General features: G+C 47.2%; 4 protein-coding genes across 5 annotated transcripts in view; 2 read left to right on the forward strand and 2 right to left on the reverse strand.

Annotated features, from left to right (window-relative positions):
- Fkbp10 (FKBP prolyl isomerase 10) overlaps positions 1-10,220 on the forward strand; it is a 10,746-nt gene extending 526 nt beyond the window's left edge. Inside the window, exons 2-11 of one of the 2 annotated variants that reach the window (XM_076543381.1) lie at positions 31-944; positions 5,564-5,709; positions 6,012-6,201; positions 6,333-6,478; positions 6,809-6,998; positions 7,098-7,243; positions 7,983-8,175; positions 8,457-8,599; positions 8,809-8,972; positions 9,276-10,220. In XM_076543381.1, the coding sequence (XP_076399496.1) occupies positions 328-944; positions 5,564-5,709; positions 6,012-6,201; positions 6,333-6,478; positions 6,809-6,998; positions 7,098-7,243; positions 7,983-8,175; positions 8,457-8,599; positions 8,809-8,972; positions 9,276-9,461 (2,121 nt within the window). In that variant the 5' untranslated portion in view covers positions 31-327 and the 3' untranslated portion in view covers positions 9,462-10,220. Of the gene's footprint in view, positions 945-5,563; positions 5,710-6,011; positions 6,202-6,332; positions 6,479-6,808; positions 6,999-7,097; positions 7,244-7,982; positions 8,176-8,456; positions 8,600-8,808; positions 8,973-9,275 lie in introns of both variants that reach the window. The other variant, XM_006992879.4, reaches the window with a different exon arrangement.
- A 4,868-nt stretch (positions 10,221-15,088) lies between these two features.
- Positions 15,089-27,335, reverse strand: Nt5c3b (5'-nucleotidase, cytosolic IIIB). The gene is made up of 10 exons (XM_006992882.4): positions 27,004-27,335; positions 26,598-26,742; positions 26,383-26,481; positions 25,727-25,796; positions 25,597-25,643; positions 22,143-22,228; positions 21,276-21,365; positions 18,836-18,998; positions 16,755-16,955; positions 15,089-15,600 (listed from the first exon to the last, which is right to left on the reverse strand). Exons 1-10 carry the CDS (start codon positions 27,072-27,074, stop codon positions 15,466-15,468), a joined length of 1,107 nt encoding a protein of 368 aa, XP_006992944.2. The 5' UTR covers positions 27,075-27,335; the 3' UTR covers positions 15,089-15,465.
- Positions 27,336-27,391: 56 nt separating this feature from the next.
- Klhl10 (kelch like family member 10) lies at positions 27,392-43,703 on the forward strand. The gene is made up of 5 exons (XM_006992883.4): positions 27,392-27,759; positions 32,865-33,354; positions 33,946-34,563; positions 42,759-42,908; positions 43,289-43,703. The coding sequence occupies exons 1-5, from the start codon at positions 27,566-27,568 to the stop codon at positions 43,661-43,663; spliced, it is 1,827 nt and encodes a 608-aa protein (XP_006992945.1). The 5' UTR covers positions 27,392-27,565; the 3' UTR covers positions 43,664-43,703.
- A 6,551-nt stretch (positions 43,704-50,254) lies between these two features.
- Positions 50,255-60,682, reverse strand: Klhl11 (kelch like family member 11). Its single transcript, XM_006992884.4, has 2 exons — positions 60,082-60,682; positions 50,255-51,992 (listed from the first exon to the last, which is right to left on the reverse strand). Exons 1-2 carry the CDS (start codon positions 60,624-60,626, stop codon positions 50,411-50,413), a joined length of 2,127 nt encoding a protein of 708 aa, XP_006992946.1. The 5' UTR covers positions 60,627-60,682; the 3' UTR covers positions 50,255-50,410.
- Between the last annotated feature and the right edge of the window lie 266 nt (positions 60,683-60,948).

Here is a 60,948-nt window from a genome sequence, read left to right on the forward strand (position 1 = left end):
TTTCTTGAGTACCCCCTTTGCACCCTCTAGGTGGCCCCGCAAACACCCGCGCCGGCGTCTAGGGGCAACACAACTCGGGTTACCCCGCACACCTGGCACTGACACCTCCAGCCTCCGGACTGAGCTCGACCCCGCTGTCTGTCTAGCAGCCTGGCTTTTGCAGGACAAAGCTGCCTTTCACTGAGACTGCACTCTCCCTCCTCCAGCCTCCCCTCCCCTCCCCTCTTGGGAAGAAAGTTGGGGCAGGGGAAGGACTGAAATGTCCAGATTAAGGCCTCACCTGGTGCCAGAAGGGGCCTAGACTTGGGGAGCCAGGAAAAGCTAGAGATGCCTCCAACCAGCTTTAGGACCCAGAGGCTCAGGGGGAAAAAAAAAACTTTTTCTTTGGAAGTCCATTCTGACTTCTCATCTTTCCCGAACCTCCCTCTGGGCCAGGCCCGAAGTTTTGGGGGAGGGAGACTCAGAGGTCTTTGTGGCAAATTCCTGGGCCTCCAGAGACTCCCAACCTGGCCCCCTCCTCCTAGTCCACCACAAACTTCACCCCACCCGGCCAGCTCAGTCTCCCCAGCCCCCATTCCACGTGGACCCGCCAGGGCGGGGTGGGGAGAGAGGACAGGAAGGGGGGGAGTCAGCTCTGAGGAGGGGGAAGGAGGCTGGCGGCTGGCGTCCGCCCTCATTGCCAGCGTCTTCCATCTGGGCACCATGTTCTTAGCGGGGTCCCCCAGCCACACCCTCCGCCGGATCCCCATGCTGCAGTGGCTGCTGCTTTTACAGACCTTGGAGAGGGGGGTGGGCCGTGCCAGCCCAGCCGGAGCCCCCTTGGAAGATGTGGTCATCGAGAGGTATCATATCCCCCGGGCCTGTCCCCGGGAAGTGCAGATGGGAGATTTTGTGCGTTACCACTACAATGGCACTTTCGAAGATGGGAAGAAGTTTGACTCCAGGTAAGACGTTGGGCACCCCCAGACTCACCACCACGTTCCCGAGCTTCCAGGGAATGTAGCCCCTTTCAAGCTTTTCATTCCTGTATTCCATCTATAACTCCTAACCCCAAACAGCACCCTGGGAAGGGCTCCTCAAAGGATGTTCCCTATTTTCAATACCAAATCTTCAACTCCTGAAAGACCACCCCCCAAACACACACACACACACACACACACACACACACACACACACACACACCCTCCCAATCCTCCAGAATACTTAATGCTTCGGTGGTGAAGTGCCGTGTTTATTTACCATTTCCTTGTTTAAAGACATGAGCAGTACCCTGGTACACGGTCTTAAGGGAAAAGAGACTCTGCATACTATACGTGAACCCTGGGCTGAGTGGATGGATGGGGCCACCTGCCTTTCCACACACCCTGGCTCCCTGTCTACTTCGACCTCCATTTTTCTATGCCTTTATGTTTGGAGACTAGAAGAAGCAACATTTTCTTTAGGGTATAGGGCCCTAGAGCAGCCAGGGAGGGCCACAAGCAGAGTGGGTGTTATAATTTTGGGGTAGGCCATAGCTGGTGCTGTGACCAACTGTCCACGTGTCACAAGGTCTGACATGCCACCCCAGGGACCTCCCTGCCACTTTCTCCAAGCCTCTGGGAACTCCGTTCCTCCATCTTTGCTTTAGCAGCCCACACTGGGCTGCATGGCCCGTCTTGGCTTGATGGACAGGCTTCCATTCTGACCCAAGCCTTTGGTCAGCCAGGCAGATCCCCTTTGGTTGTTGGGGAAGAGCAGGGCAGTGTGGCAGCTTCTTTCCAGGCTGTAAGGTAAACTTCAAGCCCTATCACACTTGAAACTCTACACCACAAAGAAGAGGCACCCTTCAGCCGCTTCTCTGAAATATACAACTCAGCCCATAAGCAATTAGTGGTCATGACTCGAGGGAGATTGTATATTGGATGAGAATACTATCTCCATAGTGTAAGACCCTGGGTTCAAATCCAGGCAGTGACAGAAGAGGAGGAGTTTTGCCTCTTGAGTCTTCACTTTCTCTGTCTGAAACATGGGAAGGGACCAGCACCTACTTCCTAAGGGTACAAATGAGGAAGGTGGATGACAGTGGCTTCCACGGTGCCTGCAGACATCCAGTGGGTTCGGGACTTATTGGCCTGGACTCTGGGGAGAACCCTCATGGTGTTTATTGATGTAATTTTTTTTTAAAAGATGTATGTATTTAAAAGATGTGTATACAGTGTCCTGTCTGCACATATGCCTGCATGCCAGAAGTGGGCACCAGATCTCACTACAGATGGTTGTGAGCCACCATGTGGATGCTGGGAATTGAACTCAGGACCTCTAGAAGGGCCACCAGTGCTCTTAACCTTTGAGTTCTCTCCAGCCCTGACCAATGGTGTTTAACTCACAGACATTTCGTGCACTGCCCTGGCCTTTATATACAGCACTGTAAAGGAAATAGACCAGACAGAAAATCTGCACTGTGGGCAAAGCGAGGAATAGAGCTACAAGCACAGCCTGGTATCCTTAAAAAAAAAAATAAATAAATAAAATAAAAAAGTTACCACTGCCCTGCGTGGCACATGCCTTTAATCGCGGCACTCAGGAGGCAGAGGCAGGCACATCTCTGAATTTGAGGCCAGCCTGGTCTACAGAGACAGCCACAGCTACACAGAGAAAACCTATCTCAGAAACAGAAAACAAAACAAAAAATATGTATTTATTTTATGAGTATCAGTCTTTTGCCCAAATGTATGTATGTGCACTGGGTGCATGCCTGGTGTCAGAGGAAGTCAGAGAGGGGTGGATGGCTGTGAACCACCACGTAGGTACTAGGACTTGAACCCATATACTTGGCAAGGGCAACAAGTACTCTAAACCGTGAGACATCCTCCAGACTCCTTATTTTGAGACAAAATCTCACGATGTAGCCCTGGCTGGCCTGAGATTACTAAGTAGAGCAGGTTGGCCTCAAATTACAGATCTGCATGCTTCTGTCTCCCAAGTATTAGAATTAAAAGTATGTACCACCATGCTCAGCTCTCTGGCAATAGTGATGGGCTGAGGGTATCTTCCCAGGTAGGGACTGCTTTTTGTTTTGTTTTGTTGAGTTTCTCTATGTAACCTTGGTTGTCCTAGAACTAGCTTTCTAGACCAGGCTGGCCTCAAACTCACAGAGATCCTCCCACCTCTGCCTTCCGAGTGCTGGGATTAAAGGCCCAGCTTGGTGGGGATTGTTTTTGAAAAAAAATTTATTTATTATGTATACAGTGTTCTCCTGCATGTAGTATACCTACATGCCAGAAGAGGGCAACAGATCTAGGTTATAGATGGTTGTGAGCCACCATATGGTTGCTGAGAATTGAACTCAGGTCCTCTGGAAGAGCAGCCAGTGCTCTTAACCACTGAGCCATCCCTCTAGCCCATGGTGGGTACTTCTTAAGCCTGTCTTGGACCCAGGTTTTTTTTTTTTTTGGGGGGGGTGTTTGTTCGTTTGTTTGGGGTTTTTTTTGTTTTGTTTTGTTGTTGTTGTTTTTGTCTTTCAAGACAGGGTTTCTCTGTATAGCCCTGGCTGTCCTGGAACTCACTCTGTAGACCAGGCTGGTCTCGAACTCAAGAGGTCCTGCCTGCTTCTGCCTCTCTAATGCTGGGATTAAAGGTGTGCACCACCACCTCTTGGCTGGGCCCAGCTTTTAAATGTTGAAATTTGCAAACATTTTCACCCCTTGGCTCCGTTCAACCAAAATAGAATATCCTGGGGCTGGAGAGATGGCTCAGCGATTAAAAACACTTGTTCTTGCAGAGGACCTGAGTTTGGTTCCCAGAACTCTCATGGTGGCTCCTAACCATCTGTAACTCCAGTGGGATCTCTGACCTCCGTAGACACCAGACATGGCATGCACATGGTGCATAGACACACAGACAAAACACTTAAATACATAAAATAAATCTTTAAAAAATTAACATCGGGGGCTGGAGAGATGGCTCAGAGGTTAAGAGCACTGACTGCTTTTCCAGAGGTCCTGAGTTCAATTCCCAGCAACCACATGGTGGCTCACAACCATCTATAACAAGATCTGGTGCCCTCTTCTGGCATGTAGGCAGAACACTGTATACATAATAAACAAACAAACAAACAAATAAGCAAACCTTAAAAAAAATAGCCCATTCTTGGGGCTGGGAGTATAGTTCAGTTATTAGAGTGCTTGCCCAGCATGCATGAAGTCCTGGGTTTGATCTCCAGAACCATATAAACTGGGTATGGTGGTATATACCTGTAATCCCAGCATTCAGGAGGCAAAGGTAGGAAGAACATAAGTTCAATGCCATCCTTGACTACATAGAGAGCTCCAGACCAGCCAGGGCTACAAATGACACCTGTCTCAAAGAGCAGGGGTGACTACTGGAGAGATGGCTCAATGGCTAAGGGCACTTGCTGTTCGGTCACTACAAGGATTAGCATCCATATGAGAAACTGGGCATCCTGTGCATACCTAGGGTCAGGAAGAGAACCTCAAAAGGCTAACTTTAGAGTGATAGACGAGGGCACCCAGTGCCTGCTGGGGGCCTCTGCAGGCATGCACAGGTGCACACATCGGTGTGCACACACTCACAGTTATACATGCATATACACATCTCTCTCCTCCTCCTTTAAAGGAAAGAACTCTCTTTTTACTTGTGAAAACAAATACAAGTCAGGGTAATTTTAGAATGGGCCTTCTTCCGAGGAAGGCTGCTTCCCAGCTCACCTCTGGTCACTGGAGAATGGAAGCTTAGGAGCAGGAACTGGGATCTGTGACCTTAGGTAGGATAATGAGTCTGTCAGGCCTCAGTTTCTCTCTTCAAAAACAGAACAAGCCGGGTGTGGTGGCGCAGGCCTTTAATCCCAGCACTCGGGAGGCAGAGGCAGAGGCAGGCAGATCTCTGAGTTCAAGGCCAGCCTGGTCTACAAAGGGAGTTCCAGGACAGTCAGGGCTACACACAGAAACCCTGTTTAAAACCAACAAACAGTGAGAACGGTTGGGATGGAGCTCAGCAGCAGGGTGCTTGCCTAGCATATGTGAGGCCCTGGATTTTGTTCCCAGTATCAGAACAAAGAAAAAGAAAAACTGAAAGCAATAATGTCCTTGTGGGGAGAAAATTCAGTGAAATAACGAATGTAAAGTGCCAAGCACTTAATCTGGCGTATTGTAAGTGCTCAATAAATACTCAATTGTCCTCTGAGCTATGCTATCCGAAGTAGCAATACCTAGCAGACAGGCTTATCTGCTCCACCCATCCTCCTCTCAGGAGGAGTAAAAGCTTCTGGCCTCCATTATTATTATTAGACAAGGTTTCTCTACTTAATTCAGGCTGTCCAGGAACTCCTTATCTAGACCAGGTTGGCCTTGAACTCACAGAGATCCACCTGCCTCTGCTTCCAGGGTACTGGGCCTAAAGGGGTGCACCACCACACCCATCCAACCTGTTATCCCAAGGGGCAGAAGGGCTAGCCCGGGAGAGGAAGTGAAGTGTGTGTGCCTGCACCGTGTCCTGTGACGCGAGACTGTGGGCAGAGGGTATTGTGTGGCTGTAGGCACGCTCATCTGTCCCTTTATTCCCCCAGCTATAACCGCAGCACCCTGGTGGCCATCGTTGTGGGCGTAGGCCGCCTCATCACTGGCATGGACAGAGGTCTCCTGGGCATGTGTGTCAACGAGCGCCGTCGCCTCATTGTGCCTCCCCACCTGGGCTACGGCAGCATCGGTGTGGGTAAGGAGGCCAGGGTGTGGGCACAGGGGGCAGGAGGCAGGAATAGACAGAATGCAAGAGCTCAAAGGTGCTTGGCCAAGGTCACACTGCACACAATCTGATCGCTAGGGGATGTGACCCTGAAATGAGAGGGGTTGGACATAGAGCCCTGTGTGGAGTCACAGCTTGGCTAGGAAGGAGGGTGGCTGGAGCCGGAGGTACAGCAGGCGGGTGTAGGCGCTGTAAAACTGAGTAGTGGGCCTCGCACACCTCCATCTGGGCTGGGGACTTCGGTAAACCTGGCCTTCGCTGCTTCCCCACAGCGGGCCTCATTCCCCCCGATGCCACCCTCTATTTCGACGTGGTCCTGCTGGATGTGTGGAACAAGGCGGACACGGTGCAGATGAGCATCCTCCTGCGCCCTCCTCACTGCCCCCGCATGGTGCAGAACAGCGACTTTGTGCGCTATCACTACAATGGCACTCTGCTGGATGGCACCGCCTTTGACAACAGGTAGAGGCGGGCAGGGGGTGGGGGGAGGGGGGGAGTCCTAAACACTGGGGCCTGAGACCGAGAGAAGGGATCCCTGCTCTGCTCTGCCTCTCTCAGCTCCAACCACAGGGTCTCTGCCTCATTCTCCGCAGCTACAGTAGGGGAGGCACGTACGACACTTATATCGGCTCCGGTTGGCTGATTAAAGGCATGGACCAAGGGCTGTTGGGCATGTGTCCTGGAGAGAAAAGGAAGATCATCATTCCTCCCTTCCTGGCTTACGGGGAGAAAGGCTATGGTAAGGCAAGGGCACGGGGGAATTCTCCAGGAGAGGGAAAACTAGGACTCTGTATAGTTGTTCAGATTGTATACTGTCCAAGGGCACCCAGCCAAGGAGGCAAGTGGAGATAAAAATCTCCCCCGCTCCCCGAGACAGAATTGCTTGTTCTGATTCACACAATGGCTCAGTGTAGGTTGGTGATGGCTCCGGTGTGGGTTGGTGATGACTCCGCGGACAGCCAAGGAGGAAGACATAGGAGGGCAGAGTATAAGGCTTTTTGCATGAGGCCCCTTGTGGAGCCTGGGCTCGCTCTCCACTTGTATGGTTCAAGCCCTGTGCCCTCCCCAGGGACTGTGATACCCCCGCAGGCCTCCCTGGTCTTCTATGTCCTGCTGATTGATGTCCACAATCCGAAGGACACAGTCCAGCTGGAGACGCTGGAGCTGCCCCAGGACTGTGTCCGGCGAGCGGTGGCGGGGGACTTCATGCGTTACCACTACAATGGTTCTTTAATGGACGGTACCCTCTTTGATTCCAGGTCAGAGGGTGTCCTGAGCTGGGAGGGTGGGGGCTTAGGGGCACTCGGAAGGGGTGGGGCCCCTTTGACTCCCTCCCCACCCCTTCCCCTCTGTTGCAGCTACTCCCGCAACCACACCTACAATACCTATGTTGGGCAGGGTTACATCATCCCTGGGATGGACCAGGGGCTGCAAGGCGCATGCATAGGGGAGCGAAGGAGGATTACTGTGCCCCCTCACCTTGCCTACGGGGAGAATGGGACAGGTAGGATTTGGCTTCCCAGACCACCCCTCAGCTCCTCTGAAGTGTGCCCCTAAGATTGCTCTCCCTTCCATTGCCCAAGCATGTACAGCTTATACTTGGTCACCCATTGGATCTCTGTGAGGCGAAATCTATCCTGTTCCTCCAAGGCAGGCCTCACTCCCCCTCCTGTAGGGGAGAAAGGCAGCCAACCCCCAAGTTTGGGGACAGAGGATGGTTAAGAATAAACAGCACCAAGCAGGGTGGCGGTGGCGCACGCCTTTAATACCAGCACTCGGGAGGCAGAGGCAGGTGGATCTCTGTGAGTTCGAGGCCAGCCTGGGCTACAGAGCAAGATCCAGGACAGGCACCAAAACTACACAGAGAAACCCTGTCTCAAACAAACAAACAAAAGAGTAAACAGCACCACTGAGCAACGAGCCTATACTAGAGATTCTGGGAGCCTCAGGCTCCTCACTGATGCACTGGGTACCACTCATTGCAGGATGATACTGGGTACCACTCATTGCAGGATGATACTGGGAACTTGCTTGCAAGGTATTGGGTGGAAAAGGGTTTCCTTGCCTCTCTATCCCATCACTCACTCCAACAGCAAGATGTAGGAAGCACTCATTCCAGAACACGTCATCTGACCTCCTAGGACTCCCTGACATTGGGAAGGGGTGTCCAGCCTGGGCCCCGTGGAGCTAGTGAGCAGGCCTCCCCCAGAGCCCTGAGCTGACCATGCCCCATCTGGCCTCAGGAGACAAGATCCCTGGCTCAGCCGTGCTCATCTTTGACGTGCACGTCATTGACTTCCACAACCCTGCGGACCCTGTGGAAATCAAGACGCTCTTCCGGCCGCCTGAGAACTGCAATGAGACATCCAAGACTGGGGACTTCATTCGCTACCATTACAACTGTTCTCTGCTGGATGGCACCAGGCTCTTCTCTTCGTGGGTTCTTGGGCAGGGCCAGGGCTGGGCAGGTGGTGGGCTCAGGTATGGGTGGGCTTCTAATAGCTTGCAGGCTCTTTCTCCTTCTCTGGGTCTCACCGTCTCTTGATTCCTCCACAAGTCTCCATCTGACTGAGCCTCAGAGAGCCGTGGATATAAAATATGGGGACGGGGTGGGGGAGTGAATCTAGAGAACCGCCATTCTAGTATGATGGAGAAACTGAACGCGATGAGCCCTCAGACACCCCTGTTGCTGACCTGGGAATCCACTCTCCCCACAGCCATGACTATGAGGCCCCGCAAGAGGCCACCCTTGGCGCCAACAGAGTGATTGAAGGTCTGGACAGGGGCCTGCAGGGCATGTGCGTGGGAGAGAGGAGGCAGCTCATTGTGCCCCCGCACCTGGCCCATGGGGAGAGTGGAGGTGAGGGACAGCGGCCCGGATCTCATGTCTATTCCCAGTTTACCCTACACCTCTCAGGCCTTGGTGGCTGGGGTGGGGTGGGATCAGGGAAACTTTTAGGGTAGTTCCTAACCATCCCATGTCCCTTCCAAGGGAGAAAACTAAGGCCTGTGTTAAGGCTTCAGGCCTCACTGGAACCCTATTCTCCTCTTCTCCCTCCCTCTCTCTAGCCCGGGGTGTCCCTGGTAGCGCTGTCCTGATGTTTGAGGTGGAGCTGGTATCCCGAGAGGATGGCCTGCCCGCAGGCTACCTGTTTGTGTGGCACCAGGACCCTCCCGCCAGCCTGTTTGAAGACATGGATCTCAATAAAGATGGAGAGGTGCCCCCAGAAGAGGTGGGCTAGGAACGTAGTCAGAACCCCAACCCGGAAGCCAGCATGCTCACTTGCGCTCTGGCCACCCAGCCTGCTCCCCTCCTGCTGAGCTTCGTGCTTGCCTCTCCTGCCCACGTCTGCCCTCCCCACCCGGCTGTCACTTACCCCATCTGGCCCCTAAGCTCTACTTACCGACCATCTCGGGCCTGAATTCCCTGGGAACCAGGCCTGGGGAAACAATGTTGGGGTCCCTTCCCAAGGCAACCCACAGATGTTGACCTCGTTCCTCACAGCCTTGTCCTCTGCTCTCCCCCTCTCCCCCAGTTCTCCTCCTTCATCAAGGCTCAAGTGAATGAAGGCAAAGGACGCCTCATGCCTGGGCAAGACCCCGACAAAACCATAAGAGACATGTTTCAGAACCAGGACCGAAACCAGGATGGCCAGATCACAGCCGAGGAACTCAAGCTGAAGTCGGATGAGGACCAGGAGCGGATCCACGAGGAGCTCTGAGGGCCAGAGTCTCAGGTCCGACCTCAGACGCAAAGGCACTGCGCTGGGGGACGGTGGCCGTGGACCTGGCCTGTCGACAGCTGCCCTCCCTCAGTGGGGATAACTCTGGGAGTCACTGAATGTCACCGGAGACAGCTGTGACCTTCCCACTGGCCGCGGCTTCCAGTCCACAGCACAGACCTCTTGACCTTTTTCTCTTCCAACCCTATGCCTCTTCCTTAAGGTTCTTGGCATGATAAATGCAGTTCAGGGAGGGGGCATCGGCGTCTGGTTAGAGCTGTTGCTGACCCCACACACCCATGCCTCCCGTCCACGTCACTAGAGTCAGCAAGGGTCAGCTCCTTGCTCCTTCACTTTCCCAAATGTGCCCTTTATTTGTGTTGTCCTGCCCCATCTCCCTGTCCGTGTCTGTCCCCATTCCCTCTGTCATGGCAGCTCCCCAGGGGCATGAGTGAGGAGACCCTGCATTCTCCTGCCTCAGCTCTGCCCTGCTCCTCAGGAAGAGGTGGCTCCCAGAACCCAGTCCTGCCAGCCACTCTTCTCACTCCGGCCTCCTCCCTGACCACTGGGGTGAGGTCTTTCATCTTAAAGCTTTCTCTGAAGGGAAAGGTGTGAGAGGAAGTCTGCTCAGGCTTCAGGGCTGTGAAAACCTGCACTTGGTGCTAATTTGATGGGAAGGAGGGAGGCAGAGTTCTGGACTCTAAAGACGAAACTGATCCAATCCTTTCTCCTTTTGTGTCAATAAAAGGTCAAACTGAAGGCCTCAAGAGGTGGTCTTTCAGCGGGCCCTGTGGAGAGAGGGTATTTATGTATTGTATGATGTATATTATATATGTATATATGTGCAAGTTCACATGTATGTGGAGACCAGAGATTGACATCTGGTGTGTTTGGCAGTCTCTCCCTACCTGATTATTACTTTTAGTGTATGTGTGTGTGCATGCATGGATGGATGTTTTGCCTGCATGGATGTCTTTTGGACTACATGTGTGCCTGGCACCCACTGAAGCCAGAAGAGGGTGTCAGATCTCCTGGGACCAGAGTGACAACCACTTCTTACCTGCCCTGTGTGTGCTGCAAACTGAATGTGTCCTTCTCCCTTGAAGAGCAGAATGTGCTCCCTCACTTCTCTCTCTCTCTCTTCATTTTTTTGTATTTTATGTGTGAGTGTTTAACCTGCAGACAGGTCTGTGCACCACACACCACATGTGTGCCTGGTGCCCTCAGAGGCCAAGAGGGCATTGGATCTCCTGGGACTGGAGTTGGAGGCGATTGTGAACTGCCATGTGGGTGCTGGGAATCAAGCCTCAGTCCTTTGGAGGAGCAATGCTTTTTTTTTTTTTTTTTTTTTTAAGCATCTTTTACAGCCAGGCAGTGGTGGCACTCACCTTTGATCCCAGCACTCGGGAGGCAGAGGCAGGCAGCCCTCTGAGTTGGAGGCCAGCCTGGTCTACAGAGCGAGGGCCCGGACAGCCAGGGATACACAGAGAAACCATCTCAAAAAAATTAAACAAACAAAACCCTTTTTTATTCAGAAAAACAAAAACATACAAAAAGCCGAAGTTTTTTCCCAAGCACACACAGGAGGGGATGTGGGTGTGGAGGAGACATCTGTCCATCCAGCCCCAGCCCCCGTGGCTCTGTAGCCAGTGCTCTTAACCAGAGCCATCTCTCCTCTGCCTCTTTTTTGAGACAGGTACGTTTTTTTGTAGCTGTCCTAGAACTTGCTAAGTAGATCAGGTTGGCCTTGAGAGAGCCGCCTGCCCCTCACTCCTGAATGCTAGGGTTCAAAGCATGCAATGCTGCAAGTTGCAGGATATATTATAGAGATTCAGCTGTGTATAATAAAGCTGTACCTAGAAAGGTCGAGGAATCTTTCTAGAGGGAAGCCAAATATCAGGGAATATTTGGTGTTATTCAGCTTTTAATATATCAGCTGTCTTCTGCTATGAATTTATGTGCTCATATACTACTAGGCCATATGGGGAACAGTATAAGCTTCTCAGACCTACTGCTGATCTGAACTAGGTACACCCCTACAGAGCCTAGAAGACACGTGGACTGTAGATGCATAGCTTTGTTTCTTGTGCAAACGAAGCTCAGACCATCCCTTTCCTTCAGGCCTAGTGGCATTCCAGAGCTATTGACTCAGGACAAAAGGGCTTTTTCATAACCAGGTGGAGTGAAGGCTGATGCAGAATTTCCTTGTCTGGGTGGGAGAAGGGAGAACAGGGCAGAGTTTTTGGATGAGTAGTGATTGGGTCAGAGCAGGAGAAGAGGAAGGAAAGATGGAGGATGAAGGAATGGAGGATGAGGATGAGGTCGAGAGCATGAGAGCTTAGTTATTACTAGGGCTATGAGAGGACAGGAAGAGAAGGGACAGAGAGGAACTGAGAATCAGAACGGAACTGAAGGTATGTAGACAGAATCTTGTCTTAGAGAAATAAAGTGGACGGACAAAAGAGCCCGGTGTACTTAGATTCTTCTCCCTCAGATACACCCATCTCCCCGCACCCCTGCCCCACTCCGGCAGTAGAGTCTTCCCCAGGACTCTGGGAGGAATCTTCTCAGAGCAGGCCCCTGGGAAAATTCCAATAATGCACTACCACACTGGGCTGCTGAGCCATCTCTTCAGACCCTTACATACACCTTATTTTTTTCAGACAGGGTCTCTCATTGAACTTGGAAGGTCAAAGATCAGGTAGACCAGTTGGCTCGAAAATCAGAGCTGAGATTACAGGTGCATGCTGGGCCATGCTGCTTGTGACATGGCTTCTGAGGATCAAACTCTGGGACTTGTTATTGGCTAAGCCATCTCCCCAGCCCAGGAGAACGCTTTTAACCCAAGGGCAGGGGCAGAAAGGGGACAAGCCAGGCAGTTGCTGTGGCCTCATGAGGGACAGATTCCAGATGGAGATCTTCCCGTTGGCCCCACTCAAACCTAACTAAACCAAGCCTAACTAATCTCTGGGTTTAAAGAGCCCTGGACTCTTGAGGGTCAATGGCCAGAGATGAAGGTCTGCAGGAGAGGCATGGAGATGATCCTTGTCCCCTTATTGTCTCAAATAAAGGCAGAAACAATGGCCCTGACCTCAGACAACCCCCAGAGCTCAAGAACTGAATAGAACCCCAAAGGCCAGATTACAGTTGTGGACACAGATCCATTCAGTCCTGCAGGCCAGATTACAGTTGTGGACACAGATCCATTCAGTCCGGCAGGCCAGATTACAGTTGTGGACACGGATCCATTCTCAGTCCGGCAGCATTTCCACCTTCCTCTCTCCACCTGCCCCTCTCCCTCTTGCCAGAGGAAAGAGAACTGACTACAGACGTCTGCAGTCCTAGAGAGAAATGCTTCTCCAAGCCAGTCTGTTTGCCCTCACTTGCCTGCCTCACTCTGCCCACTGTGACAGAGACACCCTGTGCAGAGTGAAGATTTTACAGAAAATGACAAGGCCACATTCATTCCAAACTGTCCCTAAGCGTCTTTCTTTGCCCAGTGCTCCAGTTTAGAATCAGGTGTCCCCTAAGGCTTGATCTCCAGCCCGGGGTGCCATTAGAAGGTTTATGTGTTACGGGGGTGGGGTGGGGGTTGTGGAAGGTTTTAAGTCACTGGCATGGTGGTCTGAATGAGAAGAGCCCCACACACTCATACATTTGAACACTTGGTTCCAATTAGTAGTGCTGTTCAGGATCAGGTGTGGCCTCCGTGGAGGTCATAGGTCCCAGGGACAGGCTCTCAGGCTTCCAAAGCACCCCGCCACCCCCAGGGTGCTCTCTGCCTCCTGTTTGTGGCTCATTTTATAAGCTGTTATTCCTGCTACCACGCCTCTCCTGCATCATCGTGGACTCCAACCTGAAGCCACAGCCCAATTAAACATTTCTAAGTGCCTCGGTTTTTCTGTCACAGCAACAGAAAAGTGACAAAGACAATTGAGTACTCTTTGAAGGGGACGGTGGGGCCCTGGTCTCTTTTCTTTTGTGCCTGGCCACCACGTGGGCCTCCTCCACCATGTGCGCCTGCCGTGATGACGCTGCCACCACAGGCCCAAAGCAGTGGGGCCAAGTGTCCCCAGACTGAAGTCTCCCAAGGGATGAGTAATCTCTTTTAAGTTGACTACTGTATTTTGTTACTGTATCAGAAAACTAACACACACGCTCCAGGAGCTTCAGACATGATTGCTGCCCGAGGCCAGTGACTGGCGCTCCTTGTCACCAAAGCCTCCAGCAAGCTCCTGAAGTCAGCCTGTGGCTCTGGAACAGTCATAGGCCCCCTCCCACAGAACCTAGGAGAGCCCTGAACTGAAGCTGGGAAACAGGACTGGATGGAGAACAGGCAAAGACTTCGGCTAGAAGTACCCAGAACTTGGCTCTGGCTCCTGGGTATGGTGTCCGAGAAGGTTATTCATCCCGTCTAAGCTACCCAACCTGTAATGAGGGATTCTGCTCACAGTCACCAAGAGTGAAATGGTGGGGGTGTTACGTGCCCAGGATGGCGCCCATACTCCGCAGGCACTTGATAGCCCTGGGTTCCCCGTCCCATCAGGTCTGCAGGTAACAGCACTAGGGATAAACAGCCTCCTGGACAGGAGTGTGTATGAACAACTTTCTCTAAGGGGATGAGAGAAAAGGTCCAGGAAGCAGCTCTTCTGTTTGTTCTTTGGAGAATTCCCGTTCTTCTGAGCGAACAGAACAGAGGCACGGGAACTACAGTTGATATGCAAGGTACTAGTGCATCAATTACTCCTGCTTGGCTCTGCAATTTTCCAGGGGTCTGGTCTCAAATCCCTTTAAGGGGGCTGGACAGTGGATCAGTGGTTATGAGCACTGGGTTCAGTTCCCAGAGCCCACATGGAGGATAACAACCGTCGGCAACTCCAGTTCCAGGGAATCTGGCACCCTCTTCTGACCTCTGCAGTCACCAGGCACACACACCTGGTGCACATACATCCACGCAGGAAAAACACTCATATCCATGAATTAAAATAAAAAATAACATTCCTTTCAGGTCATTCATTATGTTGGTGGCACTGGACTAAAAAGTGGAAGAAAGATCCAAGGACCTATGGAAAATCCATACTCAAATGTACCCTTTGTGTATGTGGGGGGTATCCAACCTCAACCCAGCTGAACTTCAAGTTTCAAGGCTGTTTCCATGCCAGGTCAGGATCACAGCTTCCCATCGCTCCCCTCCCAGATCTACAGACACACTCCTGGGCTATTCCAGGACTCAGGCTGCAGGCACACTCAGACTGTACTCACATGGGATTTCTAAGCTTTCCCACTGTTCCCAAACTTAGTTCCATGGAGTTCCAGAGGTCTCCTACGAGTTCTTGTGCCTTGAGGGCCAAGGCTCAGGCTGTACACGCAGCTCCCACACCGTGAGTTGGAACAACTCTGTCCTTTTGTTAATTTTTTTTTTTTTAAAGATTTATTTATTTATGATGTATACAGCATGCTTGCCTGCAGGCCAGAAGAGGGCGCCAGATCTCATTACAGATGGTTGTGAGCCACCATGTGGTTGCTGGGAATTGAACTCAGGACCTCTGGAAGAGCAGTCAGTGCTCTTAACCTCTGAGCCTTCTCTCCAGCCCCCTTTTGTTAATTTTCATCTGACTCACACGCTATATCTGTCTGATGTACAGCTTTACTTTTCCTTTTTTTACAGTGCTGGGGAGGGACCCAGGGCCCGCCACATGCTATGCAGGCCTTTCACCGCTGAGCCATCTGTATTCCCAGCTCTGAGAACTTGCTTAGAAAGAGCCCTTGGGCTAGATGGTCCGCAGAAGGCTGACATGCTGTGGGCCACAGAGCACGCTTGCTGCCCACCCACAGGCAGGGCCTCCCTCAAGCCTCTTCCTAGCAGGAGGAAGGAAAGGCATGGGGAAGGAAGGAGTCTGGTGAGGAGGGCCCAGCAGCTCTTGGCCGCTGCTCACAGAGGAGGCTTCGTGGGCAGGCATCCCTCCTCGTCACTGCCGGCAGGGCCTGGCCTGCGCCGTAGTGCTCAGGAGCCCTGTATCTCCATGCAGTCCCCCTGAAGCAGGATGTGCTGCAGCAGCCCATTGACCACGTCCAGCGTCTCGTCCTTCTCCAACACGATGTCGTAGGAATCCATGTACCGCTCCCGCCGCTCCTCCACCTGCCCAGGGGAAGCAGAGCTGAGTCCCCCAAACGCCCCTCTTTTTACTCTCAGGCCTCTTGGGGTCTGGGGTAGAGGCATGCAAACGCCATCCCCCAGCTCTCCTGTGAAAGCCTGGGGAGGTCAAGGTTATAAGGACACAGGCAGGCAATGAGGGGCACGAGCTCCCACCACGGACCCTCGGCCAGTGTCCAGCAGACAGTAACAACTACAGACAAACGCCCAGCTGTCACACGTCATCTTCACATGGCTCTGGCGTCCACTGGGCTCCGGCCTCTGTTGGCTGGGTCCACCCTTATGGACACCTTCTCTGAGCCCTTTTCTGGCTTGGGCTCTGTCCATCCCTGCCAGGCTCTGATGTTTTTGCTTCCTTTTATAAAATCATGCTCTCAACCCTGGCATCTCTCATCTCAGTCAAGCCAGAGAAACCCTGTCTCAGAAAAACCAAAAACCAAAAAAAAAAACCAAAAACAACAGCAACAAAAACCCACCTCCAAGACAAACTAAGGAGTCACCCCACAAAGTGAGAGTTTAGTGGGTTAGCGGTGTCTGTGTGACCAGAATGGGGACTGACACGCGCTGAGCGCACAGCCGTGCGTGTTTGGGCAGAGTGACCTCTCAAGTCTTGGGTCAAGTCATAGTGGAAAGTGCCGAGGCTTTGGGATGTAACTCAGTGATAGAGTACTTACCTGGCATCTATCGGGGTCTACGTTCCTTTCCCAGCAAACACAAACACACAAACACACACACACACACACACACACACACACACACACACACACACACACACACACACACACCAAAAGAGAGAGCATAAATCATGGTATGATGGCATATTCGTGTAATCCCAGCATTTAGGAGGTTGAAGCAAGCTGGTCAGAAGCTCAAGGTCTGCCTTAGCTACACAGTTTGAGACTAGCCTAGGATACACAAATTCCCCTTTACTCCCGCCCCCCATACACACCGAGGGGGGGGGCAGAGAGAGGAGGGAGGAAGGGAAAGAGAGAGGAGAGGGAGAGGGGTGAGAGACCAAGAACACAACTCTGCCCCTCCTCTGCAGCCCTAATACCTCCCACAGTCTCTAGCACAGGAAAGGAATTCAAAAGTGCGGGCAGGAATCCCGAAGTCAGAGGGGAGGCCCAGCCACTGCTCACCTTGTCATTTAGGAAGCCAATCTTGAGAATGTTCTGCACCCCAGGGACTCCATCAGCCATAGTGAGGTCCCCCATGGAGTCTCCAAGCAGGAGGATGTTGGTTTTGTCCTGAAGCTTCTGGAAGTAACCGGAGTTCTCACACACGGAGCTGTTCTTGTTGAAGGTGTGGATGAGCTGGCCCTTGAAGCCTTGCAGGACACCCTAAAACACCCCAAGAGACAGAGAGCAGGGCGAGGGCACCCATGTAGCACATGGGCCTGTCATGGGGAAAAAAAGAGTTCCCAAACCCTGAGAGAACGGCAAAGCTTTACTGGAGCCTGAAAGGGGGGGGGGGGGGGGCGCTGGAACTAGGACACACGGGCAGATCAGGTCTATTGTTATAAATGTTATCACAGAACCCAGCTAGACTCAGTTGTTTGTGTCTTGCTTTGGGCTGCATTCTGGGAGGTGAGGGCGAAGTTGAGGGGAGACGCAGCAAAGATGGCAGCCCACAGAGGCCCAAGCGTGCACAGCTGGCCTCTTACGAAGGCACTGGGACTTAGCACACGCCTTACACACGCAGGCACCGTATCACTGAGCCACACCTCCAACGTTTTCCTTTTCCTTTTGAGAACAGTCTATGTAGCTTTAGCTGACTTGAGTTCTTCCTGCCTCTGCCTCCTGAATGAGAGGATTAAAGGCGTGCGCCGCCGCTATGCTATTTCTTTTTTTCTTGTTTTCTCTTTTTGTTTGTTTGTTTTGTTGTTGAGGCAGGGTCTCACTATCTAGCCCCGGCTGTCCTGGAACTCTCTATGTAGATCAAGCTGGCCTCAAACTCATAGATCCCCCTGCCTCTGCTCCTGAGTGTGGGATTAAAAGCATCCACCAACTTGCTTGGCCCCAGTTCTCACTGTGAGACACATCTTTTTCTATCCAGGCTTTCTAGGCTCTCCCTGAATTTGCTCTACAGCTCAGGCCAGGCAGGTCTTGAACTTTCAAATTCCTGCCTTAAGTCTCCTAAGCAGCTGGGATCACAGGCCCGTGCCTCCAGGCCCAAACCACTTGGCCTTTTCTAGGAGAACTTTGTAATTCCTGTTTTAAATAACGACCATAGGTATTCCTGATCTCCATTCTGGTGGAAGCCTAGAATACAAATGCTGCGGAGTCAGGTTGCAGGAACCATTCAGAGGCTCTGCTCAAGGCCTGGGTCAGATTCTCATCTGAAAAACATGTGTGTTGTTAGCACTTGGCTGTAGGCCATTAACAGTGACAAAATTTCACCACTGATTTTTGTTTGAGACAGGGTCTCCTATAGCCCAGTGAATGTGAACTCATTATGCGGGTAAGGCTGGCTTTGAAATCCTAAGCCTGCTACCTCCATCTTGCAAGTGCTGGGATGAAAGCATGTGCCATCATGGCTGCCCACTGAGAAGTGAAAACTTGGGTAAGCTGGAACCACTCACCGCTGGCTTTCAGTACACAGGTCAAAGTGTAAGCACTTTGGTACCCAGGGTGACACACTACTTATGATGGTGCCAGACACCTGACTGTTGATCCCTTCAAAGTGACACACAGGGGGGCTGGAGAGATGGCTCAGTGGTTAAAAGCACCCTCATGGCAGCTCACAACTGTCTGTAACTCCAGTTCCAGAGGACCCAACACCCATGGCAAAACACCAATGCATATAACATAAAGTAACACACAGGCTGGATGTAGCAAGGAATGGTTCAGTCCTAGCATTCAGGAGGCAGAGGCAGGGGGTTCTCTGTGAGTTTGAGGCCAGTTTGGTTTATACAGTGAGTTCTAGGAAAGCCAAGGCTATATGGAAAGACCCTGACTCAAAAAACAAAAAAGAAAGCAAGGAATTCGTGAAGCCAAGTGCCATGACAGTTCCAGCCATTCAGGAGCCAGAGGACTGACTGAGCTTAGGAACTCCAGGCCAGCCTGGGTAGCGTAGCAAGACTCTTGTCTCAAGGAAAGAAAGGGGGAACTGGACTAAAATTGCCCACCAGAGGGCAAAGAGGCCAGCTGGCCACGCGAAAAGGCACCCAGGCTGACAGCCCACCCCTCCTCTCTTGCAGCCCGGCTGAGACGTGGCTCACATCCTCATTGAAATCCATGTAGTTAGACACAATGTGGATGTTGGGGTGGAACACTTTCATCTGCCGGATAATTTCCTCCAGGATATCGCCAATGCCCGCCGAAAAGATGAAAAGAGGAATGTTGTTATGGTAGAGTGTGTCGAAGAACGTCTTATATCCCTCCCTGCAAAGAGATCAAAGAATGGTGAACGGCATGGCCCTTGCTACTTCTACTTCATTTTCTACTTGGGCGAGGCATTTTAAATCTTATTATTTATGTGTATGTGCAGGTTATATGTCTATCTGTGACCTAAGTGTGGAGGCCAGAAGTCAACCTTGAGTGTCCTTCCTCAGGAGCCATTTATCTTTGTCTTTTTTTTTTTTTTTTAAAGACAGGGTTTCTCTGTGTATCCTTGATTGTCCTGGAACTCGCTCTGTAGCCCAGGCTGGCCTCAAACTCACAGAGACCCACCTGGCTCTGCCTCCAAGTGCTGGGATTAAAGATGTGTGCCACCATGCCCGTTGTTTACTTTCACTTTTGAAAATTTACATATGGGCTGGAGAGATGGCTCAGAGGTTAAGAACACTGCCTGCTCTTCCAGAGGTCCTGAGTTCAATTCCCAGCACCTACATGGTGGCTCACAACCATCTGTAATGAGATCTGGTGCCCTCTTCTGGCCTGCAGTCATATATGCTGTATACATAATATACATAATAAATAAGTCTTTAAAAGAAAATTTACTTATCATTGTATGTTTATAGGCATAGACACACCATGGCACACATGTCAAAGAACATCCGTGGAGTCGGTTCCCTCTCTCCACCTTTACATGGGTCTGGGATCACTGTAGTCAGGCTGGCACGACAAGCATTTTACTCGACCAGCCACCTCACTGACACACTTTGGTTAGAGACAGGGTCTCTCACCGGGAGCTCACTGCTTAGGCTGGCCAGTCAGTCCCGGGGATTCGCCTGTCTGCACTTCCCCAGTGCTGGGGTTCTGAACTCATTCTACCACACCCAGCTTTGGGGGCGGAGCTCAGGTCTGCACGCCTCATGAGGCAGGACTTTACCAATTGGGCCGCCATCTCAGCACCTCGGGCGAGTAATTTTTTAATTTTTCTTTTTTTGTTGTTTGTTTATACATAGTGTAATATATACATATATATGTATATAATATATACACACATACATACATACATACACACACACACATATAAATATAGGGACACAAACATACATCTTTTGAGACAAGGTCTCCCAGTATAACCCTGGCTGGCTTGGAACTAGAACTGGTTATATAGACCAGGCTGGCCTTGAACTCAAGAGACCCACCTGCCTCTACCTCCTGAGTGCTTGGATTAAAGGTATGTGCCACCACACCAGCTTTTTCCTTTAAAATCAAAAACAAAAAAACTGGGGGGACTGACTGGAGAGACAGCTCAGTAGCTTTAAGGAGTACTTGCTGCTCTTCCAGAGGACCTGGGTTCAGAACCCACATGGTAGCTCACAACCATCCATGACTGCAGCTCCAGGGGACCCAACTCTCTCTTCTGGCCTCCTCAGGCACCAGACACATCCAGTGCACATACACAGGTGCAGGCAAAACAATTATATACATAAAATATAAAATAAATTAATATTAAAAAAGTGTTTTAAGGCCGGGCGGTGGTGGCGCACGCCTTTAATCCCAGCACTCGGGAGGCAGAGGCAGGCGGATCTCTGTGAGTTCGAGGCCAGCCTGGGCTACCAAGTGAGTCCCAGGAAAGGCGCAAAGCTACACAGAGAAACCCTGTCTCGAAAAACCAAAAAAAAAAAAAAAAAAAAAGTGTTTTAAGGTCTGTGTGTTTAACTCTTGAGTAGCTCTTGACAGCCTGCTCAAGACCTTGAGTTCAATACCAGCACAACAAGCAAGACCTCATATATAAACCAGGTGATGATGTATGGCTGTAATCCCAGCACTCAGGAGGCAGAGGCAGGAGGATCTCTGTGAGTTCGAGGCCAGCCTGGTCTACAGAGTGAGCTCCAGACAGCCAGGGCTACACAGAGAAACCCTGTCTCAAAAAAACCAAAATTAATTAAAATAAAAAAATAAAAAGATGCCAGGCAGCCAGAGGGTCCAGAGTTGTGGGGTCTTTTGTTTGCTTTTAACCCATCATTTAAAAGGAGCTGGCCTGAGGAGATGAAGGCCTGGCCATTCTGCACAGCAGCCCAGTGAAGCGAATGGCTTCCGGGGCCACCTTTCCTCCTCCCAGCCACTGACTCCACTCAACCCTGCCTTTTCCACCCGGGTGAAACAGCTTCAGACCGGCTTTCACGTTTATTTTTGGTTTCCAATACCGAGGATGGAATTCACAGGCCTCCAGCATGCCAGGCACGTCTTTAACCAGGGAGCCACACCCCAGCCCACAGAGGTGCTTAGACTAGTCCGGCGGAAATGCTTTCACAGCAAGGAGCTTACCTGAGCATCGCGGTGGACTCTCCAACCACCTGCGCTATCTGGGACTTCTGTATCCTCTGCTGGCACAGGAGATTGTGGGCTTTGGACCACCTAGGAACAGACAACCCACACACCCCAAGTCCCAGTCACCCCAGGAAGTTGAGTGCCCTGTCCTTTATCCCCTCTGGTAGTACTCCCTAGGGAAATGAGCACACTCTGTCCCACAGAGGCGTCTCCTGAAGGACTTTAAGAGATCCTTAGAAGGAAATGAAGGGAGAAGGAGACGAGATGTGGACTGGGGAGATTAGAACCCTCCTCCATAGGGACCTAGGGCTCTATCCTGGGATGCCAGGTTTTATTTAACAGGGTCTTGTGTAGCGCAGGCTAACCTACAACTTCCTATGCAGCCAAGAAAAACCTCGATCCTTCTACCCCCATCCTCCAAGTGCTAGGACGATGTGCATGCACCACCACCAGCCATGCTTAGTGGTGTTTTTTCTGTCAGAATTTTGCAGTCTGATTGCATCCCCAGGTTATAAACTGGAATTCTGTGGTGGTTTGCATGAAAATAACCCCTGTAGGCTCATATATTTGAATACTCTCCAAAGTTGGTGGAACTGTTTGGGAAGGATTAGGAGGTGTGGCCTTGCTGGAGGTGTGTCACTGCGGGGAGGGGAGGGGGGGGGGTGGGTGGGTGGGTGGTGGGCTTTGAAGTTTCAAAAGCCAGCCTGCCTTCCTGCTGCCAAGCTCCCTGACACGATGGTCATGAGTTCACCCTCTGAACTGTAAGCCCTCCCTCCAAAAACCCTTTCTTCTCTAAGTTGCCTTGGTCATGCTGGCTCACTCCATCTTGAATCACAGGAGCTCCTCCCTGTCGGTGCCACTTACCACTGTACCATATGAGGCAACTTCTCTTTGATGGTCCGGTGTGGGTCGATCTCAATGGGATAATAGTGGTGAAAGAGCGCCGCGAGCTGGGACAGCCAACGAGGGGAAAGGTCATTAGTGCACATCACCCCGGCCCCCAGTGAAGACGAAAACCACCTCAAGGATGGAGCTTCGCGGAAGAGAGTTTTCAGGTGGGAATACACCGTTTATGAAACTCAGTCTTCTCCTCGTGTTTTTTGACTGCTCACACTTACCTATTATACACAGTCTGCAGTGTGGCTGCCTACACAGAGCCTATCACTTGCTGTCACCCACCCCGAGAATGAGGCCTAAAGAGTCCTCAACATGAGTTAGACTTGGTGGCCCATGCTATAATCCCAGCACTTGGAAGGAGGAGACAGGGGGATTATAGATGTGTAGCCTGGGTCACATAGGCAAGCCTAAGCTACACAGTAAAATTCCATCTCAAAAATCAAAACATATACATACACAGGGGGTGGGGAGGTGGGGGTGGGGGTGGGGGCATGACAAGAAGTGGGAACAGGGATGCAGCTTGTTGGCAGAGAGCTTGCCTGGAGTGCAATCCTCAGCATTACAAAAAAAAAAAAAAAAATCAATGGGGGCTGGAGAGTTAGCCCAGCACTTAAGAACACTTGCTGCTCTTATAGAGGACGAGAGTTCAATCCCCAGCATCCACATAGTGACTCACAACTGTCTACAACTCTAGTCCTGAAGGATCTGACACCCTCTTCCGACCTCAGTGGGCACCAGGCACTCATGTGGCCAGGTACTCATGAACGGACATACATGCAGGTAAAACACCCATACATATAAAATAATAGTAATAAAAACTAGTCAGGCCAGGCAGTGGTGGTGCACGCCTTTAATCCCACCCAGCATGTGGGAGGCAGAGGCAGGCAGATCTCTGTGAGTTCAAGGCCAGCATGGGCTACAGGGTGAGTTCCAGGAAAGGCACCAAAGCTACTCAGAGGAAACCCTGTCTTGGGGGAAAAAAAAAAAAAGAATGAACTCAGTAATGTATAACAATGTAGCCTAGCTCTGCACTAGTGAGTGGCCACTCAGGGCCAAAGCCTGGAGCCAAGTAAACCAAAGGCCAAGTTGGCTTCTCAGTATTTGAACACATCTTACAGAAATGAATTAACATCCATTCAGAACGCTCTCCATATCTGTTCCCTTACCAGAAAGTAACATCATCAAGGACATGGCACAATATAGTGGGAAGAGTTTAGGACAAAGTCTCTGCAAAACCAAGGCATGGAACTCAATCGAATGACCCTTGGGCGTTGTTCAACCTCTTGAAACGCCTGTTTTCTCACATGTTGAACAGAGACAGTAATAGGATAGTTCTAGCTACCTTTTGGAGTAGAGGATTGTTCAGTAGGATACAGCATTCAAGTCTCATGCCAGCTAGCAGTCTCAATCATTGTGTCTCAATAGTGTCCCAATAGGGAAAAGCTGTTCTCATGTATGAAGACTAGACTCAGGGGCTGGTTCAGCAGTTAAGAGCACATACTGCTCTTCCAGAGGACCAGAATTCAGTTCCCAACTCCTACATCACGCAATTCACAACCACCTCTAACTCTAGTTCCAGAGGATCCTCTAAGGGCACCTGTGTAGTGGTACTTGCTCTGCCCATGACCTTGGGCCACAGGGCCCAAAGAAGCTGATGCTTTTTGCTGTTATACGATGCCTTTTATAAGGAAAGGGGGAAGGGACACATGTCCCTCCTCCCTACTGCCTGCGAGGTGGATTTGCTCCCCGTCAGATCAGAGGACAACTTCAGCTCTCTACTCTGTTCTGTATTCGTAAGTGTATTTCCTCAATTTATCCTTTTTTTAAAAAAAAAAGATTTATTTATTTATTATGTATACAGTATTCTGCCTGCATGTATGTCTGCAGGCCAGAAGAGGGCACCAGATCTCATTACAGATGGTTGTGAGCCACCATGTGGGTGCTGGGAATTGAACTCAGGACCTCTGGAAGAGCAACCAGTGCTCTTAACCTCTGAGCCATCTCTCCAGCCTGTCAATTTATATCCTAATAAATCCCCATTACCCATTAAATAGATTCACACGGATTGATTTTAATACATAATACTGATTGCATATGTCTCTGTCTCACACACACACACACACACACACACACACACACACACACACACGCTCTTTAAAATAATTAAAAAATAATCCAGGCAGTGGTGGTGCACACCCCAGCACTCTGAAGGCAGAGGCAGGTGGATCTCTGTGAGTTTGAGGCCAGCCTGGTTTACAGAGTTAGCTTCAGGACAGCCAAGGCTACACAGAGAAACCTTGTCTTGAACCCATGCCCCCCAAAATAAACAAAAATGAAATAATTAAAATAAACCTAATAAGAAAACTAGACCTACTTTACTATAACAAGTTATACAGGAATAATTTTTTTCTTTTCTTTTCTTTTTTTTTTTTTTTTAAGATTTATTTATTATGTATACAGTGTTCTGTTTGTATGTAAGTCTGCACACCAAAAGAGGGCACCAGATCTCATTATAGATGGTTGTGGTTGCTGGGAATCGAACTCGGGACCTCTGGAAGAGCAGTCAGTGCTCTTAACCTCTGATCCATCTCTCCAGCTCAGGAATAATTTTTTTAAAAAACAACAACAAAAGAAACAAAACCAACCAAACAACAACCAAAACAAACAAACAAACAAAAACACAATTGAGGAGCAAATCCAGAGCCTCAGAAATGCTTGATGAGCTGCCCGTGAGCTATGTCCCAGACTCCTTCTTTTTTTTTTTTTTTTTTTTTTTTTTTTGGTTTTTTGAGACAGGGTTTCTCTGTGTAGCTTTGCGCCTTTCCTGGAGCTCACTTGGTAGCCCAGGCTGGCCTCGAACTCACAGAGATCCGCCTGGCTCTGCCTCCCGAGTGCTGGGATTAAAGGCGTGCGCCACCACCGCCCGGCCCCAGACTCCTTCTTTTTGAGACAAGGTTTCACTACGCAGCTTTGGCTGGCCTGGGGACTTGCCATGTAGAACAGACTGGCATGGAACTCATGGAGATCCACCTGCCTCTTTCTCCTGACTGCTGCTCAGCTGCCCCTTTTTTTCTTTTCTTTCTTTTTTTTTTTTTGGTGGGGGGTGGAGTGGGAGAGTGCTGGAATTAAGGGTGTGCAGCATCACCACCTGGCCTCCTTTATGCCCTGCTTCCATTTTCAAACTTCCTGTTTTGAGGTAGAGTCTCACTAAGTTGCCCAGGATGACGTTGAACTCTTTCTGGAGCCCAGGCAGACCCTGAACTTGTAATTCTCCTGCTTTGACCTGCCAAATAACTGGGATTATAGGCATATAATCCACACTGGTTTAAAGAATAAACTTTAAGATTTCTGTCTCGGAGTTTGTGGTTCAACCCCGGAAGAGTACCAGAGCCATTTTTGAGCAAAGAAGGGAGTGACCCACCTCTTTGCGACAATCCTCACTGATGATTTTGCTGTTATCCAGAATATCTGAAAAAACACAAAACTCCCTTTACTTGCTCCTTAGCAGTTATCATCGTGAGCCCTGCAAGGAAGGCTGAAATGAGACTTACTGTGGGAAGAGGGGCATCGCTGTCCATTGTAAGCAAATCTGCTCAAGGTCATGTCAAAATCAGAAATCACCTAAGAGACCAAAGAGAGGTTACGGTGGCTGAGTAGGCACCTTCCAACCTGGCCTTGCCTCAGCCTGGGCTAACCACAAGTCCAACCAGCCACTGCCCAGTCAGCAGCAGAGTCTTTTTTATTTTTTTTTTGAAAGGCTGTGGAGAGACAGAGAGGGGAAGGAAAGAAGTGATTCCGTGTCAGTACACGAGTTAACCTTGAGGAAAACCAAGTCCCCCGAGTGTGTGGGTGAGTCTCAATGGCATCTTTCTCAAATGCACTGGTTCGTTCTTAAGGTGCCTCCCGACCTTTATGCATCTTCCCCATCCTCAACTTCTTGTGGAGCCAGCTAGCCTAGGGTAGTGGGGCAGCCAGGCTCGACCCATCTCATCTGCTTTCTGAAACCAAGCAGGAGGACCACATCTGACTACTTTGAGAGTTGGCTGTTGGGACAGGTGGGCTCTCTGTCTCCCCCGGCGAGCCAATCTGTTTGCCCATGCCCACTCCGGGGCGCAGGCTCGCAGCGTGCGCACCGGCTCTGGCGGGAAGGCCGCGGGACCCGCACCCTTCCGCCGCCCAGCCCGGCCGTGCCCCCGCGCCCCGGTACCTGCAGGCGGTCTCCTCCGCCCCTGCGAAGGGCGCCCACGATTTCCTGCACCCGCCCGGGCTGCCGCATCAGGACCGTGGCCTTCATCAGACTTTTCACCTGTCGCGAGACCCGAGGGACCCGCTGACCCGAGCGCCGCGATGGGCCCCCGGGCAGCCGGGCCTGCCCGCGCCCGCGATCCCGCCACGCGGGACGCTCCCCACCCGCGGCCTCACCTCCTCCGCCATCGCGCCGACGGCCTGGTGGGCGGCTCCGAAGACGGCGCCCGCCCCCGCAGCCTCACTGCGCAGGCGTCGTCTTCGCTCTAGCAGCGCCGCTCTGGGAGGGGCGGGCCGGCCGTTTCCAGGCAGGCTCAGGATGCTGGTGGGGGTGGGGGGGTTCTACTGTGGGAAGGGGGGTGAGGGGGCAAGGACCAAGATGCTGAGGTCCTGCGCATGGGTTGACTGTCATGAGGCTTTGCTGTGTGTGGACTCCTGTCACTCTTTCTGGAACCCTTTGGCAAAGGGCGGTCTTTCCCTGGATTCGGGTCCTAGCTCAGTGGAAGAGTGCTTGCCTGCATGGATGAGGCCCTGGGTTTCATCCCCAGCATTGCAAACAACAACAACAACAACAAACACCCACCAGGTATCCGTATGCATTCTGGACTGAGGATGCACCCAGGAGACATTTTCCTTAACTGGGCCCCTCATCATCACTAAGCAAAGTAAGCCAATAAGGCATCTTAGGGTCTAGAAGACCCTGGCCAGCCTGACATTTAATCAGCTTTGCTTCTGGCTCTGCACACAGGAGGAGCCCAGGGGGAGCTGTGGAAGGATTGCTGCAGGCATGTGGATTCATCCTGGAAATGCAACAGGAAGTAGGCTCCATAAAGGCTCAGCTGTGCTGGTGGCCACAGTTCTGCCCTAGGTCTGAGGGCAAGGAAGGAGGTGTGGGGTGGTCCATCTGTATGTCCTGGGGGGAGGGGGAGGAAGAAGAAGAAGAAGAAGGGGTAGGAGGGGTTCCAGAACCTGAGAGCACAATCCTGAGTGATCTCACGGCTCAGGATTCTGGAACTTGGGCTGCCTGATGGTCCCTATATGAAAGATGTAGTAGGGAAAAGGAGCGACAGCTGGCTAAAGGGGCCCCCCAGAACCCTCCCCAACACCCCAGGAGAGCAGCCTCTCTCCCCTGGTCCCAAGGTGCCATGGAGATGGAGAACACGGCGGCCTCCACCCGGTTCCACCAGCCTCACATGGAGAGGAAGATGAGTGCGATGACCTGTGAGATCTTCAATGAGCTCCGACTTGAGGGCAAGCTCTGCGATGTGGTCATCAAAGTCAATGGCTTCGAGTTCAATGCCCACAAGAACATCCTCTGTAGCTGCAGCTCCTACTTTAGGTACACCAGGGGCCCGAGCGAAGCCCGAGGGGAGACAGGGCTCCTTTTGAGGTCTTTTCATCTGCTTTTCAGTTTCCCATTTACCATCTTAAAGTTAGGGACATTGAAGCTCTGGGTTCCTTGCAGCCTAGCTGTGCTGCCTTCTAGACAACCACGGGCTAGGGCCAGAGCCTCTGTGTGTGTGTGTCCGTGTGTGTCCTGATGTGTTTTAAACTGGTCTTTAGTCAACATTTGGCAGGTCAGGGGTTTTCTCTCCGATTCTCACCCCAACTTTTAGTTGGACACCTGTGGATTTTGGACTTAACCTAGGTGATATTACTGCTTCCGGTGCCCCTCCTGGCCCAGTCCCAGTAGAGATCACTGAAAGCAGGGAGGTGAATTTTAAGGATAGAGAGGATGGGGAGGGCATAAGGGGAGAGTACCTAGGAAATAGTTTCAAAAGAAAAGGAGTTTTGGCTGCAATTCTTAACTCAGAAAGTGCATGGGGTCTTTCTAAGCTGAAAAAGTCAGGGTTCTCGGTCCCAATGAAAACAGGAGAAATATGTCCATCTTTTGCTAAAAACTCTTATTCAAGCCCAGCTCGGTTGTACAGGTCTATAATCCCATTTACTCAGGCTGAGACAAGTGGATCTCAAGGTCAAGGCCTTGGGGGCTGGGGATTTAGTTCAATAGTAGAAGGTTTGTCCAGCATGCACCAAGTCTTGGGTTCAAGCCCCAGTATTCAAACAGACCACCCACACCAATAACAACAATGAACAGTTCAAAGCCAGCCTAGGAAACTTAGTGAGATTCTGTCTCAAAATAACAATGACAGCAAAGAAGGAAAAAACCACAATGGATGAGAGCTAGGCATTGTGCCAAACCTCTGTAATGTCTGCTCTCAGGAGGCCAAAACACCAAGATGAGTTCAAGTTCAACCTGGCTACAACCTGGGTTGGTTGGTTTGTAACTGGTTCTAGGCCAGCCTGAGAGCTACATACAAGACTCTGTCTCAGTTACGACTGTCTCAGTTGCCCGATTAACAAAACCCCAACCCTTAACCCTAAAAAAGAGCTTTGTTCAGTTGAGGGGCCACGTCATGGCCTGCAGGTCTCATTCTGCCAAATCAAAAACCTAAAAGTTGAAAAAAAAAGTTTTAGCAAGGTGGTGGTGGTGGTGGTGGTGGTGGTGGTGCATGCCTTTGATCCCAGTACTTCAGAGGCAGAGACAGAGGCAGATCTCTGAGTTCGAGACCAGTCTGGTCTACAGAGCTAGCTCTAGGACAACCAGGGCTACACAAAGAAACCCTGTCTCGAAAAACCAAACCAACCAACCAAACAACAACAACAAAAGACTTTATGTATATATGCATGCCTTGCATGTCTGTTTGTGGGTATATGCAGATGCTGGAGCAACGGGTTCCAGTTAGAGGCAGTTGACATGGGTGCTGGGAACTGACTCAAGTCTTCTCCAAGAGCCATGTGAGTACTTAACCGAGAGTCATTTCTGCAGCCCTAGGACTTTGGGTCGGTTGGTTTGTAACTGGTTTGAGCTGTTCTCAAGTATAAGCTTTGTAGGTGACAATGTGGCATTGCAAGGTTAAAAGGTTGGACATGCCTGATTCCACACTCTAGAACAGAAACTACAGAAAGACCGTAAGCCAGGCATAGTGGCTCATGCCTGTAATCCCGGCACTGGAGAGGCTGAGGCAGGAGGGTTAGGAGTTCAAGGCCAGCCTATGCACAGAGTAAGAATCTGTCTCTAAAAACAAAACAAAAAACAAACAGCAAAAAAGATAGTAAATGTCTTTTTTAAAAAATTGCATTTGTTCCTTTATTTTACTTATGGATATTTGCCTGCATGTCTGTCTGTCTGCGCCACACGCATGAAGTGACTGAAGAGACCATAAGGGAGCACTGGATCCCGTGGGACTGGAGTTGGACTGTGGTCAGCTGCCATGTCGGCGCTTCAGCTGGGACCCCGTGTTCTCTGGGAAAGAGAGCCATCTCTCCAGCCCCAAGACAGTAAAATACCCTAAGCTCTACGGGCCATATGCTCTCTTGAAACTGCTCAACCCCGCCCTTATGTCAAGAAGAGTCAAACAGGGCCAGGCATGTTGGTGTCCATCTTTAATCCTGGCACTTGGAGGGCAGGGGCAGGCAGGTCTCTGTGAGTTCTAGGCCAGCCTGGTCTACATAGGGAGTTCCAGGGCTACATGGGTGAGACCATGCCTTAAAAAGAAAAAAAAGGGTTTGGAGATTTAGCTCAGTGGTAGAGCGCTTGCCTAGCAAGCACAAGGTCCTGGGTTCGGTCCTCAGCTCCAGAAAAAAAAAAAAAAACACACAGACAGGACTAATACAAATTATCTGTGGACCCTGAAATTTGAATACAGTTTTAACTTTTTTTTTTCTTCTCCAAGACAGGGTTTCTCTGTGTGGTCCTGGTTGTCCTGGGACTCACTCTGTAGACCAGGCTGGCCTCAAACTCACAGAGATCCACCTGCCTCTGCCTCCCAAGTGTGGGGATTAAAGGTGTGCGTCACCACCACCACCACCACCACCACCACCACCACCCTGCTTGAATACAGTTTTAAAATGCCACAAACTGTTCCTTTGACACTCTGCCCTCTCCATCGTTGAGACATGTAAAGACAAACCTTGTTTCCTGGGGCAGTATGAGAGCAAGAGGTGAACTGGCATTGAGCTGCATTTGGCAGAGACTGTGGTCGGCAAGCCAGGATCCTGAGGAAGAGTTTGATGCCGAAGCCCACTGGTCCTCAAGCCTCTTAAGACATGTACTTAGTCACGTAGAGAACCTGACATGGCTGTGGTCTTCTGTTGCTTATTTTCTGACTAGTGATATTCTGGAAATTGGAAAGAAAATACAGAGGTGAACATTCCTGTCCTCGGGAGGCTTACTTTTTCCTTTCTTTTCATTTTGTTTGTTTTGTTTTGTTTTGAGACAAAGTTTTTATGTTGCCCTGATTGTCCTAGAACTCACTATGTAGTGCAGGATGGCCTTGAATTAAAAAATCTTCCTGCCTCTGCCTCCAGAGTTTTGGGATTAAAGGTGTGTACTACCAAGTAGTCAATACACATAAACAATTTTTTTTAATCTTAAAAAACATATAGGACTGTCAGGGGCCATCAAGATGAGTCCCTAGTAAAGGTACTTGTTGATAAGCATAATGACCTGGGTTCAATCCCTGGGATCTGCAAGGTGGAAAGAGCACCAACTTCCACACCGAACACTCATGCACAGGAACACACACACACACACACACACACACACACACACACACACACACGCTAGCAAATAAATAAACTTAATTAAAAAAAGATTATCAGAGAAGGCTTTGCTGACAAGGCAATACTTGAATTACCAAGGAGACTAGGACATGGAATGCCTAGTCTTGGGGAATCCTTCCAGGCAGAAGGAGCATAGTAAGGAGGCGGAGTTACCTCCAGTGCACAAAGAATAGCTAAGCAGCCCTCAGGACAGAGGAAGGAGAAGGTGGAGATACCCAGAGCTCACCAGCTTCTGCAGTTCTTAGCTCTGGCATTTCCCTCTTAACAACGATGTCGGGAAGGGTTTTGTTTTTTTGTTTAAGTTATTTATTTATTATGTATACAGTGTTCTGCCTGCATGTATGCCTGCAGGCCAGAAGAGGGCACCAGATCTCATTACAGATGGCTGTTAGCCACCATGTGGGTGCTGGGAATTGAACTCAGGACCTCTGGAAGCCAGTGCTCCTAACCGCTGAGCCATCTCTCCAGCCCCCAGGGGAAGGTTTTGAAGGCAAAGGCGAGTTATATAAGCTCTTTGTAAGGATCGCTCTGGGACTGAGCTGGCTTGTCTAGACACATGGGAGATGTGGTGGGCAGTGAGTTAGGGCAGATTTAGATTTAATTTTTTGTATGAATGTTTTGTCTGCTCGTAGGCCTATGAACCACTTGTGTGCCTGGTGTCTGGAGGCCAGAAGAAGGCTACAGATTCTCTGGACCTGAAGTTAGGATGGTTGTGAGCCACCACGTAGGTGCTGGGACTGAAAACCAGGTTCTCTGCAAGAGCAACAAGTGCTCACTGCTGGGTCATCTCTATCTTCCAGGACCTGGGTCTTCTTTTTTAATTACTTTTTATTTTATGGGTATGAATGTTTGGTCTGTGTGTATGTATGTGCACCATGTGCATGCCTGGTGCCTGAAGAAACCAAAAGAAGGCATTGAATTCCCCGGAACTGGAGTTATATATGGTTGTGAGCCGCCGTGTGGTTGTTTGGTCCCGTGCAAGAGCAACTACTGAGGCATTTCTCCAGACCACACCCGGGTCTTGATCTTATTTTCATTCCAGAGCTCAATTTCTCCATCCAGAAACTGGAAAAGAAAAAAGGGAGGTGGGCTGGGGAAATGACTCAGTGGGTGGAGGGCTTGCTGCCCAAGCAGGGAGACCTGGGTTCGGATCCCCAGGAACCATATAAAAGACAAGCAGAGTGGCACACATTTGTGATTCCAGTGCTGGGAGGAGGAGACAGGCTGATCCTGGGGGCTTGCTGGCTAGCCAGTCTAGTCAAAACGGTGAGCTCCAGTGTGAGTGAGAGACCCATGTCTCAAAACAAAACAAAACAAAAAAACCATACATACATACATACATACATACATAGCAAAGACAGTCAACACTGATCTATGGTCTTGATATATGCAAACACAGGCTAGTATACCTACACACACACACACACACACACACCTTGAAAAAAGAGGGTAGGGGTTGGGGATTTAGCTCAGTGGTAGAGCGCTTGCCTAGCAAGTGCAAGGCCCTGGGTTTGGTCCTCAGCTCTGAAAAAAATAAATAAAATTTTAAAAAAATACAAAGAAAGAAAAGAAAAAAGAGGGTAAAGACAGAGTGACCACAGGAGGTTCCTGGAAAGGCACTTTTCACACCCACTGTATAAAGCCATCCTTCATGCACTCCCTCAGGCCAGTCTAGTGCCAGCATACTTACCGGACAACATTTGGAGTGTGTCCAAGCCCTCAGGAAGCAAAGGGGCCAGGGGTCGGGGTGAGGGTGGTCTCCAGGAGGGGAATGTTTCTGTGCTACTAATTTCTCTCGTCTTTGGTTTTTCCGCCCAGAGCTTTGTTTACAAGTGGCTGGAACAACACTGAGAAGAAGGTTTACAACATTCCTGGCATTTCCCCCGACATGATGAAACTAATTATTGAGTATGCGTACACTCGGACCGTGCCAATCACCCCCGACAACGTGGAGAAGCTGCTGGCTGCTGCCGACCAGTTTAACATCATGGGGATTGTCAGGGGCTGCTGTGAGTTCCTCAAGTCGGAGCTGTGTCTGGATAACTGCATCGGCATCTGCAAGTTCACGGACTACTACTACTGCCCTGAGCTGAGGCAGAAGGCCTACATGTTCATCCTGCACAACTTCGAGGAGATGGTGAAGGTCTCGGCGGAGTTTCTGGAGCTCTCCGTCACTGAGCTGAAGGACATCATCGAGAAAGATGAGCTCAACGTGAAGCAGGAGGACGCTGTGTTTGAGGCCATTTTAAAGTGGATTTCTCACGACCCCCAGAACAGGAAGCAACATATTTCAGTTTTGCTTCCTAAGGTCAAGTTTAGTTATTCTTTGCAAATGCTTAATCGCTCCCGTTTGATTCATTTACCCAGAGGGACTGTCCCCAAGAGCCTCAGATCCCAGGGCTTAATGAGAGGCACGTCCGCCCCCTGCTTCTCTCCGAAGCCTGCAATTTTCTCTTCCCTTGATGTTGCTAATTCTTTCCTTGGCCAAAAATTCCCTCTTGGTATGGGGAGAGCAGCAGGGGATTCTGCAGAATTCTAAAAGGTCTCTCACCTTCTTCCCCACACCAAGGTACAAGCTATTACAGGAACTTAGTCAAGAGTGGCACACACAGCTAGCTGTAGTCACTTGATCCTAGCTTTATTTTTATTGATCCTGGTTTATATTTAATTTCTGGCCAATCACACAGCTTCTTTTGCTCTACCCAGGGGCCAAGGAATGTGTAGTTATGTCTCCTCAAGACAAATACATCTATGAGTTACACGTTTTTTAAAAAGCAAACCAATGGCCTGGCTCAGAGGTTAAGAGCACTTGCTGCTCTTTCAGAAAGCAGAGCTTAAAGAGATGGGACTTGCAGACACCCTTGCCTCATCTGAATAAATTTCTGTATTTCCTTCTTAGGTTCGCCTGGCCCTAATGCATGCTGAGTACTTCATGAATAATGTTAAGATGAATGACTATGTCAAAGACAGTGAGGAATGTAAGCCAGTCATCATTAACGCCCTAAAGGCCATGTATGACCTGAACATGAACGGACCCTCCAATTCTGACTTCACCAACCCACTCACCAGGCCCCGCCTGCCCTATGCCATTCTATTTGCTATTGGTGGCTGGAGTGGCGGAAGCCCCACCAATGCCATTGAGGCATACGACGCGCGAGCAGACAGATGGGTGAATGTCACTTGTGAGGAAGAAAGTCCTCGAGCTTACCACGGGGCAGCCTACTTGAAAGGCTATGTTTATATCATCGGGGGGTTTGATAGTGTGGACTACTTCAATAGTGTTAAGCGTTTTGACCCTGTGAAGAAGACGTGGCACCAAGTGGCCCCTATGCACTCCAGACGTTGCTATGTCAGCGTGACAGTCCTCAGCAATTTCATCTATGCCATGGGAGGGTTTGACGGCTATGTGCGTCTCAACACGGCCGAGCGATACGAGCCAGAGACCAATCAATGGACACTCATCGCCCCCATGCATGAGCAGCGGAGTGACGCAAGCGCCACGACACTCTACGGGAAGGTAAAGAACCAGGGTGGGAGGGGAAGACCGATACTGTTCTGCCTTTTGGGATGAGGCTGGAAGACAAAAATGGCAATAATGTACTTGGCAGTACAGTTGTGTTGCTGGAGGGCTTCTCTCCAGGTTCCCCAAGCCCCGCAGTCCCACAATCCACGTATAAAATAATCACTCAGACGCTTATATCACTTATAAACTGTATGGCCGTGGCAGGCTTCTTGCTAACTGTTCTTTTATCTTAAATTAACCCATTTTTATAAATCTATACCTTGCCACGTGGCTGGTGGCTCACCACAGTCTTTACATGCTGCTTATCCTGGCGGTGGCTGCAGTGTCTCCCTCCTCAGCCTCCCGCTTCCCAGAATTCTCCTCTCTCCTTGTCCCACCTACTTCCTGCCTGGCAACCTACTTCCTACCTGGTCACTGGCCATCAGTGTTTTGTAGATGTAACCAATCGTATTATTAAAATAAGAAACACAGAGCCAATGTAAAAGAGAAAAGCCGAGAGGTCAGAGCTCAGAGATAAAATCTTACCTCCTGCAGTGCTCCTAGCTTCCCCGAGAGAGAGAGGTACTTCCTGTGTCTCTGTTTAAATAATCTTTCTGTTCTGCCTTCTCATTGGTTGTAAACCCAACCACATGACTGCCTCATCACTGCCTGTAAGTACCGCCCTCCAGGTCTTAAAGGCGTATGTCTCCAATACTGGCTGTATCCCTGAACACACAGAAATCTACCTAGCTCTTCTAACCACCACGCTCTTACTATGGCTCTAATAGCTCTGACCCCAGGGCAACTTTATTTATTAACATAAAATTAAAATAACATTTCAGTACAAATAAAATATCACCACAGTGTTTTATTTATATAGAGCAATATCCACAGCACAGTTGTCTTTCCGTATCCACTGAAGATTGGATGACACCCCCCCACCCCCCTCCCACCCCCCTCCCACCCCACCCCCCGGAAACAGCCACATCCAGACGCTCGAGTCTCATAGAATATGGTATGGTGCTTGGGTATAGCCTATGCGCAGTTGGGTGTGGGGGCACACACCCATAAACCTAGCACTTGGGAGGCTGAGGCAGGAAGGTTGCTATGGGTTTAAGGCCGGACTGGGCTACACAAGAGTTCGAGGCAAGCTACGCAGGAAGACTCTGTCTCAAAGAAAACTGTTGTATAATTTCCTTCCACATACTTCATCTCCAGACTGCTTATAGTATTTGACATTATGTAAATGCTATGTAAATTGTTATACTGCATTTTTTTTTTAGAGAACTATGAGAAAAATCTGTACATTTTTCAGTACATTTGTTTTTAAATTAAATTTTTGGGGGTGTGATATGAGCACATGTGGGAGTCAGAGGACAAATTGCAGGAGTTGATTCTCTCCTTCTACCAGGGGGGGCCCGGGGATCAAACTCAGGTCTTCAGGTTTGGTGGCAAATGCCATTACACACTGCGCTATTCCGTTAGCCAATTGTATTTTCATTAGCTATAAAAACTTCGTTATGTAAAATGTTCTGCCTGCATGTGTGATTATGTATCATGTGCATGTTTGGTCATCAGGGAGGTCAGGAGAGGGAGTCCCCCGGAATTAGAGTTATGGATAGTTGTGAGCCACCATATGGGTGCTGGAAATCAAACTCTGGGTCCTTGGCAAGGGTAGCAAGTGTAGCTTGGTCATGGTGGTGCACACCTTCAATCCCAGCACTGAAGAGACAGAGGCAAGAGGACTTCTGAGTTTAAGGCTAGCTTCATCCACACTGTGAGTTCCAGAACAGGAAAAAAAAAAGATAAAAAGATAAACTGCTAAGCTATCTATCTCTCTAGCCTCCATTTATTTAGACATGGTCCTATGTACTCCTGAATTGTCTGGAATTCCCAAAGATCCTACTGTCTCTGCGTCCTGTGTGCTGGGATTAAAGGCGTGTGTTGCTGGAGAGCTTCTCTCCAGGTTCCCCAAGCCCCGCAGTCCCACAATCCACTTATAAAATAATCACTCAGACACTTGTATCACTTATAAACTGTATGGCCGTGGCAGGCTTCTTGTTAACTGTTCTTATATCTTAAATTAACCCATTTTTATAAATCTATAGCTTGCCACGTGGCTGGTGGCTTACCGGCTTCTTTACATGCTCTTCTCCTGGCGGTGGCTGCAGTGTCTCTCTCTCCTTCTTCCTGTTTCCCCAATTCTCCTCTCTCTTTGTCCCGCCTATACTTCCTGCCTGGTCACTGGCCATCAGTGTTTTATTTACATAGAGTAATATCCACAGCATTTCCCCTTTTCTTCTTTTTTTAAAAAGGAAGGTTTTAACTCTAACATAGCAAAACCACACATAACAAAACAATTATCAAGCAAGAATTACAGTTACAATATTAAAGAAGATGTCCTATCTATCTTATATTTGTGAGTTTAAGGTTTTATATCTAACTTATCTTTTATCATAACCGAGGAAATCATAACTATCTAGTCTTCAACCACATCAAAGACCTGAGAAGGAACATAATGGTACCTGAGAAATGGTAGATGGATGCAAGCAACTTTCGGGAATCTTGCAAGAGTAGACCAAGACAGCTGGCAGCCTGGACAGTCACCCAATGTTTCTCAGCATTATTGGTGTATTCAAATTGGCTACAGGCCTAGAGTATCTGACAGACCATCTTCAGAAGCAGGAATTCTGAAAGACCATCTCACCCTGTCTTGGCAGAGTACAGTGGTCGCTTTCCTTCCCAACGGCTCGAGTTTCCACCTTAAACCTGAAAATATTTAATAACCAATTCTAAACAGAGCCAAAAACAGGTTCCTGCTTCTTGTCTCATACGGGCAGCTAGACGCTGCAAAACACAGGTTTAAACACCGGCGGGTTCCTGGCGTGTGCGTTTGACCAGCAGTATGGCAGAAATGAGGCATCTGCCAGCGGCACATTACACTATGTGGTAGATTTAGTCTTTACTAGTATTAAAAAAAAAAAAAAAAAAAAAAGGTTTCTGGGCTACACGCTGCTTTGATAAAAGCGTAGACCTACTATTTCTGAGACTTGATGATTCCCAGAGCTGGCGGAAAACGTACCACGCCATGTTGGGAAGCTGAAGTGGGCGGAGCCAGCAGCCACAGCGCTGTTTCAGTCTTAGAATGGTACAGTTTAAAGCAATAGCCTCAAGGTAATATAAAACATAAGTCACGTAAAGATGGCTACCACACAGAGAATCTGGATTATGTTCTCTTTGATATTCGTAACTGAAGAAAAACATTTGATTGCAAAAGCTGTTGAGTTATGCCAAAATATATATTTTAAAGGTACCTTGACTTCAAAATTTGGATTTAAGGATATGTTGCTTTGGAAAAGAGGTTCTGCTTTTGTTTCCACAGAAAGCCAGAGGCTGTGGATTTGTTCCAGATTAAGATACATCAGGTTTCACCAGCCAAGACCCCCTGAAAGGTCTCCGATGACACCATGGCCCAGATGATCCAACATCCAGAACGGTTTCAAGGCAACTGGTTCACACAGTACAGCCTCACGGACTACCCCATAGGCCTAAAGTTTTCTTTGCGTCCCCATAAGATACAGCGCCCCCCTCCAGCAGGAAGTAGTAAGAGATGCTACGCCCAAATTCCCAAATATACCAAGCTGGCTTTAGAGGTGGAATTGGCTCACTCGCCCTCTAAACCCAGACATATTGCTTTAAAAAAAAATGGTTAAGAGATTCTTGTGTCCCAAATCAGAAGAGCCCTCTGGTGTGGGACAGAGAAAAACCAATATTTTTATTTAAAATAGGTTGATTATAAATGTGATCTCTTTCTAAAAAATAAAAGGGGATATGATATAGATATATAGGAGGATATAGAGATGATAATAAGATAAAAGGATAGATTAATCAACCTACTTTTAAAGAACAACTTGTTTAAAATGTTTTACATTGGTATAGATTTTAGTTTATGTTTAAAATGTTTTACATTGGTATAGATTTTATTTTATGTTTAAAATGTTTTGCATTGGTATGGATTTTGGTTTGTTGATACAGGCTTGAAGTTAATTTTGTTGTATATGTACTGTATATATATATGTTTCTATTCTTGTTTGAGGTATTGTGTTTGTGTAACTCATTTAAAATTGTAATGGATAATTAAAAATAGATTAATAATTAGTCATCTATGATAATCATATTTGTAGCCATGTTAGTTAAGTCTTCTAGGTATACATAGATATATTTCAGATAGATAGGTAATCTTCAAACACTTCATAGACCTAGAGAATATGGCATTTAAATAACTTAGAATTCTGTTGACGTGAGACACAATTGCTCCTGACTGCACCAATTGATCCCGAGAAAATGTTGGGCTTCTAAGACATTTCCATTTGGAAGTTTGTCTTTTTGGCACAAAATGGCCTACTGGGCAAAGAACTGCCCTTGCCTTGACGGCTAACAGTATGAATGCAATGCTGTCCTTTCTGGACAAGCGGGACACAAGGAAAGCGACCACTGTACTCTGCCAAGACAGGGTAAGATGGTCTTTCAGAAATCCTGCTTCTGAAAATGGTCTGCCAGATACTCTAGGCCTGTAGCCAATTTGAATGCACCAACAATGCTGAAAAACATTATTAGGTGACTGTCCAGGCTGCCAGCTGTCTTGGTCTACTCTTGCAAGATTCCCGAAAGTTGCTTGCATCCATCTACCATTTCTCAGGTACCATTATGTTCCTTCTCAGGTCTTTGATGTGGTTGAAAACTAGATAGTTATAATTTCCTCAGTTATGATAAAAGATAAGTTAGCTATAAAACCTTAAACTCACAAATATAAGATAGATAAGACATCTTCTTTAATATTGTAACTATAATTCTTGCTCGGTAATTGTTTTGTTATATGTAATTTTACCATGTTAAAGTTAAAACCTTCCTTTTTAAAAAAAGAAGAAAAGGGGAAGTGCTGTGGATATTACTCTATGTAAATAAAACACTGATGGCCAGTGACCAGGCAGGAAGTATAGGCGGGACAAAGAGAGAGGAGAATTGGGGAAACAGGAAGAAGGAGGAGAGACACTGCAGCCACCGCCAGGAGAAGCAGCATGTGAAGACACTGGGAAGCCCCCAGCCACGTGGCAAGGTATAGATTTATAAAAATGGGTTAATTTAAGATAAAAGAACAGTTAGCAAGAAGCCTGCCATGGCCATACAGTTTATAAGTGATATAAGCGTCTGAATGATTATTTTATATGTGGATTGTGGGACTGCGGGGCTTGGGGAACCTGGAGAGAAGCCCTCCGGCAACAGGCGTGCACCATTTTGACTGGCAATTTTTTCTTTTTTTTGAGACAGTCTAGCCTTGAAGCTTCAGTGATCCCCTTGCCTGTAACTACAGGTGTGAGCCATTATGCCCATTCTGGACATAACTTCCCTAATATTTGCTGTTTCATGCGCGTGCGTGTGCACACACATGCACACACACGCACACATGCAAGCATACATGAATATTTATTTATTTATTTATTTATTTATTTATTTATTTATTTATTTGGTTTTTTCGAGACAGGGTTTCTCTGTGTAGCTTTGCACCTTTCCTGGGACTCACTTGGTAGCCCAGGCTGGCCTGGAACTCACAGAGATCCGCCTGGCTCTGCCTCCCGAGTGCCGGGATTAAAGGCGTGCGCCACCACCGCCAATTTTTTTTTTTTTAATATTTATTTATTTATTACATATACTGTGTTCTGCATGTATGCCTGCATGACAGAAGAGGGCGCCAGATCTCACTACAGATGGTTGTGAGTCACCATGTGGTTGCTGGGAATTGAACTCAGGATCTCTGGAAGAGTAGTCAGTGCTCTTAACCTCTGAGCCATCTCTCCAGGCCACCGCCCGGCTTTTTTAAAGTTTTAAAAATTGTGTGTGTGTGTGTCTGTTCATGTGAGGATATGAAATATTTTCTGGAGGCATCAAATCCCCTGGAGCTGGAGTTACAAGTGGTTGTGAACTGTTTGATATGGGTGCTAGAAATTAAACTTAGGTAATCTGCAAGGGCAATATGTACTATAAACCACTGGGTCATCTCTCCAGCTTCTGCTTCTATTTTCCTTCCTTCCTTCCTTCCTTCCTTCCTTCCTTCCTTCCTTCCTTCCTTCCTTCCTTCCTTCCTTCCTCCCTCCCTCCCTCCCTCCCTCCCTCCCTCCCTCCCTCCCTCCCTCCCTTCTTTCCTTTCTTTCTTCTTTTTCTTTTTTTTCTTCTTAGACACATTTTCTCTGTGTAGCCCTGGCTGTCCTGGAACTTACTCTGTAGACCAGGATGGCCTTGGAACTCAAATATCCGTCTGCCTGCCTCCACCTCCTGAGTGCTGGGATTAAAGGTGTTCACTACCACCGCCAGCCTTCTCTTTCTTTTTAAACTACATTTTTGTTTAGTGTGTGTGTAAACTCATTCTGTGGTATATGTACATGGAAGGTCAGAGGACAACTTGCAGAATTCAGTGTTTACCTCCCACTATGTATAGCAAGCTCCTTTACCCACTGAACCATTTTCCCAGCCCTCCCCAATATTTTAAAATTATTTATTTGTATGCGTGGGCACACACGTGACCTGGGGATTGCATTTAGGTCAGCCTCAGTGACCAGTGCTGTTACCCACTGAGCCATCTCACTTAGCCTCCTCCCCATTATTTGCAATCCTATTTTTTTTTTTTTTTTTTGAGACAGGGTTTCTCTGTGTAGCCCAGGCTGGTCCCTCAAACTCACAGAGATCTGCCTGCCTCTGCCTCCCGAGTGCTGGGATTAAAGGCAAGTGCCGGCGCCACCCAGCACAATCCTAATTTTAATGCATGGATGTGTGAAACCTGCGGTGCACAGGGCTGATTCCTCTCTTTTTCTCAAGTTATTAAGTGGCCACGAAGTGGTAGTGAGAAAACCAGGTCTCAAACAAACAACCCACCAAAGAAGCTGGGGACCTGGAAAGATGGTCAGCGGCTAAGAGCACTCGCTGTCCTTGCAGAGGACTTGGGTTCAGTGGTAATTCCAGTTCCAGGGGATCTAATGCCTTCTTCTGACCTCTGCAAGCACCTACATACACATGATGCACATATAGACAAGGGGGCACACACACATACACACAAATAGAAATAAATCAGTTAAAAAGATGGACGGTGCCATCCAGATGGCTCAGCATTCACAGGAGCTTGCCACCAAGCCTGACCTGAGTTCAATACAGAACCAACATTGGGAGAGAACCAATTCTAAGAAGTTGTCTTTTGACCTCTAAGTGTGCATCATGGCAAATGCACAGAGACACATGCATGTGCACCTGTCATGTACTCACATACACGCACGCAAATATACACGTTTAAAAAAATGGATGGTTCCTAATGTTGTCCTCTGGCTCCACATGCATACATACATGCTGGCACCCATACACACATTCATGTACACACAGAATTCATGCATATATAGAAGGAATAATGTATAGACTGGCATTAAAAACGCACCTGGGGAGTGCAGAGAGATGGCTCAGTGGTTAAGAGCAATGGCTGCTCTTCCAGAGGACTCAAGTTAGATTCCAGCACTGACCTGGCAGCTGACAGTCTGTAACTCCAGTTCCAATGGAATCTAACACCTTCTTCTGGCCTCTGAGGACATGACACGCACATGGTGTATAGACAGACATATGGGCAAAACATCCACGTGCAAATAATAAATCTATCAAAAACTGCCCCCTGGGCCTTTGAGATGGCCCAGTGGGTAAAGGCATTTGTTATCAAATCTGATAACCCGAACTCCATCTTTGGTATCTAGGAGAAATAACAGATCATCACTGGCTCTAGCAAATTGTCCTCTGACCTCCACATGTATGCCATGGCACAGGAGCATGCATGCATACAAATAATTGGGGGTGGGGTGGAAAGAGGACAGGCAAAGACTAGGTGTGGTGGTACAGGCTTTTAATCTCAGGAGGCTGAGGCAGAGAGGCCTGCCTGGTCTACATGGTGAATTCCAGGACAACCATAGAATAATACACAAGTTGTCCCTGATCACGTCTACCAGCTGGCCTGAAACTTGGAGACCATTGAGCACAGGCTAAGCTCTGGGTTGGGACAGCTGCTACATCCTTTCCACATCCTTAGAAGATAGTTCTCCAAACACTAAAAGAGCATCCCCTGCCACTCGTGAATCTGTCTACTCCTCAGTATAATGTAACACTGGCGAATTCTCTCCACACAGGTCTACATATGTGGTGGGTTTAATGGAAACGAGTGCCTGTTTACAGCAGAAGTGTACAACACGGAGAGCAATCAGTGGACAGTCATAGCACCCATGAGGAGCAGGAGGAGCGGAATAGGTGTAATTGCTTACGGGGAACATGTATACGCAGTGAGTTTCTATTGTACGATGATAAAATGACCCCCTTAGATTTTCTTTTCTTTCTTTTTTTTTCTTTTTTTTTTTTTTTTTTGGTTTTTCGAGACAGGGTTTCTCTGTGTAGCTTTTTGCCTTTCCTGGAACTCACTCTGTAGACCAGGCTGGCCTCGAACTCACAGAGATCCGCCTGGCTCTGCCTCCCGAGTGCCGGGATTAAAGGTGTGCGCCACCACCGCCCGGCCCCCCTTAGATTTTCTAATAGCCAAGATGTTTAGCCTACCATTGGCAAGCATTTGAAAAGAGGCATAGCATCCCTGGTTCTCCCCACAAGGGCTTCCTCAGTGGACAAAAGCCTGAGTAGCAGTCAACCTTGTTTCTTTTGCTCTCCACAGGTAGGTGGCTTTGATGGAGCTAATCGACTGAGGAGTGCGGAAGCCTACAGTCCAGTGGCTAACACTTGGCGCACGATCCCCACTATGTTTAATCCTCGTAGCAATTTTGGTATCGAGGTAGTGGACGACCTCTTGTTTGTGGTGGGTGGCTTTAATGGCTTTACCACCACCTTTAATGTTGAGTGCTATGATGAAAAGACCGATGAGTGGTATGACGCTCATGACATGAGCATCTACCGCAGTGCTCTGAGCTGCTGCGTGGTACCAGGGCTAGCCAATGTTGGGGAGTATGCAGCTAGACGGGACAACTTCACAGGATTAGCACTGCGAGATGAAGTAAAGTATTCCGCTTCGACAAGTACCCTACCTGTATGAGCCTCTTCATTTAGCTAATAAAAAGTCTAAGCAATAAGAATTAATTCTTTTTTTAAATAAATGCAGTGTTTAAACTTGTAAGAGTACTGGAAAATGTTCAACTTAAGGGAAGCATGGGTTGGATAAATGAGGGAGTAAGGAAGAAGGTGATTATTTTCAACAGTGCATAATTAAGGAAAGAACCACACAGTACAAAACCAGCTCTAGAGAAATACGTTTATTGAAAACTTACATTTAGACAATTAGTAACTTGAACACGAGCAAGATAGTTTCAGGAACATAAACATAATATCTCAGAGTGTTCTAAATACTACATCTCCTCTAACATGAAGGGAGATAATATTGTATCTTGCACAGGGGCCTGGGTGCCACTAGCCAAAAAAAAAAAAAAAAAAGGTTTATAAACCAAATACTTATTTCACAAATAACACAACTAACCTCAGCCCATTGATGGTAAAATCTTCAAACACCTAGCAAGTACTGTGTTTCACAGGTGCAGGGAGCAGGAGGGGTAACTGATTAACAAGTGCTTCAAGGTACCACACTCCTTAGCAAGGGTCACAGAGCAAGCCAAAAGCTCTGTGAGGGTTACAGTGAGCAGTAATTTGGCTAAGTAAAGTCCTTGCAGCAAATGACTATTTTGTAAAGCTACTGCCATTGTATTACAACTCTCAGGAATTGTTTGGTTTTCAATGACCGGAACATATGCTGTAAGTATAACAAAATGGACTTTCCTCAAGAAAATAACAACGGAGTGATGAGCCGTGCCAAAATGTTTGATGGCTAAGAACAGACTGAATTGTTGCTCAAATATTCTAGGCTTGAAGCACCGTATTTCTCTAGTGTAGGAAGAATATTTGTTTCACAACACCATATATGTTCAAAGACATGAAATGTGACTAACATACCCTTTGCATGTAAGCTTAGTTTGGAAGGTACCAGAAAGAGGTCCTATATACTTTATTAGACCGAGTAGCTAAAATATGTAACACAGCTCCAGTCTACTTATAGTGTTGACACTGGAATCAGGAAGCAGAAAAGGAATATTTCAAACACACCACATGCTAAAGTCAGAGGGGGAAAAGTGTGCACAAGAACTTGCCTACCAGCTATGATGGGATTGGAACACAAAAATGTTCTCTGGCTTTTCAGACTGAGGGTCTGTATTTTAAAAGCTCAGTAATTTAAAGAATTTTTGGTCTCAGATATACTACACACAACTAGGTAACCAAAACATAACTGATGTCAGTTAATCTTAAGTGTTCTTAGCAAAAATGTTACTTTGAACTGGCACAGAGAAGCAAAGCTCTCAGGACACACAGACTAATCATGCAAGTGATGCTCGCTTAAACCCTAAGCTCACGACTGACATTCTCAGTCTAAAGGTAGATAGGAAGGCCCATTAGGATGTGGAAGCAGCCTTACTCAGAGTAATGAAATGACAGTCGTTACTTTTCGGTATAATTGAGTCCTCTCTTCCCAACAAAGACAAATAAAAGCACTAAAATAAAGGTTCACTTGAATACATTTAAGCTTTTTAAAAGCTATGTTTTTTTAAACTGTATTCATAAAAGAAATTTCATTTACAAAGAGCCATATTAGACTTGCACAATTATCATTATAAATACTGTTATGTCCAGTTTAAAACTTCAGAATGTCAGCCTTGAACAGATTTAAGCAAATCTGGTTTCTTTCCTTCCTAACAAGTTAGTTAGAGTATTTAGGAGACACATGTTAAGGTGGTGAAGCCACACACGTGAATTCACATATGAAAATTAGAAACTTGGTAGTCAGGAAAACCTGCACACCATCATGCAAGGAAGGACTTACCCCTTCATTCAGCCAGGGCCTAGGCTGCCTGCTGAGTCAAAAAAAACAGTGGTTTCAATCAAGTTTTTAAAACCAGATTATACCTAAATCTTAGGAGTTATATTGTCTGCCAAAAGATAGGGGGGGAAAAAAAAAGACAAAAAGATGGCCCTATTAACAACTTCGTGGCGACAGTCCCAAAATACAATTCTGGGACCAAAAAGCCAAAATCAAAATACATGACATTCTCTTGGAGAAAGCTGACTTCCTGAAGAAATACTAAATGACTTGCTTGAACAGTCAGAGACAAAGGCAAGCTTCCTTCAATAAGCTTCAAGGCTATTAGCTGCACAGACTTCTTACAACTAAGGAGTGCTTCTCAGAATCCAAAGGCTTTTGTTATTAAGGTAACTACAAAAAGGGCTGGGAAGCAACCCAGTTGGTAGAGTGTTTCCCTAGCATATGCAAGGCCCTGCGTTCAGCTCCCAGCACTATAAAACCAACCAATTGGATGGAAATTGAGAAAAAGTGAAGGGAAAGGGGGAGGATAATAATAGATCCTTTATGTGGAAAGGACTTGTGGTTCCTAGACTCACTCTACATTAAATGGTTTTAAAGCAGATTTCCAAAATCGTTATTAACGCGTGTCTTGGGCAAGAACACTAATTTGGAAACTTCAAGAAAATTATCAGTACAGAATCCAAGAACATTAAGTGTTATAGCAAATAGCCTAAATTTCTGGTTGTGCTTCTGATATTTATCACACAATAAAAATAAAAAGTTAACTCTGATGCAATGGGGGAAGCATAGATCACTGTTCTTGGACTTTTCTGGAATGATACTCCAGAATGTGTGAGAAAGCAAAGACAGTCTTTTTTTTTTTTTTTTTTTTTGGTTTTTGGAGACAGGGTTTCTCTGTGTAGCTTTGCGCCTTTCCTGGAGCTCCAGGCTGGCCTTGAACTCACAGAGATCCTCCTGGCTCTGCCTCCCGAGTGCTGGGATTAAAGGCATGCACCACCACCGCCCGGTGCAAAGACATTCTTAAAGAAACTGAAGAAAATAATGGATTTACAGTACAAACCATCAGGAGTCTTATTTTATACTAGTTATGTACTGTTGCTGTCAGTGACTCTTTTGTTGTTGGCTGGTTTGAGGGAGGGTCTCACTATGTGCCCTAACTAGGCTGGTCTTCCTGCCTTTGCTTCCCAAGGGCTCAGATGACAGGTGAGCACTGCCATACCCAACTTCAATAAGAGCCTTTTTGAAATTTTTCTTTTTTTGGAGCTGAGGCTCGAACCCAGGGCCTTGCGCTTGCTAGGCAAGCACTCTACCACTGAGCTAAATCCCCAACCCCGAAATTTTTCTTTTTAATTAGGTGTTTGTCTCTGCATGTGGGTATGTCCACATGAATGCAGGGCATGGGGCCAGAGGCATCAGATCCCCTGGAGGTGGAGCTATAGAGGCTTGTGAGGTGCCTGAAGTGGGTGCTGGGAACCAAACTCACCGGAAGAACAGCAAGTGTTCTTAACTGCTGACCCATCTCTCCAGCCCCCTGAACAGGAGTTTATGTTAACTGAGTGTTGAAAGATTTAGCTTGAATGTTAACTTTCATAAAGCTCAGGAGTATGTAGAAAGTTAGAAAAATGGGTATTCCTTGATGTAACTTCCTTGAGGTCAAAGTCCATAAGAAGATGGGACTTTTTAGTGATGCCAATTTTTGAGAATTATCTGTACTCCCAATTGCTCTATATATTGCTTATATGTATGACTATCCAGAAGTGGTGACTGCACAGGTCTGATAAAGGCCTTACAACGTCAAGAAGGGAAATGCCTCTATTATGCCAGAGAGCAGTGCTGATCCAAATATGCACGCTCAAGGCAACTGTGTTCTCTAAGCTTGTAAAACCCTTGAACATGAAGTGAATACTGAAGCAAGACAAAAAGTAGCTTTACACTGGCTGTCAGTGAAAATTATAGCTGAACTTTTACTAAAGAATGCTTATGTATCAGCAATTGATAAACAGAACAGCCTCATAAGGCAGTTATGAATCAATCAACAAATTAATCAAGATGTCTTTGGACTAACTGCAATAGATCATGCTGGTGACTTGTCAATGTCAAATCAATGTGAATGGGAAGAATATTCACATAGTCTCAAAGCCAATCCAGCATAATGGTGTTTAGAAAAGATGTGATGGGAGTGAAACTGTCTGCCTTTAGGTTGGAAGGAATGACAAATGTAATAAATTACGAGTGCAGAGGACCTGTAGCTCAGCGGCACTGACGCTGCTGACCATGCTCAAGATAGAGTAACTCTACAAGGATGGGGAACCAACAACCAGCAGTTTATTCAAAGTTCTGCCTTGAATATAAAAGAAGAAAAAAAAAAAAAAAAAAAAAAGAAAAAAGAAAAACCAAAAAAAAAAAAAAAAAAAAAAGAATATAAAAGAAGAAAAGAGGGAAAAACAACAACAACAAAAACCCAGCTCTTCCAGAGACTCTCAGAGTACAGAGGTTTGGGAAGTCCAAGTGAAGGGGGCTCATGGTTTAAATGAAACAGACCAGGGAAAAGAAGGCTACAAAGGAAACCAATGTACAGACAAGTACTAAGTCAGAAAAGAGAGAAATGCCATGAAAGCCCAATGACCTGAACATCTGACCTAGTGCCTGAGGACTGTGCTAATGTCCCCTAAAGGCCCTGCATACGGCCAATTTATATGAAAGACAAACTAGACACCATGAACTACTTACAAAGGAAACTGAACAAGTAGAAAATGAAATTAGTGTGCTAAAGAGCCATCAAGCTCAGCATGGTGGGACATGCCTTTAATTCCAGGCAGAGGCAGGTAGATCTCATAAGTTCCAGGCCAGCCTGGTCTACATAGAGCACTCCAGGTCAGCCAAACTACATAAAGACTTTGTCTTAAAAAAACAAACTATCAACAAATAACAACAACAACAAAAAACAAAGGTAAAATAAAACCAGCAAGATTACAGGTTAGATTATATGAAGAGAAAGGGAAAATTTCTGCAATTTGAGATTTGCATTAAAACAAAAACACAACAGAGAAATAATGTTTCTTTGATGATAGGATTCACAAAGAACTTGTACAATGCTCCACCGAAATCAGGATTACTCACAAAAGCTTAAGGCTGAGCGTTCCAAGACTAAAGTCTTGTACAAGAGAGTTGAGAAACTAAGAACAAATCAGATCCAGATTCCTAAAGAAGAATGGGAAACCAGACATTCCAAGTATCTACAGATGCATGAAAAAGTTCAGTGTGCTGAGCAGGGACTTATTATTACAATTAGTGCAAAAACAATACAATACCTACACAAGGCTCAAAAGACATTGTAAAGAGAAGAGCTAATCCTCCAATACCATACACAAAAATATGGGCTAAAATCAGCAAACGAAGAATATGCAGACACTAGGAGAGAATGGGACTCAGTGATATACCTAATGCAACTGAGAATTATAGATCTTGAATATGAGAGCTCTAAAATAATTCAAGAAAATGCTAATAAATACAAACAATTAGAGGAATGTGAATGTACAGTATCATTGTCACAGAAACTCAACAAAAAACAGAAAATCTGTAACAGAAAGGGTAGAAGTAGCTGTTGTTGAAACAATTCTTGGTCCTTGGAAGCTTATCCCTCAGGATCTATATATGGTCAAAGCCTAGTCTACCTAGTGAGTTCTAGGCCAGCCAAGACTACATAACGAGACCTTGTCTCAAAAAATTAAAAAGACTACTTTAGGGAGAGTAATAAAAATATGTACAGATTAAAAACCTTTTCTGAAAGATGATAGTCATCGAACTGGTTATATAACACTTTGATAATTTCCTATTAAATGTGTTATGCGAAAACCTTAAAATTTTAAAAGCCAAAACTATGCACTCAGATTTGGTATTTTAGGCTCTAAGTTCCAATAAAAGTCTAGGGCAATCCAGGAAAATATGACAATCAGGGGCCAGAAATAACATGGCTTCTGTTAGCAGTACTTTCTAAACTGTTACTTCCTTGCCAATTTGAAAGCTTGTCTGGTGGAAAGAACTGATGAGGAGCCTATATAATATTCAATGGAATAAAAAAATGAACTGAAGGCATCGAGTGTTGATTGTCATGGGCATGATGCATCCTCATCAACACAGTCACAACTCTTCAAAGTGTTTCAAAATGTTTGTTCACTTGCTTTCTCAGTTACACTGAACATTTTTTCTTAGAGAAACAACCTTCACCTGTGTAACTTCCTCTCTAGTCAATCAGCTAAATATTAATACCTTCCCAATTCTCAGCTCAGAATGATGGCTTCAAGTTTATAAACAGCTGTGGAAGAAACAAAACAAACCAGATGATGTGCCAATCACAAACTTCTCATCAGTCACCCTTTCCAAAGAACAAAAACACATACAACAAAATATCAGTGCCAACATTCTGAGATCAATCTTGCTGAAACATTGTGCTTTTCCCTTCAGATCCAGTCTCACTATTGCACATGCCTCCTGCAGATGAGAGCTTAATGCATAAACTGTTATCACTGAAAACAAACAATCCACACAAAATGTAAAGGAATATCAAAGTAAATGTGCAAATTACACTGGTGCTTAAAGCCCCAAATGGAAGTCCCTAAAACAAAGGAGTTACAGCTGTTGGCAGAAAAAAGGCCAAGTAACTAGACCTGCTTTCTCCCACTTCTCTTTAATAAGATCTTATTTGCTAGCACACAAACTAAAAGACAAGACTGCAAGCTAACAAAAATTACCACACTAAACTGAGTTTCCTGTTTGTTTTTTAATTAACTTCCTTTATATAGGGTAATAAGTCCAAGTAGAAAATAAGTTATTGACATACTTTTCCAAGTAACAGTCCAAGCATTTCCAGCCTCGTGGAACAGGGAGAACAGTTCCCAGCTGTACGTGTTGGCGAGCTTAGCATTCAATCTGGGAACTTGGCACTCTCCGCATGTTCAGGGCGTGCCGGTGTATCTCCTGCATCTGTCTGATGCGGTCCTTCTGCCACATTAAGTTTTGAGGCATAGGGTATCTCTGTGTGCCATGCAAGTACCGGTAGGGGATCCTGACGTGACAAGCGGTGGCCCTACAACGGGGCTGAGGCATGGGAGGAAGGAGCATCCACCTCTTTCTCTCAGCACAGTATCGGTAGGCCTCCTTCCGATACTGTTTGTCAATATCATCGCTGTTTTTCCAGCCTCCAATAATGAAGACATCATCTTTGTAATAGCAAATGGCTGCTCCTTCGATGCTTAGGACTTCTGGAGGCAAGCTTTCAAGGATCTCATCAGATACCTGACCGGCAATTTTTCTTACTGCCTCTTCGTTTTCTAAAGAATAACTCTTGGGACAGCATGATGCTGTCTGATAAAAGTTTGAATTGACCACAGACATCTGGAAAAAACAGTAATTGTCAATAAGTGGTAAGGATTCCACATCTTTCCACTGTCGAGTCTCTGTATCATAGCAAGTAATTACGGCCTTCAATCCATCCTCAGTGTCCCGGTCCACAGGAGTGCGGGCAGCAATGTACACAAACCGGTCTTCAATGGCTAGTGCTTTGACATCTCGAAGAATCTTTGGTGCTGATTCTAAGTTGTGCCATTTATCAAGCTCAGGATTGTAAACAGTCACATCTTTAAAGCCAGGGCTAAAATTGCCATGTCCTCCAATGCTATACAGCTTCCCTTTGACTTCTGTTAGCCCAAAAGAATGCTTTCTTGTCATCAGACTACAAACGTGTTCCCATGTATTCAAATTTGGGTTGTACCTTTCCACAGTTTTAGCAAACCCTGGTTCCATGGAGCCAGCAACATACACATAAGATTCTGTTACTGCAACGGCATGTCCATCAAGGTGATTATGAATGTGGGGCAGATTTACCCATCTGTCCTCATCAACAAAATATCCCACACATTCACTTAAATAGTCTCCTCCTTCTGACACACCTCCAATAACCATGATTACGTCCATGTTTTGTCCATAGCGAGGTAAGAGTGAGACATGGGAAGCGGGATGCTGGAGTGTGCCAGACTGTATGTTCTCTGCTCTGAGTGCATGCCTCTCCACCGCATCAGCCACCAGCTTGACGCAAACTTCATTATTGGCCACCAGCCGCTCTGGTTTGACATGCCGTGTAAGGTAGGTGGGTTTCATCTGGGACAACCTGAGCAATTTAAAAAGTTCTTCAAAGTATCTCTCTCTCTCTTCAGCATTTCTCTGAACCCACTTCAAAACCGTTTCAAAAAGAACCTCTTCAGAATCCACGGTAATTTCCAAGTCCGAAAGCCAGTCTCGAATGAGATGGAAAGGTAAAGTATAAAATTCTTCATCCTGAATGACTTTATAGAAATTTCTCCGGATCATATCCGCAGCTTTCAAAGCAAGCTGGCTTAGTGTGTACATGTGGGCTAAGCTATGAATGGCCACACAATTTGAGAGATGAAGTTTTTTCTTCAGAAATTCTCCACAAAATTCTTTTAAACGAATTAATAAGAATCTAGAATCAAGAAAAAGAGAAAAGATTAATTTTAGAATGTACTTATTTTATATGGTTGCATTGTAGGTGTGCCCAAATTATACAAATCGAAATGGTTAGGATTAATCTCATAAGCACAGTATCTGAAACAGCTCCCCCACTGCCCCAATAAGCAAGTATTATGCTGAGAAGTCTATTTTTCAGGAGGAAGGGTTTGAGATAGGTCTCATTATGCAGATGGCTCAGTGGGTAAAGGCACTTGCCAGAGCAAGCCTAGAGACCCCAAGTTCAATCCCTAGAATCCACATAAAGATGAAAGGAGAAAATGTCACAAAGTTGTTCTCTTACTTCCAGGTGTGCACCCACATATCATAGACACACATACATTTAAAAAAATACATTTACATGCCTATAATCCTAAGACTCAGGAGACCAAGACAGGAGAATCACAAGGTCAAGGCCTGCCTGGAAAACTTGGTGAGACCCTGTTTCAAAATCTAAGAAAATGAAAACAAGAGGCTGGAGAGATGGCTTAGTGGTTATTTTATTATTTATGTATTTATTTATTTGTTGTTTGTCTATCCTTGGAACTCGCTTTGTAGACCAGGCTGGCCTCAAACTCACAGAGATCTTCCTGCCTCTGCCTCCTGAGTGCTGAGAGTAAAGGTGTGTGCCACCACTGCTGAGCCTTTATTTTATTTTTTAAGATAAGGTCTCACCATATAACTCTGGCTGGCCTGCAACACAGAGATCTTCCTTGCTCTGTCTCCTGAGTGCTGGGATTAAAAACATGTGCCACTATGCCTGGATTCTATTGTCTATGTATGGGTATTTTGGTATTTTGCCTGTATGTATGTCTATGTATGACATACATGGCTGGCTGTTACCCCTGGAAGTCAGAGATGGCACCTACAGACTTGAGTTTGGTTCCCAGCACCCATACTGAGTAGCTCACAACTGTCTAACTCCAGCTCCAAGGGGTCCAATGCCCTCTTCTGGCCTTCTTGCCTTCTTGGGCACTGCACTCACATGCACATACTGTCACACAGATATACACACATACAATAAGGACAAATGCCAGTCCAAATGCATTTCTGATATTTTTTCTAATCCCTTTGCAGTCACATATTCATTCCATCATTTCCTATTTTAGAGTTAACTGAATAGGCACTCTACCTTAAACCCAATTCTTTTAATTTTTTTGTTTGCTAGTTTTGGACCTCTTATTTATTTTGGCTTTACTTTTTTTTTTTTTTTGAGATTGGGTGTCAAATAGCCCAGGCTGGTCTCCAACACACTATGTAGCTAAGGATGATCCTTCTGCTTCCACCACCTATGTGCCAGGATCACAGACATGCACTACCACTCCCAGCTTTGGGTTCTTTTTAAACTGAGAAAGGTCTTGGTGAAGGGCTTTATCCAGTATGACCACAGAGCCTAAACTAGAGGCAGGCAGGAACTATAACTTCCTAGAGGCTCAGCTTGGCCAGATATCAGAAAGAACAGCAGCCTAGGCTGAGTCAGAGGTTTTCATCTCTTTGGGCAACCACAGAGAGTGGACTAAGGGCTTTGCCCAAAGTGGTTAACACTAAAGCAAAGAAGACAAGACAAACTCAAATATCTGAAGCCTGGAAATAAAACAAACACATAACAAAAAATCATGTGTAGGACAGACTAGCTAAAAAAGAAAAAAACAGAAAAGTGGCTTATAGAACATTGCCCATACACCTAAATTAAGTTAAAGCAAAACACAACAGTGTTGGCCCAAATCATAAATCTACTAACACTGAGCCCAAGAGTGGTCAATCTGAGACCATGATTATAAAAGAGAAAGACCCTTTAACTGAGAAGAACCTTAAACAATCTAAGAATGATGTCATCATAACAGGCCCATTTCTATTTAATAATGGTTTATTACGGTTACTTACTGTGTTTAGTAACTAATTATAAATACAGATGAATTAAAACAAGTTCTCTTAACCCTCTTGAAGAAACATTCCCACCTTAGAGATAACACAAAGACAAGGCCTTCACTCACTACTCTACCTTGTCTTTGTGTTATCTCTAAGGTGGGAATTCTAGAGGACCCCGAACAAGTCTGGGTGCCAGGACCACCTGATTCCCAGGCTGCCTCGAGCTCCTATGTTTAACAGGTAATTCTGAGGCATAGTCCCTTAAGACAGACTCTGGGAAACATTACACTATGAAAACAATAGCTATTATACACTAGGCATTGTTATGTAAGGAACACTGTGCGGACACATCTATTTACATTTATTTATTATAGTACTAGGGATTCAACTCAGGTTGAATGGTAGGCAGGTGCTCTACTATACAACTCCCCCCTCCTGCCTTCTTTTTTTGAAGCAGGATCTAATCTGTGATCCTTCTGCCTCAGCCTCCTGAGTAGCTGAGATTATAGTGCTGAGCCTAGAGACTCTATTCATTCAATTATTTCTAATCCAAGTGCCATGCAGGGCTGGATCACAGTTTATGTAGGCACAGAGAAAAATGATCCTGCCTCAGAGCTCATTAAATTAAGCTCAATCATTACAGAGCACTTAGAATAGTGCCGGTTAAAGATGGAGAAAAGTTAGAGGTTTTGTTTTGTTTTTTTGTATTTTTGAGACAGGGTCTCTCTATATAGCCCTGGCTGACCCTGAAATCAGAGACAACATATCTCTGACTCCCTAGTGCAAAGACTGAAGGCATGCACCACCAGGCCAGCAAGAGTTAGAGTTTTAAGTCACAGACAGACACAAACACAGCTTGACAATAGCTCTCTTCAGTTTCATTTAACAAACTTCCTTCCCAGGACCTGTACACATTCTACCCTATCCTGAGGACCCAGTCTTGTACTTTGAGGAGAGAAGCAATCAGGTGGGCAGAGGCTTTATCTTTCTACCAACTAATTTGCCTGTAGTTATACCCTTTATTTTCTTTTCTGCTTTGGCCTACGGTTTTTGTTTTGAGACAGGGTCTCTATGCAGTCTTGAAGTCAAGATCATCTGCTGTTGCCTCCTGAGTGTTGGGATTAAAGGCATGATCCACCACAGCCAGTATACAATCCTTACTATTTTTTGGAAAGGGTCTCTCTCACTAAATAATCCAGACTGGCCTAGATCTCCTGCTTCAGCCTCCCAAGTGCTGGAATTACAGATGCGCCCCACTCAATCTCAAATTGTAGTATGGATTATGGCCTTTCTTGACTTCAAAACCTACTCCCGTGTCCATTTGCCTGCTCTTACAATATAAGTTTCTCCTCTTCCACAGAATCATTTTCTTCAGCACACAAACATATTCATTCCATCATTTCCTATTTTAGAGTTAACTGAATAGGCACTCTACCTTAAACCCAATCCTTTTAATTTTTCTGTTTGCTAGTTTTGTTTTTCCAGATAGAGTTTCTCTGTGTAACAGTCCTGGCTGTCCAGAGATCCATCTGCCTCTGCCTCCCAAGGTGTACTGTTATAGCCCACTAGGTTTCCTAGCGGCTGTACCCAGCAGGACTGCATAAGAGGTAACTAGCAAGGGGGAGGTCTTTTACTCCACCCCTTGGCATTGTTATGAATAGACCTTTGGAATAAAGTTTTGGGCCCGTTTGGACAAGGATCCAGGCCCACCTGAGTCTATCTTGTGTTTTCTCTCCTCTCTATTTCTAACTAAGTTTCTTATCCCTCATTCCTCAAGAGTTCCTGGGGTAAATAAGTGTGGGGGCTGGTCCCCCACAGTGTACGCCGCCGCCACCACCACCCAGCTAAATAAATATATTTTTTTTTTTTTTTTTTTTTTTTGGTTTTTCGAGACAGGGTTTCTCTGCGTAGTTTTGCGCCTTTCCTGGAGCTCACTTGGTAGCCCAGGCTGGCCTCGAACTCACAGCGATCCGCCTGGCTCTGCCTCCCGAGTGCTGGGATTAAAGGCGTGCGCCACCACCGCCCGGCTAAATAAATATATTTTTAAAACAGGGATATTTCCAAACATTGAAATTGACATAAATTTTTATACTGGAACAAGAGCCAGGCATAGTGGACTCCTGTAACCCCAACTCTTGGGAGACTGAGCTAGGAGAAGCATGAGTTCTAGGCTTGCCTGTGTTACATAGGAAAATCCTATCTCAAAAACAAAAGGGGAGCTGGGTGTGGTGATGCAGGCTTTTAATCTTACCATTTAGGAGGCAGAGGCAGGTGGATCTCTATGAGTCAGAGACAAGCCTGGTCTACAAGGCGAGTCCCAGGACAGCCAGAGCTGTTACACAGAATAACCCTGTCATGAACCCCCCCCCAAACACACACACACACACACACACACCAAAACCAAAATCAAAAAAGGAACACACTTTTTTAATTCCAGCACTTGGGAGGCAGTTAGTTGGATTTTTGAGATTTCAAGGACAGCCAGAACTACACAGGGAGACCCAGTCTAAGCCAAAAAAACAAAAACAAAAAACGAATGGATAGGCATTAGATAGATGGAGGGTAGAGATATATGCAGATTGGGGAAACTATCATATAAATTATAATTGAGTTACTTAAGAGTACATATAAAAATGAGTAAGGAGAAAGAGGACAAGCAGGGGATTCTCTACAGTATTGAAGAATCCAATAGAGTGAACTGAACTGATACCATAGAAACCTAAAAAGAGAGTGGAGTCTAGCTATCAAATGATTGACCACTGGGGGTTGGTGATGACACTGAGTTAAGTATTAAAAGTATTAAAAATAAATCAATAATAATAAAAAATAAAACAAATATTTATTTTATGTGTATGGGTGTTTTGCTGAACGTATGTATATGTCTACTGCCAACATCAGAAGAAGGAGTTGGACCCTCAAACTGAAATTACAGATGGTTGTGAACCACCACATGGGTTCTGGGAATTGACCACAGGCCCTGTGGAAGAGCAGCCATTGTTGTTTTTTGTTTTTTTGTTTTTTGTTTTTTGTTTTTTTGATTTTTCAAGACAGGGTTTCCTTGGCTGGCCTGGAACTCAAAGAGATTTGCCTGCCTCTGCCTCCCAAGTGCTTGGATTAAAGGCGTGAACCACCACTACCTGGCTTGCAGCCATTGCTCTTATGGCTGAGCCGACTCTCCAGCCCCTGGAAATATCCCTATTTGTGACATTGTTTCCACTTGTGATTTCCTTCAGAACTTGCCTGGAGACCCAGTGTTCTTCAATCTTAACAGCTTACCCAGACATCTTGACCAGGCCTATACTGACCTCCCCTCAGATCTACTCTTCTTTATATTTCCTTGATTGATCTCCATCTTTGTTCTAAAATAATTGTTTTTGTTTTTCCGAGAAAGGGTTTCTCTGTGTACTCTTGGCTGTGTAAATTTTTTTTTTAAAGATTTGTGTGTATGAGTGTTTTACCTACATGTTTATCTGTGTGCCATGGTGCCTGATGTCCTTGATGGCCAGAAGATACAAGATCCACTGGAACAGGAGTTACAGGTGGTTGTGAACCACCACGTGGACATTGGGAACCAAACCAACCCAGGTCTTCTGCAAGAGCAACAACTGCTCTTAGCCACTGGGCTGTCTCTCCAGCCCCTCGACCTTTATTTTTCCAGACGAGTTCTTGCACTGAACCTCATCCACTGAGCCAGACTGGCTGGCCACTGAACTTCAGGGATCGGCCCATCTCTCCCTCCCCATCAAGGCTTGGGTTACTGGAATGCACTGCCATGCCCAGCTTTTGAAGAACTGAAGCCAAATCCTCATGCTTACAGTGCAGGCATTTTATCCATGGCTGGGCCATCTCTGCAACCTCTACTTCTCCACATCTTTTTTGAGGAGTGAGGAGGTGGAACAAGATCTCATTATAAATCCCTGGCTGGTCTGGATAGACGACCAGGCTGGACTAAAACTCTGCTTGCCTCTGCTTTCCAAGAGTGTTGGGATTAAATTCCCAGCATTTTTCCACACTGTAATAATAATCAGATCTTTCCAATTACTAGGGTCAAAAAATTCTTTTTCCTTACTCCCATATCAAGTCCACTGGCAATTCATCTCCTCTACTTCAAAAACCAGATGTCCTGCAGAGATGGCTCAGCAGTTAGAAGCACTGGCTGCTCCTCAGGTTCAGTTCCCAGCACCCACATGCTCTTTCTAGCCTCTTTAGGCACCAAGCACTAACATTATTTTATGGGTGAACCACAAATAAAATAAATCTTAAAGCATACACACAGATGTCACCCCTTCTCATTTCAATCCAAGCCTCTACCACTGCTGCAGTGACTTAAGCTAGTCTTTGCTACAGCCCTTGCTGCATTCTCCCCATTATCCTATCCTTTTTTCAATACAGAATTTATCAAATAAAACAGCATCATTCCCACTGACCTCTAATTTTAAAAAGTTCAGTTCTGCCGGGGCAGTGGTGGTGCACTTTTAATCCCAGCACTTGGGTGGCAGAGGCAGGTGGACTGCTATGATTGAGGCCAGTCTGGTCTACAGAGCTAGTTCTAGGACAGACAAGAAACTCTGTTTCAAAAACAAATGTAAGTTCAGCTCCTTTCACAGGCCCATAAGGCTGTAGTTGTCAACCTGTGGGTCACAACCTCTTGGGTCGAACAACCTTTTCATAGGGGTCACATATCAGATAAACTGCATATTAGATGTCTACATTACGATTCATAACACTAGCAAAATTACAGTTGTGAAATAGCAACGAAAATAACTTTATGGTTGGGGCCACGACAATAGGAGGAAGTGTATTAAAGGGTTGCAGCACTAGGAAGGTTGAGAACCACTGCCCTAAGGGCTCCATCCTCACCACTACTCTAATGTTTTTGATCCTTTCAACTGCCTCCCTCCATCTAGCTATATGACCCCGCTGTTCTCTATCTATCTGGGGGTTTTGCACTGTCAATCTCTACCTGAAGCACACTACCTTGCCGCCTACACCCCTTTATTATGTCTTCTAAACTTTCTCTATCCACCCAGTTTAAAAATAGCTCCTCTAAGCTGGCCATAGTAGTGCACTCCTTTAATCCCAGCACTCAGAGGCAGAGGCAGGAGATTTCTGAGTTCGAGGGCATCCTGGTCTACATAGTGAATTCCAGGACAGCCAGAGCTATATAGTGAGACCCTGTCTCAAAAAAAAAAGGTCCTCTCCATCACCCTCCATTAGGGCCTATAATGCACAGCTCCACATTAAATTTTGCATCACAAACTTTAATAATCATTCAATAGGCTATATAGTCATTGTTAAACAACATGAGTTCGATAAGGAAAGGGATTTTCGTGTGTTTTGATCACATAAAAATCATTGTCTGGTGCATACCTCTGGTCAATAGGTATGTGTTAAAGGATTTGTTAATAGTACTACCATCCCTAAAAGTGGCATCCACCTGCCTCCAAACCGACCTCTGGGGCATCTTTTCTGGCTCCCTACAATCCATTTTCCACAATAGCTGAGAAAAATCTTTTGAAATATTTAAACCAGTCCGTCTCTCTACCCAGCTTCTCATCCATCACACTCGGTAAAATCCAAACCTTTTTCCAGTGCATCTCAATCACCATCCTCCCCTTCACCCAGCAGATCCAGACTCACTGGATTCTTTTCAAGACCTTTCTCAGCTGGGTGTGGTGGCGCACGGATGGATCTCTGTGAGTTCGAGGCCAGCTTGGTCTACAGAGTGAGTTCCATGCAGGACAGCCAGGGCTAACCAGAGAAACCTTGTCTCGAAAAACAACCAACAAACAAGAAACAAACAAACAAACAAACAAAAGACCAAAAACCAAAGACGGTCCTGGTCCTCTAAGCCAAGCTAGATCCTGACTGACCGCCTTTGGAAACCTGTAATGTGCACCCATTCCCCTTTGCACTGCCTATTTCCCGAGGTCGGTTTAAATGTCACCTCCTCCGTCCCGCAGCTAGCCTTTCACCGTTTTTTCATGTCGTCATCACAGGAGTCACACACTACACACGGCCTTTCACCGCCTTTATCCCTACACCTAGGATCCGCGCTCCCGGATGCCAGGTGCACAAGCGAGCCTCTCAGAGGCCTCGGGGCCAGGCGCGGTGGCTGTCCCGCCGCGGGCACAGTGAGGGGGGACCCGGCCCCGCAGACCCGGCCCCCCAACCCTCGCTCGGCCCTCATCGCCTACCTGTCTGCCAGTTCCAGCACCTCGTGGACGCTGCCGGTGCTCACTCGGATGCGCCCAGTGTACATGTACTCGATAACGGCTTCCACCGTGTCCGGTTCTGGTCCCGGCTCCGAGCTCCACTTGCGCATCTCCACCCGGCCCGAGCGCGACTCGGAGAACTGGCCCGAGAGCAAGGGCGTGAAGTACTCGGTGGCGGCGGCCAGCACCGAGCGGTGGGCGCGGAACTCGCGCCCTCCGGCCCCGCCGAAGCACAGGGTGATGTCGCAGAACAGGCCCTGACGCCGCTGCTCGTTCTGCCGCCAGGACAACTCGGAGCAGTGAGTGCTGCACTCGAAGTCCTCGGCCTCCGGGCCCGGATCGCCCCCGCTCGCCTCCATGGCGGAGATCCCGGGCCCGGGCCCGAAGTCCACCGTGCCACTGCCTCGGACCTCGGCGGCCAGGCCCGCGGAACTGGCGGCGGCAGTCTCCATGCTCTCCATCTCCAGCACCTGAAGAGATGCAGCCGCGGCCGCCGCCGCCGCCGCCGCTGCCACCGCCGCCGCCATCTTGACGCCGCCGCAGCGGCCCCCTCAGCTTCCGAACGGTGCGGCAACTCTGGAGCGACGCAGAGGCATTCTGGGATTAAATAGTGCGCGCGGGGCGGGGCCGCGCCTGCGCACTCCCGCCCCGCTCGAGCCGCCTAGTGAGGCCAGCGCAGGACTCGCGCTGCCCGAAGAAGAAGATGCGGTCCACCTGTTTCCCTCCCTTAGGGTGGCCGGCTGTGCGTGTTTTGTTGAATTTTCTACTTTAAATTGCTTCGCAGTGTATCGTCACCACCACACCCACACGCAAACATTTTGTTTGTTTTTGAACTCGCCCTGTGAACCA

Source organism: Peromyscus maniculatus, chromosome 8, assembly GCF_049852395.1.
Source record: "Peromyscus maniculatus bairdii isolate BWxNUB_F1_BW_parent chromosome 8, HU_Pman_BW_mat_3.1, whole genome shotgun sequence".
NCBI lineage: Eukaryota > Metazoa > Chordata > Mammalia > Rodentia > Cricetidae > Peromyscus > Peromyscus maniculatus.

What these genes read in the sequence shown, in the direction of transcription:
- Nt5c3b (XM_006992882.4), bottom strand. Translation starts at nt 27,074, where the DNA reads ATGATGAGGGGCCCAGTTAAGGAAAATGTCTCCTGGGTGCATCCTCAG. An exon ending in GCGGAGGAGACCGCCTGCAG is followed by an intron (nt 25,797 to 26,382) that starts GTACCGGGGCGC and finishes TTGGTCTCTTAG; the next exon opens with GTGATTTCTGATTTTGACAT. An exon ending in GAGTCCACCGCGATGCTCAG is followed by an intron (nt 18,999 to 21,275) that starts GTAAGCTCCTTG and finishes ATCTCTTTGCAG; the next exon opens with GGAGGGATATAAGACGTTCT.
- Klhl10 (XM_006992883.4), top strand. Translation starts at nt 27,566, where the DNA reads ATGGAGATGGAGAACACGGCGGCCTCCACCCGGTTCCACCAGCCTCAC. An exon ending in TTTCAGTTTTGCTTCCTAAG is followed by an intron (nt 33,355 to 33,945) that starts GTCAAGTTTAGT and finishes TTTCCTTCTTAG; the next exon opens with GTTCGCCTGGCCCTAATGCA. An exon ending in ACGGGGAACATGTATACGCA is followed by an intron (nt 42,909 to 43,288) that starts GTGAGTTTCTAT and finishes TGCTCTCCACAG; the next exon opens with GTAGGTGGCTTTGATGGAGC.
- Klhl11 (XM_006992884.4), bottom strand. Translation starts at nt 60,626, where the DNA reads ATGGCGGCGGCGGTGGCAGCGGCGGCGGCGGCGGCGGCCGCGGCTGCA. An exon ending in GTGCTGGAACTGGCAGACAG is followed by an intron (nt 51,993 to 60,081) that starts GTAGGCGATGAG and finishes TCTTGATTCTAG; the next exon opens with ATTCTTATTAATTCGTTTAA.